The sequence below is a fragment of the Sarcophilus harrisii genome, chromosome 4 (assembly GCF_902635505.1).
Source record: "Sarcophilus harrisii chromosome 4, mSarHar1.11, whole genome shotgun sequence".
Lineage (NCBI taxonomy): Eukaryota > Metazoa > Chordata > Mammalia > Dasyuromorphia > Dasyuridae > Sarcophilus > Sarcophilus harrisii.
The window spans coordinates 410,022,073-410,094,161 of record NC_045429.1 but is presented as its reverse complement, the minus strand read 5'-3'; the positions used below and the strand labels follow the sequence as shown (position 1 = coordinate 410,094,161).

General features: G+C 36.0%; 1 protein-coding gene and 1 pseudogene across 1 annotated transcript; one reads left to right on the top strand and one right to left on the bottom strand.

Annotated features, from left to right (window-relative positions):
* Positions 1–20,039: 20,039 nt before the first annotated feature.
* LOC100919695 (calcium-binding mitochondrial carrier protein SCaMC-1) lies at positions 20,040–60,886 on the top strand. Its single transcript, XM_003769712.4, has 10 exons — positions 20,040–20,652; positions 36,573–36,699; positions 39,107–39,194; positions 43,031–43,139; positions 46,817–46,975; positions 47,772–47,924; positions 52,931–53,038; positions 54,547–54,714; positions 57,461–57,611; positions 58,003–60,886. The coding sequence occupies exons 1-10, from the start codon at positions 20,470–20,472 to the stop codon at positions 58,185–58,187; spliced, it is 1,431 nt and encodes a 476-aa protein (XP_003769760.1). The 5' UTR covers positions 20,040–20,469; the 3' UTR covers positions 58,188–60,886.
* On the bottom strand, positions 33,535–35,239 carry LOC116423401 (annotated as a pseudogene).
* Positions 60,887–72,089: the final 11,203 nt, after the last annotated feature.

Sequence of the window (72,089 nt, the reverse complement as noted above, 5' to 3'; positions counted from 1 at the left end):
TAGTGTTGTCATTTTGGTCCTCTTCAAAAACAAAGGACAATAACCAACCAACTAATCAACCAACCAAACAATCAACCAACCAACCAGATGCTGAACATAGTTCTTGTAAAATATCTAGATGAGATAAAAATAAAAAGATAAAATAGAGATGAGAAACCACACCAATAGGATTTAGAATCATAGCAATGGAATTTCAGGGTAATTAGGTGGTGCACTGGATAGAGACAGGCCTGAAGTCAGGAAGACAAGTTCATATTCAGCACAACATACTTATTAGCTATATTACCACGGGCAAATCACTTAACCCTGTTGGGCTCAATTTTCTCATCTGTAAAATTAGCTGGAGAAAGAAATGGAAAGCCACTCTGGTATCTTTGCCAACAAAACAAAACAAAAACACCAAATGGGATCATGAAGATTTGAACACAACTTAAAAAACGACTGAACAATAACTTAAAACTTTAGAGAAGGGAAAGACTTTAGGGATTGCTAAGTTCAGTCCTTTCATTTTACAGATGAGGAAACCACAGTCTGTGGTAAGTGCTGAAAGTTAAAAAGCTGGAAAGGTCCTTAGAGCACTTTTACTCCAACTCCCTCATTTTACAGATAAGAAAACTGGGACTTAGGGAGATTATGTGACTTTCCAATTCAAGCATAGATCCTTTGACTTCATGTGTTGGAACCAGCTGGAGAGTATGCTGTCAAATTTTCAGTGTGAAACAGTTTGCCAATGAAAAAACAATTTATAGTCATATGAAAAAATACTATAAATCATTACTGATTAGAAAAAAAGCCAAATTAAAATAACCTTAAGATATCATTTTATACTTACCAGGATTGGCTAAAGTGGTAGAAGGGAAAAGTGATAAATGTGGAAAGAGATGTAGAAAAGTTGGGACCTTAATTCACTGTTACTGGATCTGTGAACTGATTCAACCATTTTGGAGAGATTTAGAGCAATGCCTAAAGTATTATGAAACTGTCTATACTATTTGACCCAGCAATACCATTATTAGGTCTGTTTTTCATGATGATTAAGGAAAACGGAAAAAGAACCTGTATGTGCTAAAATATTTATAGCAACTCTCTTTGTGGTGACAAAGAACTGGAAATTGCAGGGATGCCAGTCATTTGGGAATGGCTAAACAAATTGTGGTATATCTTCATGATAGAATATTACTCTTATATAAGAAATGATGAGATCAATGATTTTAGAAAAGCAATGAGAGACTTATATGAAATAATGAGGAGTCAAATGAGAATCAAGAGAACACTATACAATAATAGCAGTACTTTTTAAAGAAAATTTTAAACAATCAAGTCATTTTTACTAATATAAATATATAAATTAACCTCAAAGATCCTATGAAGGAAAATTTTCTTTGAGAACAGAAAGGAATATGTTGGAGGAAGTGATGAGTGATTGATTTAGAGAAACATGAAAAGAGTTGGACTAAGAAGATGCTATCTACCTTTAGAGAAATAGTGATGATAGGAGGAAATAAGCAGAATACAGTCTTACATATATGTTTATGAGTATATATTAGGGTGAGGCAGAGGGGAAAATAAAGCAAAATGTACACAGTGGAGAAAAAAAAAGAAAATCAACAAGGAAGAAAAGAAAACCAAGGCACCTTTGAAAATATCATGTAGAATTTACTAAATAGGTTTTCTTGAAATGGAAATTTATTGTTTTATATTGAATTCTTTCTTATAGTCTACTATGTACATGATAATTTTTTTCAATTTTAATATTTAAGTGTAAAATAAAAAATTGCAAAAAAATTCAGTATGAGAACTTTATCTCAGAAATTGGCAAATGCTACAAATTGGTGTTTGAGTTATTGTTTCATTGATTGTCTATACTTAAGTGATGGAGAAATGTTAATTCCGATTCAACTTTAAAACAGGTCATGGGTACATTATTGGGAGAGTTAGTTATTAAGTTTTTATTGGCATATTCCTGCTTCAGAGTCAGAGATTTTTTATACTATGCTTGCCAAAATCATGAAATGAGTTTGTGGCAGAGGCTTGACTTCTAACCTCTCAATCAGGTATTCTTTCTCTATCCTAATTATGGAGGAATCATCTTTTTCTATTGCATTATAAAAAACCAAATAATAGATTAAACAGACCTAATTAGGATTCTCAAAATGTACTAGATTGATATAGATATATGCCTATACAATGTTAGTAGATATGTACATAATAGGGGTTCAATATTATCAAATGGCAGGTTATATATTTAAATCAGGAGAGTTTTAATTTATCAAACAACATTTCTCTTCTCCAACCTCCTACCAAACACAACTTTAGAGGGTCCGCGTTGTCACTTGCAAAGAAAGTGACACTTTTCAGGGGGTTTTGTTTTGTTGGCAATTAAGGTTAAATGACTTCTCCAGGCTAGTAAGGTGCCTTGAGAACTTCTGAGCAAAAAATATTTGTTATTTAAATCACAAATCAGGAGAAGCATGATAAGAAAAAAATTTCAATTACCCAGGTGGAACACTATTATTCCCTCCCATTTTCACTATATACCTTTTAATTATATTTAATATAACCAAAATAAATTAACTGAGGAAACACAATTCACTGCTAGTGGCAAGTGTCTGAGACCATATTTGAACTCAAGTCCTCCTGACTCCAGAGAGAGATATCTATCTACTGTGCCACTTAGCTGCTTCAAAAGTTACATATTTTGACAAAGGAAAATTTTCTTGGCATAAATTCACATTATACAATTCAATTCTATAGAAGATGAAAGAGTAAAAAAAGTACAAGCAATAAATAAGCGTTTGTCAATAAGCCTAATTTGTATAATGAATGATTTTCTATATTTTGAAAAGATAAAATTTTATAAATATCATTAGCATCTTTTGCAGCTTAGTTTACTGACATAATGAGTGTGAATAAATTTCATCCTGCAGCAAGATGCAATCCATAGAGATCAGAAAGGGCATTAACTCCTTTCTCATCAACATGCTGGACTGGCTTAGTTCATCCCTTAGGTTTCATTAGATCAGCCACGGATGGAAGAAGAAGGGCAATGAGATTGATCTAATGCATACACTTGTGTAACACATACAAAAACAAAACAGTTTTACAATTCTAAAATGTCTTGTGTTTCCTCAGTTAATTTATTTTGATTGTACTAAATATAATTAAAAGGTGTATAGTAAAAGAAAACAGGAAGGAATGGTTCCAAATAACAGGAAGGAATAATAGTGTTCCAGCTGGGAAATTGAATTTTTTTCCATTATGCTTCTCCTGATTTGTGATTTAAATCACAAATATTTTTTGCTCAGAAGTCCGTAAGGCACCTTGGGGATCTATAGCTAAATATGTTGATGGATTCAATGAAATAAAGATCCATTTAACTTCCAGTTTTAAACAAAAATAGTACCTTCACCAATCCTCAGGGCAGCATTTACTCAGCATTCTGAAATTATGATACCTTCTGCTGAGCCATATTACATCATGGTCACTCTTCCTACCCCGAAAATAGCCTTTTGTCAATTTATAGTTATATAATTAGCTTTTTAAAACTTTTTTTGTATTAAACAAGTCACAGGCACAATTTGCAATGTGTTATGATATAAAAAGCAAATTTAAGTGTAAATAAATATTCATTTTTGAAGCCTTTATACTTTAGGGCAGCAAAAAGACAGGAGATAGAGGCAAGATATTAGAGTGACTTGTTCGAATCCTGGCTTTTCTTTTCATTTAGTTTCTAATTTTCTGATTCTTCATGACACCACTGGAGGTCTTCTTGGCACATATACTAAAGTGGTTTGCTATTTCCTTTTCCAGGTCATTTTATAAAGAAACTGAGGAAATTAGGGTTAAGTGATTTGTCCAAGGTCACACAGCTAGAGTGATTTGAATTCAGGTCTTTCTGAATCCAGGTCTGGCACTCTGACCATTGTGCCACCTAGCTGCCATCCTGGCTCTTTTACCTACTACTTATATGACCTCGGTCTATTTACTTCCTACTTGGGCTTTAGATTCCCAGCTGTAAAATGGAACATCAGTATAGATGACCTCTTCTTAAGTTTCTTCTAGGATGTCTGTTTGAGAGGCAGCTTGGTGTGGTACATAGACTCCTGAATTAGAGTCAGAACAACCTAGATTTCAGACATCAACTAGACATATAAACTTTGGCAAATCCCTTTGGGCTCTAGTTTAGTCAATTATGAAATGGAGATAATAATAACACCTACGTCATGAGATTGTTGTAAAGGCCAAGTGAGATAATATGTGCCCATTAAAAAAATTAAAAAAAGACAGCTCTATGAAGCTGCTTGGATGAAGAAGATGAGACTCCTGATTTTCTGGAAAGAACACTGAATAGCAATTCTCTATACCAATATGAGTGGATAATGGATTTATTCTGATTGTTTGGGGGGATTTCAAAGAAGGCATTCAAGAGGAAGTCAGAGAGGTAAGGTACATATTTTTTAATAGTGAACTGGAGTCCCAGAGATATGGACATATATGGAAAGCTGATTCCTGGAATGTTTCTCGATTTCTATGGTTTGTAAAAGCAGACTCTCTCAGAGAAATTATTCTTGAAGTGGATGTAGTCTGGGCCCTGAGTCATGAAGACCTTTATTCCAATATAGTTTCAGACATTTAATAGCTTTGTGATGCTGGACAAATCATATTATCTCTGCCTGTCTCAGTTTTTTCAACTGTAAAATAATATATAATAACAGCCCCTGCTTTACAGTATTTTTGGGAGGATCAAATGAGATAATACTTATAAATCACTTATCTGGCATATAATAGATGTTATATACATGCTTTCCTCACTTTTCTATATATTCCAAGTTAAACTGAGTTTTCCCTTGTTCCCCCAAAAGCTCATTAATTCTGATGTATTCTATTATGGACTTTAATCTGTATAATTTCAAAGATTTCTGTGTCATGCTTACTAGGATAAGAGGATTGCTAGCTATTTGTGATGGTCTTTTGTGTAACCGGTGTTTGGTGGGAGATTGCAAAGCTGATGAGTATAAGCTAAGTATTACCCTCCCTTTGGGAGAGATCAGAAAAGCACCAGTGACCTTGGATTTTTCCAAAGCAGTGCTGTGATTAAGTTCTGTACATAGTGAATATCAAGTGATATCCTAAAAAATGAAATAGATTACATTAAAAACATGGAGAATTAGTTTAATGTTTGGTAGTAATTTTTTAAAAAAGGTGATATATTATTGATATCTCATATTTTTATATATTTTACAAATTTCTTCCTATACCCCTCCTACAGGGATATTTCCTGGAACAAGTTACATTTTTTAACAAAAAAAGAGAGAAAGATGAATAAGAAACACTCCCCTTGCCAGCAAAATTGATTACTATATCAAAAAATCTGAAAATATATATGATGTACAATACCTATGGACCTCCCACCTCAGTAGAGAAGTTGGTGGATATTATCTCCTTTTGCTTCTTCTTTGGGGCCATGCTTATTCTTTGTAATTATGCTACATTCACTTTTATTTGTTTAGTGGTTATTTAGTGGTCCCATTTACTTTGTTATAGTCATTGAGCATATTGTTTTCTTGGTTCCGCTTATTTCATTCTGTATTTGTCCATGTAAGTCTTTCCATGGTTCTCTGAATTCATCACATTCATCAGTTTTTATAACAACATAATATTCCATTATCTTCATGTAACATAATTTTTTTTAGCCATTTCCCAGCCATTGGACACCTACTTTGTTTCCAGTTCTTTATTATTATAAAAATGCTGCAATAAATGGGGCTTTCTTTTCAATGACCTCATTAGAGTATATGCCTAGTAGTGGAATCTCTAGATCAAAGAATATGGCCATTTTATTTACTTCATTTGAATGATTCCAAATTGCTTTCCAAAAGTTCTGATTTCTAGCTACACCAACAGTACATTAGTGTGCTTATCTTCCTACAATCTCTCCAAAATCAACTATTCCTAGCTTGTATCATTTTGAAAATTTTCTGGGTTTAAGGTGAAAAAAGTTTCTGTGATTTGTATTTCTGTTATTAGTGATTTGAAGCATTCTTTTAACCATGTGAAGAACTTTATTCATATCCTTTTGCCACTTATCTAATGGGGGATGATTTTTGGATTATATGTATATATAGATATCTGTGTATATACATATGGAAAAATAGAGAATATATATATATATATAAATATATTCCTATATTTATATCCATATTTATATTTGTTAGTTGTCTGTATGTCTTAGATACCAAATCCTTATCTAAGAAATTTGGTACAAAAGTTAATTCCCAAATAAGCACTTCTTTTCTTTTCCTATATGTTTTAATTTTGTTTATATGTAAACTTTTCAATTTCATGTAATTAAAATTATTTATCTTATGTAATAATCTTTGTCCCTGATTTAATTAGAAATACAACCATCTATTCATAGCTGTGGGACTTATATGATCTGTTTTTCTTATATTTTTATAATTTGAGCTTTAATATTAGGGTCATATATCTAGTTAGAATGCTTTGTGGAATACGGTACAAAGTGTTGGTCTACACCTAATTTCTGCCAGATGACTTTCTAGTTTTTTTTAGCTTTTTTCCCCCCAATCGATATTTCCTAGGAGATCTCTGTTTTCATGTTTATCGAATCCTGGATTACTGAGTTCTGTAGTTTCTGGTTCTTTATTGTGTACATACTATTCATCTATTTCATATTTTAAAATCAATATCAAATGGTTCTGATGGTAGTTTCTGGATAAATCACTTAACCTCTGTGTGAGGGATGTAGAAGACCCTTACCCAAAATGACTACTCAGAGATCATTCAGTAAAAAGCAGAAAAGTTATTTATTGAAAACCTTGGAGGATGAGCTGTCCCATCACAAGATAAGAAAGAGAAAGCTTGTGGTAGGAGGGCTAAAGAATTAGTAAAGGTATACAGTTTTTATAGGTTCTGTTATAAAGGATTACATCATAAATTGGGGAGCATTGAGAAATAGGTGCCCTCTCCCCTAATTGAATGTTAAACATTGGTGCCAAAGGCATATTAGAACGGAATGCTTTGTTTTCCTGATTCTGAGAGGAATCATCAGTCAGACCTTCAAACTTCAGATTACTGAGCTGAGGGCATTTAATAATCTAAGTATTGCTAATATTGAACAATGATAAATGTCATCATTTCTGGTTAAGTAAATATATCTAAAGTTTTAAATAAATATCGGCTTGTACATACTGTACTTATGTAGGTCACAGAGACGTAGAAATAATAAAAAATACAGAAAAAGAATTTAAACATTCTTGTAGGTTCTTCACCTTATCTCTCCATTCCACACATCTGTTTGCTCACATTTCCTTAATTGTAAAATGGGAATAATAGCACCTAATTCCCAGGTTGTTAGGATCAAATGAGACAACTGCAAAGCTCTTACTAATTATCTAGCACATATTAGGCACTAAAATACTTGAGAGCATTTATACTTGGAAATCAGCAGATGCTACAGATCAGAGCTTGATTTTTTTTGTTTGTTTATTGTCTAGACTTAAGAAAATGATAGAAAAGATGTTAATAAGACAGCCCAAACTTAAAAGTGTGTCATACATACATTTTTTTGAGAACTAGTTATTAAACATGTATTAGAAATACTTTGCTTACCTGATATGCATATTACCTTGTCAAGGATCACTTCACAATTTAATGTTCTTAGCCACAACAGCCTTTACTTTGATATATGTCTTTAAAAATGTTTTTAACTTGAAATGTTAATATGTTCACAAAGAAACACTTATAATAGCTCATCTATAAGTATTTTGATGATTGTACTTCAATATAATTGGTTTTCTTTGTAAGCATCTATTTGATTTTATACATTTAAAAACAGTATTTTGAAGGGGTTCATAGGTTTCCAAAGATTGTCAAAGGGATCCATAACATAAGGCTAGTAACAGAAGAGGAACATAAAGGCATGAAGAAATACTGTAACAATTATTGCAGGAGTATTAAATAATAGCTCACAAAGAGCTTACTGGCAAGGAAGCTCTAAAGAAAACAAATAGATTATTTTAAATTATAAAGGAGAAAAAGAGGAAGATTCATGAAGGGATAGTTTGGGAGTAATGCAGGATGATGGATAGGAAGCAGAATGATTTAACTCTGATTTTGTTACTTTTTTCTCTACCAAGGAAAATGGTTGAGAAGAACGGAATAGAAACAGCTAATATGGGTTGAAACCTAGGATGATTAATGAGATAATAAGCACTCAGCTGCACTTGACAAGGACCAGTTCCTAATTCCCCAGGCTCTGAAATAATTGCCAGAAGTGGTTACTGAATCATTATCAGCATCTTGGAGAATGGAAGAGGTGTTACAAGACTGAAAAGGGATCTGAAAACTCTAGACCATTAACCTTGACTTTGAAACTGGGCAAAATTATAGAATGTACCCTTAAAGTGATGATCAGTGAACATATAAAAAGGGAGGCAGTGATTAGAAAGTTTTATTGAGAACTGGCCATGTCAGATTAATCTCAATTCTTTTCTTTCTTTCTTTCTTTTTTTTGGACAGGGAGGTCAATATACTTTTATAGTTATCTTCACTGAGATTTCAGCAAAGTGTATGATAGTTTTTTTTTTTGTTTTTGTTGTTATCCTGGGGATAAGATGGAGACATAGACTAGAAATTAAGTAGATTTAGAACAAGTTAAATAACTAGATTGGAAGAGTATTCATTAATAATTCAGTGTCACCATCTGGGGGAAGGGATGGGGGAAGGAGGGGAAAAATTGGAACAAAAGGTTTGGCAGTTGTCAATGCTGTAAAATTATCCATGCATATAACTTGTAAATAAAAAGCTATTTAAAAAAAAGATTCTCTGCTGTAAGAGACCAAAAAAAAATTCAGTGTCAACCTGCAGATCTCTAGTGAAACGGCTCAGGAATCTCAACTTGTTCCTGTGTTATTCAATGGTATTATTAACATTTTGGGAAAAAGGCATAGGTGGTATGCTGATCAAAATCACAGATGGCACAAATTTGGGAGGGATAGTTAATTCATCAGATGATGGTGACACGGTATCACAGAACTGTAATTACAGCTTCGAATCCAATCTAATAAATATTTTTAAAGCACCTGGTAGGTATAGAGAATACTAAGTTCTAAATGTAGGGAATATATTGAATTAAAAGACAGTCTGTTTTCAAGGAACATATTCTAAAGGGAGAACATATAAAAGGAAGCACGAAAGGGAGGGTTATGGAACAGAACACCATGGGTACCTTGCCAAAGGGGCATGGAGTTGAAATAGACAAAGCAACCTATGCAGAATGGAGTAAGCCCCTCTGAAGAGACTTTGGTAGTCACGTAGTCCAAACCATACATAAAAGGAATGTTCTTACCCAATAAGTGGCCATCTGGCCTCTGTGTGAATACTTCAAAGGAAGTAATCACTATCTTTCAAGGCAGGCCATTTCAAAATTGGATATCAACAGCTGGGTGGTACCAGTGGATGGTGTGCTGGAGTCAGGAAGACTTATCTTCATGAGTTCAAGTCTGGTAATGCAGTAGATAGAATGCTGGAGTCAGGAAGACTCATTTTTATGAGTTCAAGTTTGGCTACTAACTGTGTGATGCTGGGCAAGTCATTCAACCCTGTTTGCCTTAATTCTTCATCTGTAAAATAAGCTAGAGAAGAAAATTGCAGACCATTCCAGTATTTTTTGCCCAGAAAACTCAAAATGGGGTCATGAAGAGTCAGACAAGACTGAACAAATGGTTCAGCAGGTGATTCAGTAAGTAGATAAGAATGTTGTGTCTGGAGTCAGGAGAGCTGACTCGAATTGTGTGGCCCTAAGCAAATCACCTCTTCTTCAATTTCCTCAGTCAAGAAATGGGGTGCTAATAGCTATCTACTAGGGTGGTAGTGAAGATCAAATGAGATATTTGTTTTTTTTTAAATGCTTAGCATAGTGACTGACACATAGTAGATGCTATTTGAATTATTATTATTATTATTCCCCTCTTTGCAACTTCCACCCATAGCTCCTAGTTCTGCTTTTCAGGGGCAAACAAAATAAGTCTAATTGTTCCCTAAACATACTCAATTTCTTCATCATCATGCTTTCCTCCTCTGGCTGGATATTCTCCAAACTATCAATCTCCTTTTAAAACTGAATAAGTAAATGAAGTAGTATTTTAATTCTCTGTGATGGACCATGATACATCATATGAGGTCTATTGAGGGCAAAGTGTAGTGGCATATCATTTCCTTTGTCATGAAGTTTTGGGTGAATGGTTTCAGTCATATCTGAATAGAAAGCCTAAGGACACATAGTTGATAAGTGCCTGAGGTTGGATTTGAACTCAGGTTCTCTGGACAAAAAGAGAACTTATTTATATATAAGTGTATAAATCTGCAAGGATTGGTATTCTGTTATGTTAGCTAGCCTCTAAACTAGACTTCTCTTAATACTGATTGACTTAACACCTAACAAAATCACATTATTTCTTTTAATTTTGACATGGTATCACACAGTGAGATTGCAATTTCAGTCCATTAACCATATCTATCACCCAACATATCATTTGGAGAATAATTGCTGTTTAGTCATGCTTCTCCTATCTTGTGCTTGTGTGGTTGTTTAATTTAATTTTATAAAATTCAGTCCAATTCTTTAACCTTCTCAAGATTTTTTTGAATCCTGATTCCATTGTCCAATGTGTCAACAATAATAATAGCCAACTTTTTTTTAGGGAAGAGAATAAGCATTTATTAAGTGTCCAAGTACTGTGTGAAGTGCTTTACAGATATTCTTTCATTTGATCCTTGAAACAACCCTGGGAACAGATGATATTATTATTCCCATTTTACAGCGGAGGAAACAGAGGCAAACAGTGATTAAGAAATGTGTCCAATCCATCTGATTATATTAATATCTAGTTCACAACTCTCGATATTCTCTGCAAAAATAGTATGATATAACTATATCAAAAATTTTATTTTTAGGTAAATCATATCACATTATTCCTCTTACCTACCAATTTCATAATCCTGATGAAAACTGAAATGCTTGGTAGCATGATCTGATTTTGATGAATCAATGCTGGCTCTTTGTAACCATACTTTATTTCTAGCTGTTTGAGAACTATCTCTTCAATGATTTAGACTAGAATTTTGCCTAGATTCGGAGTCAAGTTCACTGGCCTATGGTTTTTAGAGAATTGGACATTTGTCCTACTCTAGTCTAGTACTCTAGTCATTATAATACCTCTCCTGTTTTCCATATTCATTCAAATATTGAATGGCTTAGTAATTACATCTGCCAATTCTTTTAGTGCTTAAACACCCAGGTTATCTTGACCAGGAGACTTGAATTCTTTAAGGATGACTAGGCAGTCTGTAAGTAGCTCCTTACTTAACCTGAGTATCAACTCCATTAGTAATTTTTATTACTAATTTTATTATGTCATTTCAAGGTCAAAGGTAATGAGATAACAAAAGTAAAAAACCACACACACACACACACACACACACACACACACACACATACACACACAAAATCAACTACCTCTTCTTTTGGTTGTCACTTATTCACCCAAGCAAAAGGCCCACTCTTCCTTTAATCCTTTTTCTCCTCATAGGGCAAATAAAATCTCCAAATCTCCTATTATCCTTGACTTCCTTTGCCAATCACAATTAATTCTGACCTTTAGCCCTCTTTATCCCATGTTTGCAGGACCATGCTACACTCTTATAGTCATCTTTTGTCACATGGCCTTGCTTCCATGTTCTGTTTATTTCTTTAAAATTTTATTTTGGTTTGTGGGTTCCACTGTATTCAAATAGATCTTGCCAGATTCTGGATGGAAATATCTCCCATCCCTTTTGGATGGAATTCGCCTGAAGCATTTTAGTTCTTGGATTCATAACTATTTTTCCTATTAACCTTTTGAAAGTTGCTTTCCTGAAATCTAGGATACAGGTCACAAAATGCCCAGTCTCCTTTATCATAAACTCCAAAAGGTCATAGTCAATTGCCCTTAGGCCATTATTTCTATTCCTGCATTTTAAACTCAGTATGTCCATAAATGAAATTATCTTTCCCTCCAAAGCTCCCCTCCCTCATTCATTTAGGCTCAAAATCTAGGTATCATTCTTGGCCCTTTACTCACTTTTCCAATTCCACATATCAGTTGCCAAATCCTGTTAATTATTCCTTTGTAGTATTTCTTACATATGTCCTGTTCTCATTTCCAATACTGCTACTATCCTGGTGCTGCTATTTCTCACTTCATACTTGGACTATTGTAATAGAGAAAATAACTGAGGCTTATGTTAAGTGAGGAAGAAAGTGACATATTGTGGTCCCTTAGCTAGGAATTATCAGAAGCAAGATTTTAGCCCAGGCCTTCCAATTGCAGGTGCAAATATCCTTCCACTATAGTATCCTGCCTAATTAACTTCTATTTAGTAGTCTCATCCTTTTGGACTTATTTGAATATTTTCTGTAGAGAATATGTTGGTGAGAAATCACTTCAGTTAATAATGAACCTTAAGCACCAGAACTGTGCAAGAGCCAAAGTCCTGGACATGGTATCAGGAAGATATGAATTCAAATCTGGTATTAGATACCCATTCATTAACTGTTTGTGACCATTAAGTAAATCACTTAAGATCTCTGAATCTCAGCTTCATCATCTGCAAAATGGGGACAATGGGAATAGTAGGGAAACCAAATGAAATAATGCATGTATCATCAGAGATTATTTCCAATTTACCTTGTATATATCTGGTTTGTACATAATCATTTGCATGTGTTTTTCTCCATTAGACTGTAAGCTCCTTGAGAGCAGGGAGTGGTTTTGTTTTTGCTTTTTTTGGTATCCCAAGTACCAAGTACAATCTCAAGTACAATCCCAAGTACAGGTATTGGTAGATGCTTATCAATAATGATTGTTGACAATTTAATTTGAAACACATTGTAGACAATAAATCTCTAAAGTAGCTGCCAGCTGTTGTTAGTATTACTCTTCTAAAATTAATCTAATTATGTGTATATGAATGCAATGAAATGTTGTTCTGGTTAGTCCTGACGAGCAGGCTAATTTTAGAAAGGCCTGGCAAGACTTATATTAATTGATGCTGAGTGAAATGAGCAGAACTAAGAGATCATTGTACACAGCATCAGCAAGATAATGTGATGATGAACTGTGATGGACTTGGCTCTTTTCAAAAATGAGGTGATTCAAGCAGTTACAATAGGCTTGTGATGGAAGATGCCACTCACATCCAGAGAGAGAAGTATGAAGATTGAATGTGCATCAAAGCATAATATTTTCACCTTTTTTGTTGTTGTTGCTTGTTTTTTTCTTATTCCCCGCCCCTTGTGCAGCATGATGAATATGGAAATGTGTTTAGAGAAATTGCACATATTTAACCTATATTGGATTGTTTGCTGTCTTGGGAAGGAGGAAGGGAAGGAGAGAGGGAGAAAAAATTGGAACACAAAGTTTTGCGAAAAATTGGAACACAAAGTTTTGAATGTTGAAACCTATCTTTGCATGTATTGGAAAAATAAAATATTATTAAAATAAAATGAATCTCCAATGTATCAATATATCTTGGAAGTGACCATGGATTTCTGAAGTTATGCTAGTAGAATGCAAATTATGTTTCCTATCAAGTTGCAAAGACTATGGCTCCAATGATGTTTCCTGTATGTCATCCCAGGACCTGGCTAGTTAATGATACAGAAGATTATAATCTTTGTCAATCATATTTATGGAATTTATGGAATCCCATTTCATAGATACAGAAACTGAGTCCTAGAGGTCAGGTTACAGACTATTAGTATTGGGCACTGGATAAGTGGGGTCATAGCCACCTCTCCTTCCTTGACATTAGGACTGGAAATTGGGTTTAAAAAAAGAGCTCAGGAAAAACTTTGAAGCTCTGTCCACCTTTACATACCATTGAGTCATAAACATAAACATAAGCATCTGGGGATGCTTTATCTCAATTCTTGTTAGGAAAATTCCCCCTCCTTTTGAGTATTGCCCCTCAATGTCTTCTGTCCATGACCTTATCTTGACCCCTATCCTGTCAGGATTAAGTTATGATCCTTTCCTGGAATTATGGTTTATCCTTCCTCCCAGCATCCTCACCCCTCTTATCTTCCTTTGTTAAACCCTAGTTAGCTAAAACCCTATATAAATTCCCTGCCTCAGTTTATATGGGTTGAATGCTTCGGGACAAAAGTCCTATGAGGCCGACTAGCCTAAACTCCTCACATTAAAGATTAAAAACCAATCTCTATCTGTCTCAGTTTCTCTGGTATTATAGTAGGATTCAAAGGCAAGGTTTTTTTCTAGTTCCTCTGACTCCAGATCTGGAATTTTGTTTCCTATGCTCCAGTCCAGATGAAAAAAAAAAAAACAAAAAAACTTTAATCACTGCAATTCAGGATGAGTGCAGGCTTAAATATAGGGGACACTATGGGTTGTGACTTCTTTTGGTGGAAGGAGTACTTGCACTGATATAATCATAGTTTAATTGAAGAAATTACTGTATTCATACTTATTCAATTATGTTCTTCAAGCCTCATGAAATCGTGGGTATTTCATAAACATCTAGCATGACCAAGGGATAGTTTGGGAACTGGAAAATTGGACTGATGCTTCTTGTAGCTGACTTTTTAAAATCTCTGCACACAGAGGCTAGGACAGTGTGTCAGTATTCTTGTATTTCTGACACAGGTATGTCTAATGAGAATTGGGAAGAACTCAGAAGGTGTAGTCAAGGACAGAGCCATCACACACCCTGTGACACGGGAGTTACTGTTGCCCAAACATTTAGTGTACTTAATGACTAGTAAAGCAAACAGCTCTCTGCTTAGCCCAGTAAACAAGAGCTTTTCTCCCCTGGGGATGCACACAAAAATGGGATAAGTGCACAAGGAAGGCTGCCCAGAAAACCAGATTCCCTTAGGTTTTCCTGCTTAGCTAATTAAAAAAAAGCTTCAAATAGCTTTCTTCTTTTTTGTTCTTCCTATTTCCAAAAGCTGGGAAGGAAAGCAAATTGCTAAATGTTTGATGGATTCAGGATACCAAGAGATTTAAACAGTGCAATGTTTCTTTTCTTGAATTAAAAAAAGTCAAATTTTCACATTAACATGGGGAAGGAGTAGTTATAGTTAGTAGTTCATGTGAAAAAGACCTGAGGGGTTAGACTACTGCAAGTTTAATATAAGTCAATAACAAGGTAAGGCAGCTGAAAAGATTAGGCTGTATCAAGCGTGTTACACTGGACTACTGAGGTAAGTTCCTCCCTCCCTCAGTCTCTTTTTTCCTTCCCTCCCTTTTTCCCTCCCTCACTCCCTTCCTCCCTCCCTCTCTCCCCTCTTTTCCCTCCTCCCCTCCCTTTCTCCCTCTTCCATTCCTTTCTTCCTTCCATTCCTTCCTTCCTTTGTTTCTTCCTTCCTTTTCTTTTTCCTTCTTTCTGTCTTTCTTTATAAGCTTTTTATTTTCAAAACATACATGGATAATTTTTCAACATTGACTCTTGCATAGCCTTGTGTTTCAGATTTTCCCCTCCTTCCCCCCTACTCCCTCCCCTAAAGGGCAAGCAATCCCATATATATATTTTATGTGTTAAAATATATGTTAAATACAATATGTGTAAACATATTTAAACAATTCTCCTGTTGCCAAAAAAATCAGTTCAAAAAGGAAAGAAAATGAATAAGAAATCAAAGTGCAAGTGAACAACAAAAAGAATGAGAAAGTTATGTTGTGATTCATATTCAGTTCCTACAATCCTCTCTGTAGGTGTATATGGCTCTCTTCATCACAAGATCATTGGAACTGGCATCAGTCACCTCATTGTTGGAAAGAGTAACATTCATTAGAATTTTTTGTATTATAAGACGAATGTTGCCATGTACAATGATCTCCCCATTCCCCTTATTTCACTCAGCATCAGTTTCTGTCTCTCCAGGTCTTTCTAAAATCATCCTCTTGATCGTTTCTTATAAACTAAAACAATAATATTCCATAAATTCTTATACTATAACTTAGTCAGCCATTTCCCAAATGATTGACATCCACTCAGTTTGCAGGTTCTTGCCACTACCAAAAGGGCTGCCACAAACATTTTTGCACATGGAAGTCCCTTTCCCTCCTTTAACATTTCTTTGGGATACAAGCCCAGTAGAAACATTGATGGATCAAAGGGTATGCACAGTTTGATAGCCTTTGGGCATAGTTCCAAATAGCTCTCCAGAATGGTTGGATCTGTTCACAATTCTGCCAACATTTATGTGTCCCAGTTTTCTCACATCCCTTCCAACATTCATCATTATCTTTTCCTGTCATCTTAGCCAATCTCAGAGATCACACTGAAATTTCAAGCCAGTTTTCTAACAAAGAAATACCTTATTTTCCTTAATAATTTTCTTCTAAAATGCCTGTTTGTAATGTTTTTGCAAACTGAGTCATACTTGGAAGTATCTACAGAGTTTGATTCTTTGGACCTTCCTAAAACAAAGCCTCAGTTGAAAGTCAAAGGATTTCAAGTTCCAATCTTGTCTATCAGTTTCTCTCTGTGAAAGTTGTACCTCGAATTAAATTTGAAAAGGCTGTACTTGGTGACATCAAAGGTTCTGTCTTCTGCTTTTAGGTCATCTAGTCTAATGCTTTTATTTGACTGATGAGCAAACTAATCTTCAGATTTAAATTTGACAAAGAGGAAACAATACTAGAAAGATGAAACACTTGTTGAAAAGCACACAAGTAGTAATAGCCAAGCTAGAATTTGAACTCAGGTCCTCAAGTTTATATTCAGTATTTTCCCCACTGTGTCAGTCATTTATTAAGTATTTATCAGGCATTTATTAAATGGTTCCTATGTGCCAAGCCCCATGCCAAGAATACAAATAAAAACAAAAAGAAAAACAGACCTGTTCTCAAGGAGCTTACTTTTTAAAGGGCTAAGACAATTCATAACTCAGAAGGAAGATGAGAAGCAATAGGAAGATGATGTGGATGGTTGGGTGTGAAGGTCAAGATAGGAAGTAAAAGACGGTAGATTTTAAAGGAAGTTCAGATTTCATTCTGTAGAGCAAGGATGGCTTGGGTGTGCCTCAAGATTCAGTTATAAATCCCATGAGTAATCACTTTATGATTAGGGTTTTAGGCTTAGATTTTAGCATAATTAAGTGATTCATTCATTCACTAAAAAAATATATTATTCTAGGCTCAAGACACCATGCAGTAATACAAAGGCAGTCGCCTTTTGCACAGCAAACTTTCAAAGGTCCACAAATGTCTAAGAGCTTCTCTGAACAGCTTTGACTGCCTGATATCTGTGTGGTCCCCTTTCTCCTAGATGACAAGGATCATCATTCCCTTCCCCCCTTTCATCTCTTCTACACTTGCTATTAGGTGCCCTGGGTCATTCATTCAGCTCTTTCAGTCTTGTATCCCCTCCTAGGGTCTATTACTTGATTTGCCGTAAAGGTGCTAAATGAAGAGATCAAAACCCCAGTTTGCACCTTTTCTTCAGTTCTCCCAGGCTAGTGGCAAACTACAAAGGAAGACTGAGTGACTGATGTGTTATGTTTAAATAGGAAACAGCTTGGGCAGCTAGTTGGTGCAGTGGATAGAGCATCAGTCCTGAATTCAGGAGGACCTGAGTTCTAACCTGGTCTTGGACACTTGACACTTCCTAGCTGTGTGACCTCAGGCAAGTCACCCAACCACAATTGCCTTAGGGGGGAAAAAAAGGGAAGGGCTGTTATCATAGTTTTTTATCTCTAGGGATTTGTATTTCTGTACCATTCCTTGAGGGGCAACTAGATGTTATAGTGGATAAAGTGCCAGGTCTAGAGTCAGAAAAATTCATCTTATTGAATTCAAATATGGTCTCACACTTATTAGCTGTGTGACCTTGAGCAAGTCTTCTAACTTCCTGTTTGACTCATTTTCTTCATCTGTAAAATGAGAAGGAAATGACAAACCAACTCTAGTATCTTTGCCAAGAAAACCCCAAATGGGGTAACAAAGAGTTAGACATGACTGAAAACCACTGAACAACAATAAACCATGCCATGAACCCAGAATTTAATGTTTTTGAAGTGATTGAATAAATCACTCAATAATGCCAAAATGTAAACCCAGAAAACTAATTATAGAATAATTGTTTTACACATAAAGAAACTTAAGCTTTTAGGGGTTAGTTAAGTTCTTCCAGATCACAGATCTCGTAAATGGCAGAGGTGGAAATGACTAGTTCTAATCGGAAATCTAGTTTTGTTCCCACTAAATTACGTACCTTTAACATCATAACATTCCCTCCTAGTTTGAACACCATGTGAACCAAAGGCAATATAGGAAAGGGAGGATGAAAAACATCCCTAGGCTTTGAGATGCATCATAGCATGATCGTAAAAGTGCTGAAACTTTGAAGGGACTTAGGTTAAAATCCCAGGTTTTTCATACACTTCTTTCCATACATTTCAGTTTCCTTATCAAACAAGAGCATTGGCCTAAATTAGCTAAAAGTTTCTTGATTGGTGGATGAGGGGGGGCAAGGATGGGATTCATAGTAAAATGTCTGGTGGGAGTTTTGCATGGTTTTTTTGTTGAAAGGCTCAATCAGCTTCTTGAAGGACAGAAGATTCATAGACTTTTAATAATAACAATAAGTATAATGATACATAGTATTTTGAGGTTTGAGCATTTAAAATATTTTCTCATTTGGTTCTCACAAGAATCTTGTAAGGTAGATGCTCTTAATCCCTATTTACAATCGTGGAAACAGAGCCAGATAAAGGTTATGACTTTCCCAGGTAAGTGTCCCAGATGGGATATGAATTCTGTCTTTCTGACTCCAGGTTCAGCATTTGATTTAGTTCACTGCCTTTATGCTTAACCTCTGCACTATCCCATAGTCCTTTTCTTTTGAGTCCACTTTTAAAAGTAAAATTCTCATCCTCAATGTTTGGATATTCCTAAAAGTCCAAATAGCTTTAGTTTCTGATCAAAAGCATCAGTCCCACAAGCATCCTCTTTCAAGAAGGCTTCCTTGAGCCATAGCAGAAGTGTTCTCTCTCTCAAATCCTTTAAGGGTTGTTTTCATACCTCTACACTCCCATTAAACCTTTATAACAAGCTTACTTGTGGTTCCTGTCTTACCTTCATTTTTCACCTCCTTAAGAGAAGAGACCATACTGTTTTTTCACCTTTAGCACAGTACTTATTGATCCAAAGGAGACTACCCGTCTTCTAGGCTTAATATGAGGCTTGATTTTGCAAACTTTATGTTACTATATTTTTAAAAAAATGAGTATTATAAAGTACAGTCAATTGATGGGTTATGTATCTATTGAGGCAAGGTGGTTCAGTGGAAAGAGAACTCTCTCTGGAGATAGGGAACTTCAGTCTTAACTCTTTCAGACAGCCACACTCTTAAATCATTTTGCTTCCCTGGCCCCTAGATTCCTTCTCAGTAGTATCAGGAGTTTGGATTGCAGTTAGAAAGACGAGTCCAAATATGATCAGAGACACCCTCCCTTTATGTGTTTCCTCAACTTTAAAATGGGGATAATAATAGCACCTACATCCCACACTTGTGAGGATCTTAAAGAAGTATGTGCAAAAAGCACTTAGCACAATTCTTGGCCCGTAGTAGTCGCTATAGAAATGTTTATTCTCTTTCTCTTCTCTCCCATCTCTTCTGCCCCCTCCATAGTCTAGACGTCCTTTCCACGTCTAGTTCCACAACCATATAAACTTTTAATTCTTCTCTGTAACCCACTGGTACTTGCAGAGTTCAGAAATGTTTGTCAGATTGTACCGCGAGAAGATGAGATGGTAGGATGTGGGCAAATTGCCTCTTTTTCTTCGCAGACTCCTTAGTTCAGGTAGATCAGAGAGAACTTCGTGATTTCTTTTGCTTTCCGGCCTCCTAAACCTCCCTTACGATTTTACGTGGGCCAGTCTCAGGCTCGCTCCGACTCGGGGTTCGGGGAGCGCTGTACCCCTATGGCAGTTAGGATCGTCAGAGCTCAGCGCGGGCCGCACCCTCTGGCCTGCCCCACCCTGGGCAGCTGCAGGAAATATCCATTCCAGGCACGGGCTCTCTCCGCGGCTGAGTCTTCCTCCTAGGGGCGCCCAAAAGGCTCGTGGCCGCCGTGGAGCCCCTCCCAGACCGTGACCAGGAACTTGATGGGCGGGGATCCCCTGGCAGGCAGCTCGCTCGATTTTCTTCTCTCGGTTCTCGTGCCTCGGAACTAACTCCTCGGCGGCGCCTGGACTCGGGCTGTGCAGCTGCAAAGCTTGGTGGGATCCCGCTTTGGGTCCTCAGACCGAGCTGCCGCCGCCGTCGCTGTCCGAGGCCCGGCCGGGAGGAGAAAAGAGGCATTAACTCCTACGAGGAGGGGGACGGGTGGTGGCACTAGAAACTTTTCTCATTGCCCAGGTCTACCCCTGTTCTTGGAGTACCATGCTTCGTTGGGTGAGGGGCTTCGTACTGCCCGAGGCGGTCTGCCAGGAAACCGATACCCCAAACCGCTTTGAAAACCTCTTCCAAAAATTGGACCGCAACGGGGATGGAAAAGTGGACATCAGCGAGCTGCAGGAGGGCCTGAAAAACCTGGGCATCCCTCTAGGCCGAGACGCGGAAGAGGTGGGTTTCTGGGCCTGAGGGTCCGAGAGCGGCGATGCTGGAGAGGTGGAGTCTTTTCCTAACTGGCCTAGGACTGGGCGGGGGCAGATCCCTAGTTTAGAGGAAGAGGGCGGAGGGGATTGCATGCAAAAGCGGGGACTCCGCTTCTAGGCTTTGGAGTGGGAAAGGGAACGGGTTTATTAACTGGGAGTAGAGTGTATGGTAAGGATAAATAACCACACAGTGACACGGAACTTGTGGCTTCCATAGAGAGGTTAGCGTTCTGATCAAACTTGACTACTTAGGGATATCCTCAATAGACCTGAGACCTCGACATGGACAATCTGAAAATAACTGAGTTCTTCCTCTTCTCTCCCAATCGATTTTCTTTGTTTCTTTGTAGACACTTACTATGGCTTTGTAAAACCCTTTCCAGTCTCTGTGAAACAGTATCCTTCTGAGATTACTTGGTTACATTTGGATACGTTTCAATGTGTGTGGCGTTGTCAAGAGTAGAAAAGAATTCCTTGCTGATTAGTTCTAGCTGCTGCTTAGAGGCGGGATTTTCTTACAAAGTAATTCTACCTTTTCCTCTACTTCCTGTTTCTCAACATAGAATAAATTCCTTTGCCTAAAATGCTGGAAGATAGTATCTTCAGTACATATATTGATGGCAAGGGTTATTTCTGAATGTGTATTCTCTGAGTCACATTTATTATGTTCACAAGTTCAGCTCTCTTTTAGCTGAGAAGATACTTTGAAACTTCTTACCCTTAATACTCCCCATACTCTGTACTGGGCTTGTTCTTTATATAGCCATTCAGAAGGAAAGTTATAATCTTAGTAAGTAAAGGGATCAAGTACCTTGGGTTATTTAACTTGTGTTTCTTTTTTGCTTTAATCCTATATTTTATATTTTAATTTACTTATATGTTTATATTTTATCTTGATAGTCTTTTAAAACTTAAAAACTAGATTGAAAACTTTTTTTTCCTTTGCCTAGATCTTAAATGTTCACTATTTATCCTAATTAACATGTCAATATAAATGGCACAAATACACCAAAGAAGCAAAAATGAAACAAAATCCCCCAACCATAACTCAGAAAACTGTTAATGAGAAATAATGGATGAAGTTATTTCCAAATTCCAGCCTACGATAAGCTCATAAATTTAGAGGTTGAAGGGGATTCTACAGATCATTTTGAGCAAATCCTTGGTTTTATGAATGAGGACACTGAGGGTCAGATAAAGGAAGTGAATTTCAATTTCCCAAGGTCCTATAGGCATTAAATGCAAGTCAGAATTCAAACTCAAATCCTCAGACTCCAAATCAAAATATTATTCCATTATACCACACTTCAGTAGTAATTATGCTCTGATGACTTATACTAACCATCTTTATTAGGAATAACATTTTAAAATTTACATTCAAACAGTACTTTTTATTGTAAACAAACAAACAAAAGCCCAAAATATGCAGCAATGCCATAATGCTTAGAGGATGATTTTGGAGTAAGGAAAACAAGTGTCATTCCTGTTTCTGACACATATGACTTGGGGAGACCATAGACAAATCACTTAAATGAGAAAAGAGTTATAGTTGTATAGTTATATGGCAGTCTGCATAAATGGAGAGAGTTTTCAGCCTGGCAATTCCCCAAATAGATGAAACCACAGATCAGAACAAAAACAAAACTTGAAAATTATCTGACAATTTGTGTGTGTGTGTGTGTGTGTGTGTGTGTGTGTGTTGGGCAGTGGCTACTGCTGTGGGTTCACTGAAGATTCATGAACATGCTTCATTGTAATTGGGAATACAGTGGGGTTCTTTTCAAAACAGTTTTCAGTGCTAAGAGAAATCAGACTTCAATTGGCAAGCATTTATTAAGCAATAGTATGTGGTGAGAGTATACAGCCAGGTATACAACAATGAAAAAAATCCCTATTTAATATTAATTTAATAATGTGTTAATAGTTGAAATATGTATAGACACCTATATGTAGATATAAAATAAACACATGGTGGGAGGGAAGGTACTGAAAGATAGTGATGATTCTGTAAAGGTTTGAACTTTGAAGAGAAATAGGTGTTTAAAGAGTGTAAGTGAGGAGGAAGGCATTGCTACCAGAAGGGGAACAGCTAATGCAAAGAGCAACAGAGTTGGAGTACCATGTGTGAGCAATAATAAGATCATTTTTCTTGGCCTGTGAGAAGAAGTAATGAAGAAGGCAGGAAAGTTAGATTGGATTAGGTGGTAAAGGGCTTTCAACATCAAACAGTCTGCAATTGACTGTTGAATACTGGAAGTACTGGGCCACAGCAAGGTTTTTATTTTATTTTATTTTATTTTTATAGCAGGAGAATCATGGGGTCAGGCTTGTGTTTAAGATGCTTAAGGGAAATCTCTTCAGTATCTATGTGTGTGATGGGATTGGAGAGGGGATAGATTTAAGTATGAAAGCTCAGTTGGAAGGTTATTGTAAGAATCCTGATGAGAAGACTCAAAGTTGGCTGTGTAATGGAGAAAAAGGGATGGAGATGAATGAGGATGTGGAAGTAAATTTGGCAATGATTAGATATGTGCTGTAAGGGAAAGTGATTGATTTTATTTTTGGAGTTGAAAGGGATTTTAGAGATTATCCAATCTAACCCTAAACAGTGTGGCACTAAAGTGATAAAGTGTTGTATTTACAGGAAGAAAGACCTGGGTTCATATCTCATCTCAGTGATTTGACTCAGTGGTATGACTCCAGGCAGGTCCTTTTTTCCCCTCTGGATTTGTTGACCTCAAAGGTCCCTTCCCTCTATAGATCTACAATCTCTTTTACTCTACATCAAGGAAACTAGAGCCTTGAAAGATTTAGTGATCTCCCCAATCTCACATAGCTGATGAATGTTGAGACAATCACAATGCTGATCTCATGATTTCCACTCTATTTTTTTTCCCCATTTTATTTCCTATTTCCATTAAGAGGTGATCCGGGGTCAGCCAATTTGTGCAATGGCTAGAACACTGGTTCTGGACAGGAACACTAGAAAGTTCTTATCTGACCTCACACACTTATTAGCTCTGTGGCCCTGGACAAATTATTTAACTCTGCCTTTAAAAAAAAAGGTAGAGTCCTGGATTTTGGATGTCCTGGGCTCAAATCCATGAACTCTTCAATCAAGAAATACTGGCCTAATTGTTGTTTCTTAAACAAGATGCTCCATCTCCCAACTCCAAGCATTTTCATTGAGTGTCCTTCATATCTGGAATATTCTGCCTCTTCATCTCCACCTCCTGACTTTTGAATCCCAGCTAAAACTTCGTTTTCTAGAACAAGGGTGGGATTCCAGGATACTGGCCATATGACACTTGCAAAATCATTTGCTAAGGCAACCATAGGCAGTAACCTCTCACTGCTTAAACTCTTTAAGTTGATAATTTTGATGGCTCTCGAATGATCATATAAATATTTGAATGGCTGTTGATAGAAAAGAAGTTTCCCATTCCTGTTCTAGAATAAGCTTTTCCCAATATTTCATTTTAGTGCCTTTCCTCCACTGATTATCTCCAATTTATCCTGCATATATCTAGTTTGTAAATAGACATTAGCATATTGTCACCCCTTTTTCATGAGAGAAGGGATAACCTTTTGCCTTTCTTCCTATTATCAGTGCTTAGAATTGTGCCATGCACAGAGTATATGTGACAAATTGCTTAACTTCCCTGAGTTCCAATTTCATCATCCAGTATAATCATCTATAGTACTCTTGTTGTGAAGCTCAAAGAAGGTAATAGTTCTTTGCAAAGAAAGCTCTTAGCAAACTTTCAAGTTTTTGCAACTTAACCATAACTTTGCAGAGCTCCAAGCTACTTGCTGAGATGCCAAGTTATAGATGACTTTCTGTTTTGCATTAGTGAAAAGAATTTCCACACTTCCCGACACTAGTGAAATCTCAGATACCAACTGAATTATGTGAAGTGCTTTGGAAATTTTAAATTGTTTTGTAAATGTCAGTTATTATTATTACATCATAATATGGAAGGGTAGCTTTCCCAAAGCTACTTTTTGGCAACTGTTCATTTGTGTGTGTGTGTGTGTGTGTGTGTGTGTGTGTGTGTGTGTGTGAGTGATTATAATAGAAGTGGGAATATGATCATAAAGTAGGAGAGGTCAAAAAGGATGTCAAGAGATAGAAGAAGGGACACAGATCACTTAGAATTAGGTACCTTAAGGGAAGTTTTATGGAGATGGTGCCACAGGGAATTTTACAGGTGGAGATGGGGGTGCGGAGGAAGTTAGTATTAGGCATGAAGACTGGTTTGTATGAATTTATGGAATAGGAAAAAAGGCATGGTGAGATTGGAGAATGCCAGTCTCTTTTCTCCTTTCCCTTCTTTTTCTTCATTCCCTGAACCCCATCTTTTGCCCCCAAATTGTTACCAGACTTCTCTTTGTCCTTCAGTGGAGTATATTAAAAAAATGTTCATGCCTTCCAGGTTAATACTAGAAGGACCAGGCATGTCAGTGGACTCAAAAAAATTTTTTTTCTTTTGAATCTTGAAAACACTGAAATATTTCTACTTCATGATGTTTTCTGTAGCTTTACGTTCTAAAGGAAAATAAAACATAGTTCTACCTATAAAATCCAGATTTGTCTAAAAATTCATGTGCTTAAGTTTTGCAATGAGATTTGCACCCATTCTGGGTAGGGGATTTAGGTATTATTTCTCTTGTAATTTCAGCTTTTATACTTTAACAATTTTTTTTCAAATAGTTAATTTTTTCCTACAGGTAAAATATTTTTAGTGTTAGATTTTTAAAAATTTTAAGTTCCAAATTTTCAAAATTTGGAACTCTCTCTCTCCCCCCCTTGTGAAGACAAGCAATTGATATATAGACTATACATATGCCATTATGCTGAACATTTACATATTGTTCATATTATATAAGACCCCAAAAAAACCAGAATCCCAAGAAAAATAAAGTCCAAAAAATATGCCTTAATCTGCATTTAGATTACACCATTCTTTCTCTGGAGGTTGAAAGCAATTTTTAATCATGAATTCTTCAGAAATGTCTTAAATCACTGTATTGATGAGAATATCCAAGACATTCATAGTTGATTGTGGTAGAGTATTGTTATTACATTGTATATAATATTCTCCTACTTCTACCCACTTCACTCTGTGTAAGTCTTCCTAGATTTTTCTGAAACTATCCTGCTCATCGTTTCTTATACACAATAGTATTCCATCACAGTCATGTACCACAAGTGATTCATCCATTCCTCAATTTCCAACTCTTTGTCAGGCTTTTGGATTTTTAAGAGCTAGTGTGAAAAACTAAAAATTGACCTTTCTGGATTGCCACATAATTTCTTCTTTGGATTAATGTTGTATTACTTTGACATATTTACAGTATCTTGGTATAATACAGTTAAAACAAATTTCCACAAATTTTTATCATCTTAAGAAAATTATGTAGATGAAGAAAATGAGGCTGAGGATAACAGCCTCCCAGTTAGTAAGTGTCTGAGTCAGATTCAAACTTAAGTCTTCCTCACTTTAAATCATTAAACCACTTAGCTGATTTTGGCTATTTCGATTTTTTTTTTAATTATCGCTTTTTATTTACAAAATATATGCATGGATAATTTTTCATCACTGACTTCTGTTCCAAATTTTCCCCTCCTTCTCCCATCTTCTCCCCTAGAGGGCAGGTATTCCAATACATGTTAAAATATATGTTAAATCCAATATATGTATACATATCCATACAGTTTTCTTGCTGCACAAGAAAAATTGGATCTAGAAAGAAAAAAAAAACTTGAGAAGGAAAACAAAAATGCAAGCAAACAACAACAGAAAGAGTGAAAATGCTATGTTGTGGTCCATACTCAATTCCCACAGTCCTCTTCCTGGGTGTAGATAGCTCTCTTCATTACCAAACAATTGGAACTGGTCTGAATCTATTCAGTGTTAAACAGAACCATGTCCATCAGAATTGATCATTACATAGTCTTGTTGTTGCCATGCACAATGATCTCCTGGTTCTGCTTGCAGTTCAGGTAAGTCTCTCTCATTCTGTTGGTCATTTCTTACAGAACAATAATATTCCATAACATTCATATACCATAACTTATTCATCCATTCCCCAACTGATGGGTATCCACTGTTTCTTGCCATTGCATAAAAGGCTGCCACAAACATATTTGCACATGTGGGCCCCTTTTCCTCCTTAAATATCTCTTTGGGATATAAGCCTAGTAGTAACACTGCTGAGTTAAAAGGTTTGCGCAGTTTGATAACTTTTTGAGCATAGTTCCAAATTTCTCTTCGGAATGGTTGGATTCATTCACAGTTCCACCAAGAATGTATCAGTATCCCAGTTTCCCCACATCCTCTCCAACATTTGTCATTATCATTTCCTGTCATCTTAGCCAATCTGAGAGGTGTGTAGTGGTATCTCAGAGTTGTCTTAATTTGCATTTCTCTGATCAATAGTGATTTGGAGTACCTTTTCATATGACTAGAAATAGTTTCAGTTTCTTCATCTGAAAATTGTTCATATCCTTTGATCATTTATCAATTGGAGAATGGCTTGATCTCTTATAAATTTGAGTCAACTCTTTCTTTATTTTGGAAATGAGGCCTTTATCAGAACCTTTGAATGTAAAAATGCGCCCCCAATTGTTTAGATTTGACATTATTTATGTGGAAAGTGTTTTGTAGTTTTGCTTATATAGTTCCTGACTTTCCATTGGCAGATACGTTTCCAAATATTTTATACTATCGACAATTATTTTAAATGGAATTTCTCTTTGTATCTTTTGCTGTTGGATTTTGTTAGGGTTGTATAAAAATGCTGATGATTTATGTGGATTTATTTTGTATCCTGCTGATCATTATAGAACTGTAATATTCCATAACATTCATATACGATAACTTAATCAGTCATTCTCCAATTGATAGGCATCCACTCAGTTTCCAGTTCCTTTCCAATATCAAAAGGGCTGCTACAAGCATTCTGGCATATGTCCCTGCATTAATTCTTAAACATTGATCTTATATATAGCTTGTTTCTACATTTTTGTTTGCTCTCTGCCGCATTAGATTGTAAGCTCCTTGAGGGCTGCTTTTTGCTTCCTTTGTATACTCAACTACTGGACCTGACACATAGTAGGCATTTAATAAGTGCTTATCAGCTGACTGAAACAGTATAGACTTGCCTAATGTACATAGAGGCTAAGTGTTTTTCCGAAGGTCATAAAACCAGTGTTAGAGGGATTTTCTGGCTCCAAAGGTAATTTTCTACCCATTGTCCATATTGCCACTGCATTACCCCAATAATAACCAGGGACACATTCAATGAAGGTAGACTCTTTGATACATGTCCTTCATGCCGCTGCTGCCCCCATGTGTCATGGCTTTGCTGATCCCCAATTTAGTAAGTTATTTCTTTAGTGCAGTGTAAGCTTCCCTGAGCTATGATACAAGATCACATTGTACTTATCCCAAAGTAATGTTGATTTGAGGGTAGGAAGAAGTAGAGGAAGGAATGACCAATACATTTTATTTCAAACTGACATCACTATGTCTGGTGCATAATAGGTGCTTAATGAATACATTTTTTAATTGATTTAAATCATTTGTGATCCACTATCTTTGTAGGACTTCTTCATGAAGTTGAATAAGTCACAACAGTAGAATAATTAAATGATTTGTATTAAAGACATCTTGCAAAAGAAAGATCTATATGCAATTCAAGTGGTGGTTACTTTCACCAATTTTATTGCATTATTGAGTTCTTCCTAATTAGTTTTCAGTAAATTCATTCATTATGAGTAATTATACATTACTCATAATTCCATTATTCCTTGGACTGTTTAGGAACTTACTTATGATCAGATCCTTGGGGAATTTGGGGGAGGGGAGATGTGAGCTCTTTCCGTCCAGATATTATGATAGGTATTAGAAAGGAACAGCAGGTCAAAGTTCAGCACTAAAAATGCAAAACCAGAAAATCAAGATTTGTGGATCACTGGTTAGAAGTAGGCTTGAGTCTGCTTATTTACTATGTTGGGACCTTAGGAAAGTCCTTTTTATTCTCAGAGCCTCAGTTTCCTCCTTTTGAAAGGGATTTGGATCAGGCCATCTCTCAGTTCTGTTCAGCTAAAATCCTCTTCCTTCCCATGGAGGTCTACTCCTTGTGGATAGAAACTATTTTGTTGTTTTTAGCTTTATTTCCTCAGGGTCTAACACATGTTTAACAGTAATAGTGTTGCTCATTCAGGTTTGTAGAGCCTTTTCCAAATATTATCTCTTTTTATCCTAATGATTTTCCTGGAAGGTATGTGCTAAAATCATTCTATTTTAGAGATGAAACTGAGGTAGGTAGAGGTTAAGTGACTTAGTGAATTTGACATTGGGTCTTCCTGACTCTAGAAATTGGAAAAAGCTGAACTTGGGTTTGTAAACCATTTTGTTTACCTGATTAATAAAGTTTCTTAACTTTGAAAGAACATGTTAAAGAAAACATATATACACACATATATGTATACATACATGTATATGTGTATTAGTCATTCTTATTTTGTCACTCTAAGCTCTTTCAGGTAGGCTTTGTTTATGATCCTGTTTATGGTGACAGCTTTAAAAGTGACATTGTACAAATGAAAACAACTTCATCCAGTTAAGAAGGTGATCAGGAGAAAAGAAATAGAAGAATACTTGGATTTGTCTAGCAAGGTGCTGGAATGGGGGGAAAAACAAACCCAAACTCCAAATCTGTAATTGAATTCGGTGGACTTGTGTTCAAATCCTTGTTCTGATACTGTGACTTGTATACTGTGGGGAGGTTACTTTTTCCTCTCTAAGCCTCAGTTTTCACATCTGTAAAATGAGATTTTATTAGATAATTTCTAAGATCCCCATTCAGCTCTAAATCATTGATCCGAGGGTCCTCTCTGATGGAAAAGAGATGGTAATGGAGTTTCTAATATAGATATCTGCTGTGCCTTGCTGGGCCTCCTCTTACTCCCCTTTCCTCTTTTTCCTTTCAATTTCTGCTATATTTGTGTCCATAAAAGAAACATTGAAGGAACATGCAATAAGGTTGTAAATGTGCAGCATCTGGAGGAGTCAGGAAATGTGAATTGGAATTCCAGCATTGCTACTTAGTTGTGATATTTTGCATATTCATTTCTCTGTGCCAGTTTTTCCATCTGTGAAATGTAGATAATTACATAGCTGATCGAGAGGGTGTTCTTTCTCTTCCCTTCCCCCATCTTCTTTTCCTCTCCCCTCCTCCCTTTCTTCCTTGCCCCTCCCCTTTTTCTCCCCCCTGCCCTGTTCCCTACCACTTCTCCATTCTAAAAGTCCTGAATGCTGAAACTGTGTTGTATTCATTCTTTGCTCCTCCTCTCTCTCCATGTAAGTGTTTCTGGGAAACTCATTAGGTGCTTAATAGATGCTTGGGAAGGGAAAGAACTTCTTTTAAAATATCTTTTCATATTTCAAACTTTCTAATAATCCAGTCCACCCTTCCTTACAAAGAAATCCCAGGTAATGGGAATTCACTATATAGCTTTCTTTCAAATCAAAGTGGCTACATCTGTAGCTTCCAAGTCATTCACAGTGCCCCACATCAAATAAAGTGCTATCATTGCATTCCACAAAGGCAGCTGAGCATAAGTGGATAGAAGTGGACTCTTATCGCACCTGACCACCCAGCTTGAGTAAATTACAAAAGGTCACTGGGACTCCACAGATGATCTGGCACCAGCCTGCTTGGCTCATAGGCTCCCTCATTTCTCTTCCATTGAGCTGCACCTTTGTAGAGAATGATCTGCCTTTTTTCTTTGCTAATTAATCAAGAAAGTATCTTATATTTTTGAAGTCTTCTGCCTGCCCCAGGTTGCTTTGAGAAGGCAGTAGATGTATTTGAGCTGGTCCTTGTCCCTATAGAGATCATTCCCCTACGTTCTCTATGGAAATTAAAATACCATTACATGAAACAAATGTCAAACTGTGTGGTTCTGGTCCTAAAAGCTTCAATTCTTCCTGTAAATCTATTTGTGCTCTCTTTTATATTATGGGTGTGTGTCTGTCTGTCTGTCTTAATTTACCTATTAACTCACATTTATCTGGCACTTTAAGGTTTGTAAAGCACTTTACAAGCATTTATCTCATTTGATTCCCACAACAAGCCTATGAAGTAAGTACTATTTTTATCACCCCCATTTTACAGATCAGAAAATTGAGTGACTTTGCCTAGATTCGTACAGCTGATAAATATTTGAGAGAGTAGGTTTGGAACCTAGGTTTTCTGATAAAGTTTCCATCCACCATTATCACACTGTTTTTGCTGTGTCCTTATTTTGTTTTAAAATATTCATTCCAACTACAGAAGTATCCTTACTGATCACTTAGGCCTTATTCCTTTCTACATCCTCTGGTATCTTTGTTTTAACAGTGATTTCTAATTTGTCATCAATTGTTAATCTCTACCTTGGCAATGGATCCTTGAATCAACAGTCAACTGATATTTATTAAGTATATGCCAGGCAATTTGCCTACGAAGAAAGAGCCATACATACTTAATTGCCATTTACCCTTTAACTAACCACTATCCCCTTTACTAATAATAATCATGACTAATAATAATATTAAAAGCTGATAATGATAGTGATAATGATGTCTATCATTTATAGTATTCCTACTCTGCTCCCAGGCTCTATATTAAGTCATCAACAAATATTATTTCCTTTGATTGTTATAACAACCCTGGAAGGTAGGTGCTTTTATTATTATCCTCATTTTAGAGTTAAGGAAGCTGAGGCAATCAGAGATTAAGAGATTTATTAAAAGGTCACAAAGCTAGTAGGTATTTGAAGTCAAATTTGAATTTTGGTCTTCTGAATCCTATCTATTGTGCCACCTTCGGTGCCTTTTTTTCTTTCCCTTCATTGTTAATTTCTCTAGAACAAACATTTATTTATTTATTCAAAACCGAGATTTAACCTATTAACTTTGTCTTTAACTCCTTTCAATCATATTTCTACTTAAATATTTTTTTCTGTCACCAGTGGGCATCAGGATTGCCAAGTTTATTAATCTTGATCTCTGCAATTATTTGACAGTGTTGACCATCCCACTTGGGTAAGATTCAGAGACACCACTCTTATCTGCCTCAGTATTTCTCTACCTGAATATCCATCAGCTAATTCAAACTCTACATGTTCACAACCAAGTTCATTATCTTTCCTCACAGCCTCCTTTTTTATTTGTCATTATTTTTGTCTGTGATACTGACATGCACCCAGTCACAGATATCTGCCTAAGGGCACACAAGCCTAAGCCAGAGTTCCTGGACTTCGATGGGTACTAGAATCAGGCCTGTGAATAACTGTTATACTTCTAGCCTGGGTGAAATAGAGGAAACCTGGTTTCAAAATAAAATAAAATTTCCAGAAAGTGAAGATAGAATGTGGGCTTGCTGGAAGAGACCATGATCTGGAAACTAAATTATATTTTAGGAACAAAATATGAAAATGTTTGAGTATTTTTTGTGTCAGATTTTCACTTATGAGAGAATGAGCAAAACATTGTAATTATGATAGGATTTTATAACACCATAACTCCATTCATCAGTCTGTCAGGCTGCATTTCTAAGTTCCAAACTACAGGTTGGGTTTTTATAGTATCTGAAATGAAAAGCATTTATAGCTCATTATCCAACAGTCAAGGCACACAGTGCCAAATTAGGTAAATCATGATAGTGAACTGTAGGAACTCTTCAGTTTGGTAATCATATATTAGCTTTGGCCTAGTATATTTGACAGTATTTATTGTCTAATTAGACCTGTGACACAATTCTCTTGTGGCGATAAATGGGGTATAGTTTTTTTTTTAATCTTGTGCTTTTGGCATAATTCTTTTTGGATGCTTTCATTGCCTTTTTTTAAATGATAAAAATAACCTGAAAATTATAGCAATTCCAAGTCTTAGAAGTCGTTAATATTTTCTTATCTTTTCTGTTAAGTCCAGGAGCAAGAAATCAGATTACTTATTTCGACAGTAAAATTTTAATGCTCCATGAATTTTAGTACTTGGCCATTATTTTACTACTTAGTTAGAAAATTTCCTTGGACTGGTTATGGAGGCTCACATCAAGGATTTCTGATGCTGAGGGTGGTTGAAGCTGGTGGATTGTTTAAGTTCGGGAATCCTAATCTGCAGTGAAAAAATCTGGGCTAAAACCAATAGAATATCCACACTAAGTCTGACACCAATTTGGTGATCCTTGTTATGCCATCAGGCTATGGAAAAAGGCATGAATTATCTTAAGGTAGAAAGAAGAACAAGTAAAAGTTCTGTCAAGCAGCCATGGGATCAAGTCAATAAGTGGCCACTGCATTTCTAGTCTGGGTGAGATAAGAAGATCTAGTCTCAAAAAAAAAAATCCTTTCTGATATATTCATTTTTCATCCATCCATCCATCAATTCAAAACCATTTCAGAATCCTAGCATTTCAGAGTTGAAAGGAAGTTTATTAGGCCATTTAACTATGTACCTGAAAAAAGATTGTTTTCTGTCATACTTGACAGATAGTCATCTAGTCTTTACTTGAAGACCTCCAATGATAAGGAACCCATTCTTCCAGAAACATTTCATTTTGGTTAGCTTTAATTGACAGGATGCTTTCCTTCTAGTAAATCTAAACTTGCCCGCTCTGTGGCTTTCACTCATTTCTGTGGGTTTTGCCCTCTAGGACCAAATGGAATCTTCCCCTGGATAAATCTTCAACTACTTGAAGACATCCATCCTGTGACTTTCCTAAAGTTTTTTTTCTCCAGGCTAAAGAATCCCCAGTTCTAATGTGGCACCAATCCAAACTTTTTAGGATCCAGGTCTTTCTCTGATCATTCTCCAATTTATTTGTAGAGGTTTTCCTAAAGGCATTCCAAATGAACACAGTACTTCACACTCAGACTGGACATGAGGCAAATAGCAGAATGCTTAACTCCTAGTTCCTTGATTTACCAAATCAGCCAGAGTTCACAATCGCGTTTTTGGCTGCCTTATTATACTGTTGACTTGAGCTGAGCTTTCATTTTTTTTTAACACCTCCCCTTTTTCAGATCTTTTTCCCCCAGATAACAAATCTCCCTCATCTAATACTTGTGAAGTAGTAGAGATTACATTCATCCTTATTAATCTCAGTTCAATAGATTTGGTCTGACAGTAGCTTGTCAAGATCTATTGGCATTCTGCCTCTAATTTCTGTTTTCTCTATCCTGGTTCCATCTGTAAATGTGATATGCTTTCCTTTTATGTTTATCAAATTTTTATTCATTACAAGGTACAATTCTAAGAGCTAAAGATATATAAATATACTATCTCTAAACTCAGGGAATTTCCAGTCTCATAAAACTTGTGCATAAACAAACATACTCCAGAATACAATGTGATAAATGCATGAATAGCACAGAGTGCTGAGCCCTTCATAAAAAGGAGAGAGTCTTTCTGACTTGGAATTACCCAAGTACACATTTATCAGTTTCATTTTATGATTCTACAAGTAAGAACTGACAGCTGATATCTTCATATCTCATTTGCCTGGCGAATCTCTTTAGCAAGACATATGCCTTCTGCATTTCACTAGTCCTTTCCACCCCCCTTTATGGAGCTGTGAGAAAATTTCTGGATCTCTCTTTCCCCTAGTTTTCATAAATATGCAGCATATTATACAGTTAAGTGAAGTTTCATGAGATAGTGTGGCCAACACTTTTATAATTTTTTTCAGTAGTTCTGGGAGTCCAGAGGTATTGAACTATCTTCATTTTGGGATGTTGATGTGTTGGTGGCAAGCTCCTTGATACTCTGTCATCATGGCTATTGGTGGGAATCACCTGGGATTCTTGGAATTCAGTGATGCTTTTTATGAGAATTGGGGAGAGGATCTGGGTGTAATGGGCCAGAATTCTGGAGAAAGATGATCACATTTATAGTCAATGTTAAAAGTTGAAAATAGAGAACATAGAATAATACAGTAGAAATATGTAATTTTCAAACATTTACATTTTGTTTTTATTATTAAAATAATCTTTAAGAAAAAAATCAATATAACACACAGGTTATTACCAAAACTTAAAATTCATCATACAAAAAAAGGACTAATTTAGAAAATGCACTCCAAACAGTATGACACATCTTTTTTTAATGGATCAAAGAAATCAAAGTACATGGCGATGATGTTTAGCCTATCTTAAAGGCTGGCATGCTGAGCAAGGAAAGTTCTTATTCTTTGTAAAAGTTCCTTCTTCATACTGTCCGGTACAAGTGCTCTGCCTTTTTGGGAGTTATCTCTGCTACCAAGTCATCAACAGTAACATTGTTCTAACCCCTTTTCTTTAATCACATCTTTACAATGAGCTTTTAATTGATCTTTCCAAGCACATTCAATTAATTTAGCTCTTAGCAACTCTTTAAGTAGTTCTTGTTCACTAGTTTCTATCAGTTTCTGGTTAATAGTTGCTCTCATCTGTGCATCTTTGTTCATTTTGTTAATCTTTGTTTCAGCAGAGTAATCACCCCAACAATAGCCAGAGATAAAGTCCAAATTCTTTATCTCCTTCAGTCTGTCTCCTTCATCTGGGGCTCAGCTAGCTTTCTGGAGACCCTTCAGACAGGCCTTGGTCTGAGTGGAGGAATTGCAGGAGGTTAGGCCAGCCACCATGGGGGTGTGAGATGAAGTGAATGTCTCTGGCTGAGTTTGTCCCAGCTTATATACTCTATTATAATTACATCATCATTGGTGTGAATCTTGTAGAACTATATAAATACTAAGTATATGTAAACTAGAGAATCATTATTTTAATTTTAACACTGAGTTAATACCTCAATCATACTGAACTAGAGTACTCACATGCTAAACTAGATAACCATTGTCTTATCAATTCCACTGAGTTAACACCTTGTTGCAAGAATCATTGCCTAAGTATGTTTCCCCAGAGTTCTGGCCCATTATACCCAGGACCTTGCCCATATTACTTTGTGCAAGAATGGACCTGTAGAGGAACCTGCAGAATGAAACTTCCTTGGGGTCAGGGACTGCTTTTGTCTTTGTCTTCCCTGAGCTTTTCACAATCCAACTGAGATGCAATTAAACTTTCACTGGCATCAATAATGGGAGACTGCTTGGTTTAGTGCCACTCTGGCAGAGGGCCACATTTGGCAGGAGACCCAGTCTGACTTCCTCACCTCTGACACCTACAAGGTATCTGATGGTAGGCAAGGTCATTAATCTTGTTGAGCCCCAGGAACTCAGGGAGTTCCCTGTGCAATTGAAGTTAGTGATTTCTTCTCTCTCCAAGCAATAACAAGCAATAGTGTTAATAACTCCTGTTTACATAGTGAGCATTTTCCTAGTAGCCACTCTTTGTGATAGATATGAGTCTAATTTTAGCTCACTACAAATGTCCCCACTTCTGCAGTGGGATCCAGAAGGTACTCACAGATAAACATTGTCTTTCTCTAGCTCTTGTCTTTAAGGTCCCCGAGCTTTTCTTGAGAGTGCTTTTCTGTCCTACATTCTCAAAGACCATTGACATTCCTTTCACCCCAGTTAGGTTTTTTTTTTCAGTATTGTGGAAAATTCTGCTTGACTGTTTTGACCTAAAATGGTGAAATTGGACTATTTGAATTTCAGGATTCAAAATCTTTAACAATGGAGTGATGGTTAGTGTTCTACTGTTCCAAGATTAGAAACAGTATGTGTGATGGGGATTGCTTGACTAGTGAAGCTGTAATATGGAAAATTAAGCTTTTACTTAGGATTTTTACCATGAGCTTAAGGTTATTAAAAAATGTTAGACATCATTCAACATTAAAAACAACATTCCCATGCTCTAAAATTCTCTCTCTCTCTCTCTTTTTTTGCTTGCAGAAAATTTTCAATATTGGTGATGTTAACCGTGATGGGCGACTGGACTTTGAAGAATTTATGAAGTATCTTAAAGATCATGAGAAAAAGATGAAGTTGGCATTTAAGAGTCTGGACAAAAATAATGATGGTGTGCTTCATTTTTCCACTTACTATATGGTATATGAATGAAAGATATATTAGATAAATGTCTCTTAGACAATGTCTCTTTAGTTTCCTCCTACCCCTTAAAGATTACGAGAAAGTGTGGAGCAGTGACAGGGATGCACAGGTTGTGAAGGTAGATTATCTGGGTTCCAGTTCTGCATCAAACTCTATCAATATCAGAGGATCATTTAATGTCTTTGGACCCAAGTTTTCGCATCTGTAAAGTGAAGAGATTAGACAGTTGACTTCTGATGTTCCTAATATGGATCTGTGATCCACCTGGTTCCTATTTATCAAGTTACATACAGCAGTGTATGTTTAATTCTGTTGCTTGGATTAGTGTAGCTATTGCTTTGTGGGGAGTATTTCTTAGAAGTATAATTTTGATTTAGCCATCCACCTGAGGCTGAAAATTTAAGTGACTTGCCCAGAATCACACATCTACTAAGTACCTGAGGGAGGATTAGAACTCAGGTTTTTCTGCATTCTACCTCATTATGCTACATTGCAGGTCTGGTACTTGCCTCATTAAATTTGTTGTTGTTTGGTCATTTGGTAGTGTCTGACTCTTTGTGACTTCATGGACCATGCTGTCCGTGGGGTTTCTTGGCAGAGATACTGAAGTGGTTTGCCATTCTTTCTTCAGGGAATTAAGGCAAATAGAGATTAAGTGACTTGTCCAGGATCACACATATAGTAATTGTCTGGGGTCAGATTTGAATTCAGGTTTTCCTGACTCCCACTAACCTAGTATAGGACAATTACAACTTTTTTAAAATTTTAATTTATGGAATACAACAAATTTTTCTATAACTTTTGAATATATAACAAAGCTATTATGTAAATTTGTTTTTATTCCTTTTTTCTTCCCTCCCCCACCCCTGTACTCATAGCCACCATTAGACACAAATATATATATATACTTATATATAATCTGCGTGCACGTGGGTGTATAAAATATGTACATATAAAAAGCACATGTATATTATGCTTTATATATATATATATACATATATATATATGTAAAATTATTCTGTACATGTATTTATCCATTCTTTCTCTGGACTAAATTTAAGTCAAAAAATGATCAACAATTTTGTTTGTTTGTTTGCAACAATTTGCAAGGTACTATCTAGGGTCAGGGAAAGAAACAAAGATGAAGCATGTTAACCTTAAGGACTTAAATTCTGGTAGAGGGAAATACGACATATATATACACATAAATATTCTTACAAAATAGTACCATCTATTTTGTAAGGCATCTAGAAACTAGAAATCAGGGAAAGTGGAGTTGGAATCCTATCCCAGACACTACTAGGTGTGACACCGGTCATGTCATTTGATCTATTTCACACACAAAATAGGAATAATAATAACATTTATCTCAGTGGGGTGTTCTGAGGATTAAATGAGATGATATATGTAAGATGCTTTGTAAACCTTAAAGCAGGGATCCTCAAACTATGCCCCGCGGGCCAGATGCAGCAGCTGAGGACATTTATCCCCCTCACCCAGGGCTTTATTTAAAGGCCCATAAAACAAAGTTTTTGTTTTTACTATAGTCCGGCCCTCCAACAATCTGAGGGACAGTGAACTGGCCCCCTATTTAAAAAGTTTGAGGACCCCTGCTAAAGCATGCTAGAGATATTAGCTATTATCATTGCTATTATGTTGGAATCAGAGAACATAAAAACAATTTAACATGCTTCAAAATTAGAACTAAAGGATGAAACTCCATTAAATTAAATTAATCCTTTAAATTAAAATTAAAGGATTTAATCAACACCAGTTTGTAGAATTGGGAATATATGGAAGAAGTGCATTGTATTAACAGAATGTGATAGGAACATGGCATTGTAGGTATAGGTAGTATGGTGAATGAAGATGTGGAGAAGGGAAAGTGTGGGATACACTTGAGGAATGATGAGTATCAAAAAATACTTCAGGAGTAGTATAAGCTAAAGGTAGAAAGGTAGGCTAGAGTCATACAAGGGAAAGCTTGGAATTCCAGTCTAATATCCGTTGAAAAAATATTGAACAATATAATTATTTTGTATTCCTTATATTGTGTCTACCACAATGCCAACTAGGTATGTATGTAATAAATACTAGTAAATATTACTAATAAATACTTATTGGGTTGAACTGAATATCAGTTGACTTGTTGGAGGATATGGCTATGAATAGAGGGATTGCTGTTTATTTTTCCTAACAGTGTTTAGTTGGAGACCTTACTTCTCTTACTTCACATAGGAATTTTAGTCTCTCTTCTTTGTATATAGGATCAGTGTAGGACCTATTGTTGAAGTGATAGTTTTCTGGAATATTGCAATATTTTACAATTTTTTTGCTTTAGTATATTTCAATTGATGAATACTTCTTTTTTAAAGGAATAATTGATGCTTTAGAAGTTGTCCAGTCTCTGAAGATCCTAGGCATAGATATTTCTGAACAACAAGCAAAGAAGATTCTTCAAAGGTTAGCCCTTATTCTTCATTATGATGTATTGTTGGGGTTCAGAGGGCAAGTGGGTCCTCAAAAATATATTGGGGTTCTGGACTGGTGTCCTGGGTATTCTAAAAATAATTTGGAAATTTAAATAATTTCTAAGTCTAGAGGCAAAATTTTATTAAAAGTGTAATATTAATAAAAGTGGGATAAATTCCAAGAGAGGAAGATAGCAAAAAACAAGGAGCAAACAAGTAAATTTTTGGGATTTAGGGAGTACAAAATAAAGAACAGAGTAAAGCAAATGACATCATGGAATTGGGGTCAACATGATTGGTGGGAAGTTTGGTGATGAGGGCTAATAAGAACTCCCTTTCTTCTTTCATGAAAGTAAGAAGTGCTCATTGTTTGAGTCCAAGTGTGAGGTAGCAGCTCAGACTCTTGGATGACAAACCAGTCATCCTTGAAGGTGGAATAAAGATTTCTTTCACACACGTTCTCCAAGACTGTGCTACATCAGTCCTAATAGTTATATCCCTAATGTGACTATATCATTCCCAGGTAGTCTGTGGTTTCTTTCATTCATTCTTTTTTAAAATAGTATTTTATTTTTCCAAATACATGCAAAGATAGTTTTTCACATTCACCTTTGCAAAACCTTGCGTTCTAAAGTTTTCTCCTTCTCTCTGACCTCCTCCCCCCACCAAGACAACAGGCAATCTGATATAAATTAAACATGTAAAGTTCTTCTAAACCTATTTCCATATTTGTCATACTGTCCAAAAACATTAGATCAAAAGGGGGAAAACATGAGAGGAAAAGAACCCCAAGCAAACAACAAAAACAACAAATAGGTGAAAATATTTGTCTTTGATCCATATTCAGTCTCCATAGTTCTCCCTCTGGATTTGGATTGACTTTGAGATCTCCACTACTATTGGAGTTTCTACTGCATCATTCCTGAGGGCTGTACGACATCACTCTCATATTCTAGAGGCCAAAAGCTGCAAATGGGGAGTTTGAATCCTTGAACCAACTGCTCCTTTGTCCGTATCTCTATTCTTTTTCTTTTTTTTCCTCCTTTGGCTTATGTATTTTTTTTCAGGGAGCAAAGATTTAAAGCTGCAAACAGCCTCAGAGGCCATCTTGTCCATTCTATAATTTTAAAAATGAGGAAATTGATGTAGAGACGTGATTCTCTAAGGTCACTGAGGTAGTAAGAATCAGAGACAAGATTTAAATCCAGGTTTTCTAATTTCAGTCCTAGTACTCTTTCTACTATACTAAATCGCAATACTTTTTGCTCCCAGGTGTTTTTAATTTGTCTCTGTCTTCCTGTCTCTTGGGTAATCAATTTCTCAAAGGTGGGTATCATGTCTTTTGCTCCTTTTTGTAACTTTATTTTACTGGCTTTCCAAGTTTGTTACACATGATATGAATGGTGGTTATGTTATCAGGCACCAGCTTACAGACAGTGGTCAATAATTGTCTTTGGTCAATTGACTCATGGTTCCTAAAAGAAGTGTTTAAAATATTGATTGAAGATTGATTGAAAAGAAATTCTCTGTCCTTTATATCTTTTATAGGAGTGTAGGACCAGAATCCAAAGGTGGTTAGAAGATGGTGCTGTTTAGCTTAGATCCCCCTCTCTTCTTTAAAAGAGGAATATGACTGCTTACAATGCAATCCTATGGTGAATGATACTGTGGTACTTCCAAATGTTTGTGGTATGGGTATGGGTACTTCCTCTGCCAATATAGATTACTGTCTACATGTGCATTCTTTAGGAAGATGAATTGTTGTGTTGAAACAATTAACTAAGCTATTAAAGTATAGCTAGAAGGACCAGATCTGTGGTTTCAATAGTTTAGGGAGCTCTTAGATGAGGAGTCCCCCTTGATGATATAGCTCTTAGCTGTGTGGAGCTCTGAGAAATTAAATGACATACCCAGGAGCATATAGTCTGAATTGAGACCTGAATCCAATTGTTCCTATTTTCATTCACTTCACCATGCCCCCTAAATTAAAGCTATTATAACTCTATTAGTAAAGTAATAGCTATAACCCCTTTGCACCAAGAATAAATGGAAAAATGAAGCTCCTATTTGAAGGCATGAGAAGTAAGATTTTTCACCATCATTATAAAAACAAAACAAAGAATCCCCAGAGAAAAGATCTGCCTTGAGCCCATCAATTTTCTTTCTTTTTTTTTTTTTTTTTTGGTCATAGATCCTTTTGCTGGTCTAGTGAAGCCTATGGCACCTTCTACTATTTTCAAATACATGAAGTAAAATACTTGAGATTACAAAGGAAATCAATTATGTTGAAGTACAGCTATCAAAATATTAAGGAAAAAATTCTTCTTAAATTGAGCCCTTCCTCTAACCAGTCTTCTAATGATGAGCCTCTCTGTGCATGGATTACTCCTTGGCCAATAGACAGTGTCATTAGATCCATATACATGACCTTTCCTTGTTGGTCCTGCCATGCTTTATGCTGTGATTGCATAGCCAAGGTCAGTTCTATGCCCTGATCACTAATTAGAAAACTCTTTTAGTGGAGTTCAGTCAGAAAGCTATATCTTAGAGTGAAATCAGAGACTTGGTTGTTCTCCCAAATTCATGGTTGATTAACTGCTCCCCACCCAGATATGGCAAACAGAAATTATTGATGCTTTTAGTAAACAGCTCTGCTGGGACCAGAATGTGGTTTTCTCATTATGTGCCCAATCTTAGTATAAGACTCCACTAAAGGGCTAGTTAATAAGGACCTGAGTATGGCATTGAAGATCGCTGTGACTATCAGTGAAGGAGTTTTGTAACATTAATATCTCAAACAGCTATTTTACTAGTATGGTAGATTTTGATATTAGGAAATTGAAAATCTCTTTTTCAAAGGTACTGTCATTCGTCTGCTTACTTTTCATTTGTCATATCCAGGAATTGGAGAAATGGTCTGATTGTATTTGGATTTATAATCTTGGGATATAGATTCAAATCTTTACTGTGCTCATTTTTCTTTATGACTCTGGAAAAGTTATTTAACCTCTTTAAGTCTCAGTTACCATTACTGTGAAATGAGAGGATTATACTATATCAGGAGTTCTTACCCTGGGGTCCATGAACTTGTTTAAAAAAATTTTTATAACTGATTTTCAGTATGATCTATTTCCTTGGTAATCCTGATGATTTTATTTTATGCATTGAAGAACATTACTCTGAGAAGAGGTGAATAGATTTCAAAGCAGACTGCCAAAGGTATCATGGGGCATAAAGAGTTATGAATCTTGATGATTTCAAAGGATTCATCTAATTAGGGGTGTACTGGTAATGTTTAACAACTGACTTCTTTGGAAACAAAACATACTTAAAATATACTTTTACATTTAATCTGCAATGTTAACTTTTCTTCCATCATTTTCTTAAGTCTAGGCAATCAATAAAGTGATATATCAAGCACTGATTTGGAGGACTTACTGATTTGTGTGATGTAAATGCTCACGCTGAAAATTTAACAACTGGCTCTCAAGCTGATTCAAGTTGCCTTTTCTGTGATTCATAGTGATTCTTTTTGAAGTTGATACTGAATTCTGTTCATATCAAAAGTCCTTTTCATATCCATTATTAAAAAGGGTAAAGTGTATGTAATCATTGTGAATTTGGTGAGATCAACACAATACCTATAGTAGGAGAATGAAAATATCCAGAAGTGTTAGAAGACTGCAACAGACTGAGGGCAAAGATTCATGGAAGTGGCTGTTGAAAATACATAAGGGTGAACCATATCATTATTCTGGATTGATCAATTATACAAATTTGATTTGTGACTCTTGGCTTATATTGGTCTCCATTCTTTTTTATTTTCAGCATTGATGCTGATGGGACAATGTCAGTAGACTGGAATGAATGGAGAGACTACTTTTTATTTAATCCTGCTGAAAACATTGAGGAAATAATTCGCTTCTGGAAACATTCTGTAAGTAACACTTGCCTCTTACTGTGTTTTTTTAATGACTTGGTCCTATATACAGCTGTGAAACTGCAGGCTGAAGTTGGAGTATCATTTGTCAGGAATATTGTAGAGAGCCTTCTTATATTACCTAAGGGATTTGGGTAATTAAAATTGAATGATTCTGTGAACTTCTATGGTCCCTTGTAATTTTATGATTCTGTAATTTGTGCACTGTGTTCTCAGAAATTTCTAAGGCTGCATGACCAATGTAAATACAATACCCAGTTTGGTTGCATGAACCCTCAGAAGTTGCAAGAGGTGTCCAATTGCTGAAGAGTAATCTCATCTGCAGCCAGCAGTTGGCAACTGTGGTTTGCTGGGCTATTGGAGGTGTGGGGAGTTCTTTGCTCTTCAGGAAGTGTATGAGATCAGACAAGATATGTAAAGCATGGTATCCTAAATCTGGAGACTCTAAACTCTGCCCTTTGATCCTGCTACCTTTAGTTATTAATTTACTATTTAGCATCTGGAAACAGATTTTACCTATATCATTCTCTGATATTTGTAAGACCTCCAAACTGGATTCTGCTGTACTTGATGGACAGGTCTTACCCACTCACTTGAAAGAATGAATCAATCTTTTTTTTTTTAACCTATGGTTCCACATACTAATGAATCATTTTCTTTTTCATTTCCTGCTTCTTACTCCACACCTAGAAGTTGACCTCTTTTACTTTGGTGAACTATTTGTTTCTCAGCTAACAGGCTCTGCTTATGACTTTGCTCTTTTGGACAGCCAGGTGGGACAGGAGATTCAAATATTCATTTTATTAAAGCTTATCCTTTGTATTCTGGACTGCCCTAAGAAATACAGAATGATACATCCATAGGTACAGTGTTACGCACGTACAGAAGTATATAGTATATATTTATCATAGAAGATATAGAGGTTTTTTGGTTTTGTATTTAATACAGGGTAGTTGATATTTTCTGAAATTTTGCTTGAGGCCTTGAGCACATTGTTTTATTTGAACTGGTAAAAAACCACTTGGCAGAATAATTTATTAATTTTAAACTTGTTTTTTCAGTTCATCCACTTGGCATTTCACATTGAGCTGTCTTTTTATAGTAAATTTTTAAAACGAATTGACCACTTTTGATCAAATTTGGTACATGACTAAGTGATCTAAAGATAGTCTAGAATAAGAGAATTTCAGAGTTTCAATGTACTTGAGTGGCCACTTAGTCCAACCTATATCTGCAAAGAAATAGCCTCTATAAGAGGAGTATCAAACAATGTAACTACCTGAGTACGGCCAGAACCAGATTAAAATATAATTGGGAAATAATAAACAAAATAAATATAAATACAATGGAACATACATAATATCAGTATGTCATCCACAAGCAAGGTTCTTATGGATGAGTTAGTAGCCCCTGTTTCTTTGTGAGTTTGACATTCACATGGATGGCCACCTACCAATGTCTTGAAGACTTCTATAGTCCTGAAGTTTGACTCACAGTTTGAAACAAAAGGGAGATTGGCAAGAGTTCAAATGAGTCTGTTTTCTATAATTGTTAACAGATGTCAGTGAACTGGAGAAGGAAATGGCAAACTATTACAGTATTTTTATTAAGAAAACCCCAAATGGAGTCACAAATAATTGGAGACAACTGAAAACAACAGAAAGTTTTAGGAAACCCTGCTTTTTATCTTGCCTGATCTCTTGAACATCCTGTAGAACAAGGATCTCACCACACCTCCCTAAAGCTCAGTTATTATCTTCAGGCTACAGATAAGACTACTCTAACAATTGGCACCTCTTTGCAACTTCTGAGCATTTATCCAGGCAAAGTGGGTATGATCCTTACATTGGTCATGGAGTCTTAGAGAACATGGTGAACATAATATGGAATCAGACACAAGTGAAAAATGACAAAAAGTAAAACTGCAATTGTTTTACAACTGAGAATCTTAGAAATTAACTTAAGACCACATAGTCATTATGTGGCAGAGGAAGGATTTGAACCCAGGGCTTCTGAGGCTAGTTCTGTATTCATTACAATTCCTCTCATCTCTATAAAATAATGAACCAGACCTGTATTGCCTACTTTGGGGTTGTTTTGAGGGTCAAATGATGCACAGACACATACATGCACAAATATATACATACATAGGATTATTATTATCCTTATGACTTGCTGGGAGAAAAGCATAAACTATAAAATATTATTTAAATGTGGCCTATGTTTATAATAATTCTGTGATAGTGCACTTTATAGATAGTGCAAGTATTAGTATCCCCATTTTATAGATGAGAAAATGGAGGCCCAGAGATTTTAAGTGATTTATCTAAGATCATACAATTGTTGAATGGTTTTGAGATCTGGGATTCAGACCCAAAATTTCTGACTACGTTGTAAACCTTAAGATTTGGAAAGAAAACTTTTGGTAAATCACCAATCCCTACAGAAATTTTAGTTGTTATTATGAATTACTCTGAATATTTCTTCAGTAGAGTCGCTTCTTTGCTGTCCTATTGGGCAGAGATGATGCCAGGCTTTGTTAGTGGAGTATATAAACTAATGGAATCTCAAAAGACTTCATGACTCCTCTAATTGTCATCCAAGGACTACCTAGCTAAGTTTTGTGAGGTTCATCATTAAATTGACTAAAAAAACTGATGGATTTTTCAGCCCCAGCCGCTCAGGAAGACCATATCCCAAGAAGAATTGTTTTCTGCATTCAGTAGAGAAATACCCACATTAGTGAAATAATAAATTTATTCATATATTTAAGTAGTATTCAAGTACCTAGAAGGCTGAGTTACAAACATGAATTTTTAATTTATGCATATGTATGGAAACTCTCATATTATTACCTAAGTAAGAGTTATCAGAATGTTCTGTGAATTCATTTATACAGGCTGTTCTCATCATGGAAACTTCCTTCATTAATAAAGATTGCAGCCCATCTATGATTTAGTTAAGCTGAAGGAATGTGCCTGAGGTACATATAGGGGTGAAGATGCACTATATAGAGCAAAGGGTCAGGAATCAGAAGGACCTTAGTTCAAATTCCACCTAGACATTTACTAGCTGTGTGACCCTGGGTAAATCACTTAAAATTGATTGTCTCAGAAAACTCCCACATGACCACTTTACCAGAAAGCGAAATTAAAGATTTACCTTCTACTATAATTTTTTACTATATTGGCCTACTTGGGAATTGTTGGTTTTTTCTTATTTGTAGTCTTCCAGTGGAAGCTGGTGACCCTTGTCAGATGTTTTGTATAATTCTTGCATTATCAAAATTGCTTCAATTTAATCTATTAAGATTGATACAGTACAGTTGTATCCAGCATCTTTCTTAACATAGTATTATATTTTTGGTCTATCTTTATATTAAGAATGGTCATAGAGAACAACTTATTTAAAAACAGTAGCATTCACGTGCTTTTGAAATTCCAATAGCCTTTTGCTTAACAGCATTTATAATTGTTGCTTTTAATGATTTCAAGTGAAACTTTTTTTTTAAGTTTGTGGTCTTTTCTTCATTATCTAGAAAAAGAAATTGATTTTAATCGTATAGATGAAATAGGTGAAATAATGCTTGGTTCTTACATAAAAAAAAAAACTTGATCTCAAATGATGTATTTAAAATTTTATTACAATAGAACCTTTCTATCCATTTTAAATAGGGGATCGACATAGGAGATAGCTTATCTATTCCAGACGATTTCACAGAAGAAGAAAAGAAAACTGGTCAATGGTGGAGACAGCTTTTGGCAGGGGGGATCGCTGGGGCTGTCTCACGAACAAGTACAGCACCTTTAGATCGAATGAAGGTCATGATGCAGGTGAGTGTGTCATGAGGATAGGCAGAAGTGTTTCATTCTAAATTCATTTTTTTTTGAGAGAATAATTTCAAAAATTGTTAGCAGCATAACTTAATACTCAAGTTCATTTGACCTATTTGTGAAAATTCATATGTTCTTGTAGGAGATTCTTCTTGCCCTTAACAAGTTTGTAATCTAGAAGCAATAAAAAAAAAAGTTTTGATTTATTCACAGAAAGTAACTTAGTCTAATACCTGGTAAATCACATATTTCTTTGCTTTATTTCAGAGTGACAGAATGGCCGACACTGCTTATTTTGTTGTTGTTGTTTGTTCTTTGTTCTCAAAGAGGACTATGACATCAGGAAGGTGATGAATAGAGCTTAGGGGAAACAGGGTTAGCTGTCCTCAGATATTTTAAGGGCTATAGTCTGGGTGGAAGTTATGGAAAAGTAGATTTTGGCTCAGTATTTGGGCATATGTCAAGTAGTATCAGTATATCACACATGTATCTTTTATTTTCCTAAATTTAAGTGGCTCAAAATTTGAAGGTTGTTCCTTTGCTCTGATATTTCAAGGATTAGTGGACAAGTCTGTTCTTTAAATTGTTTTATAGATTTAAATTATGTAATCTCTCAGTCATTGCCTTTTCCATCTTTCTTAAATTCTTTGATCCCTATAATCCCTCATCTCTGGACCTCCCATTACTGTCTTGAGTTTATAAACCACAGAGAAAATAGAGGGTTTCATATCTAAGTACTTCAAAAAAGTAATTGGCATGCATACTTTAAATGAAAATTTTTTCCTTTTAATTTTAGGTTTATGGTTCAAAGTCAAACAAAATGAGCCTACTCGGTGGATTTAAGCAGATGGTAAAAGAAGGAGGCATCCGGTCCCTTTGGAGAGGAAATGGTGTGAATGTCATTAAAATTGCTCCTGAGACAGCTGTTAAATTCTGGGCATATGAACAGGTAAAATATTATTTTCTTTATAATTTATTAATGGTTCTTGAACTTAATTTCTGCATCTTAAAGATTATTGCCAACTTTTTAGACAAGTTTTTAAATATGAACACTAATTTAATTTTTCTTAACTGGAACCCCCCCTCCCCCAAAGCTTTATTATTGCCCTATTTCACTATTTTTTCTAGATGTATCAAGAACTTGTGCTCTGTGGGAGGTTGGACTAGCAGATGTCCAAGTCCCTTTATACCATTTAATTCTAGTTTTTAATAACTGGTTAAAAAATTAATGAACAGTTATTGAGCATCCAGTCTGTTTAAAGGTTATTGTGCTAAGTAATTAATAGCTTAACATTTATGTAGCACTTTAAGATTTGCGAAGGGATTTACATATTTTATTTTATTCTCACAAAACTTTGTAAGGTTGGTACTATTATTACCTTCGCTTTCCAGGTGAGGAAACTGAGTAAGGTTAAATACCTTACCCTGCAAGTACAGAAGCAAGCTTCAAATCCAAGGCTTCCTCACTCAAATCCAATGTTGTATCTAATTTTCCATTCTGCCTCCTACTGAAAAAAGGAGAGAGATACAAATTTTTTTCTTGAAGTTTAGAGGTGATAAACCCATCCAGTATCTTTGCCAAGAAAATCCCACATGGGATCATGAAGAATCATACATCTGTTTAGGACATGAAGATGGCACAGTGGATAGGATGCTGGACCTGGAGTCAGGAAGATTCATCCCCCTGAGTTCAACTCTGACCTCAGACACTTATTAGTTATGTGACCCTGTTTGCCTCAGTTTCCTCATGTGTAAAATAAATTGGAATATGGAAATGGCAAACCACTCCAATATCTTTTACAAGAAAATCCTAGATGAGGTCATGAAACATCAGGCATAAATGAAAAAAAATGATCAAACAACAGCTACAGGGATGATAAAGTTTATAGTCAAGTAAATATACTACAGAGTGGAATTTGAGAAGTATATAAGAGAAGTATAAATGTACTTCTCTCAGAAGTCACAGGAAGAACAACAAAATTCTGGTGGGAGAAATCCATGAAGAGTCTCAGAAAAGGTTATATATTTGAGCTGCGCCTTTGAAGGATAGATAATATTTTAAGTAGGAGATTATAGGGGATGAAAGAAGGAGAGGATATTTTAGGGAGAAGGGGATACAATCAAAAGCAAACAAATGCATGGTTCATGGTTGGGTTAGTTAAGATTACAGAGAAATGTAAAGGAAAGTAGTAGGAAATAAAACTGGAAACATAGGCAGGTAGGGACCAAAATTGTGGAGAGCCTTAATGAATTGTGGGTTGGGGAATCTGGACTTGTTTAGTAGGCATTGTGAAGTCTTTTAAGGTTTTTAAAAAAATTGAATGATAGCTATTTATGTGAAAAGAGATTAGAATCGTTACTTCAGGAGATTAATGGTGAGTAAAACATATGAGGAGGGGAAAGCTGAAGAGACTCCAGGAAGATTCCGATTAGAAAGAATCACATTAAAACAGCTGAAATACTTGAGTGGACCTTTGATTTAATTGATGTGGTTGTGTCTTTCAGTGATCTAAGTTGCAGCTTCTGCTTACATATCTACCCATCCAAGCTGTTGGTGTTTGTGTGGGTAAATCTATTAAAACAATAATTTTATTAATTATGAATGAAAAAAGCATTTATGTTGTACAAAGCACTATGCTAAGGGCTAAGACAATAAATAGAAAAGCAAGAGAGTTCCTTCACTTAATAATTAAGGTGTTCATGCTGGATGACTGACTACTTATTATTATAGCATAAGGAAGATGCTTTTGGTGGATGAGTTGGATGAGGTGGCTCCTGAGATCCTTTCCAACTCTCAGATTCTATAAGTGGCAGGAATCTTTTAAAATTGGGTGTTGTGTAAGACGTCTTCACTATAAATTTTAGGGTTCAGCTTATTTTTAATTAGCTTTACTGTATAAAGTAAAGTTTTTATTGCATCAATAGAAGTTATAGAGTTAAGGCTGTGGATCTGAAGAGATAAAGAAAACGCAATTAAAGTTTTGATGTGACAAGTCATACATTTTCTTTGGATCTATCTGATTTAAATCACCTGTAAGGTCTTAGTTTGATGAGAGAGAGAAGTAGGAGAGGTTTTTCAGGCTTGTTCACCACAAATTCAGGACGTTGTTCTTTACTGATTTTTTAATATATTTTTTTGATCTTCATTTTTCATCTTAGGACATCCATTACTTGAAGTGCAATTCCCTTTTCATATTTTTATCTCCTGAAGTAGAATTAAGTGGTTCAGTGACTTTTCACAAGTAACAAAATGCTTTTGGGATGAATGTGATGAATTCCTTTGATCAGTTTAATAAACTGAAGAGCAAAGAAAAGCTGGGATGATAGCCAGCCAGTTAGCTAGATCCATTATCTTGTCTTCACTCGAATGTTTGAGAATTTGTGTAATTGTGTAGCGTTTTATGGACATATTTTAGGTCAGAGGTGTCAAACTCACTGCAAGTGGCCCTGCAAAAGTTCTGCCAAACCAGATTAAAATGTAATTGGGGCAACGTGTGTGTGTGTGTGTGTGTGTGTGTGTGTGTGTGTGTGTGTGTGTCACGATTGGGGTTAAGCGACTTATCTAGAGTCACACAGCTAGGAAGTATTTATTAAATGTCTGAGATCAGATCCTCCTGACTTCAGGGCCAGTGTTCTATCCACTGTACCATCTTGCTGCTCCCAGGAAATGTTTAATAGGAATAAAGAACAATAAACACAATGTAGGATAATGCTATTTTGCGGTTTTTCTAAGTATGTAACCTGAAGGGATCTGTTTCTATTTGAACTTGAGTTTTAGGTTGATTACTTCAACCCTGAAATATGTATTTGACACTAGCCTCAAGAGTATTGAAAACCTGGAGGAGTGGACAAAGAGTGTTTTCCAATAGTGTTTAGGAAGTTTTTTTTTCATCTTTTCATTAATTTATTCATTTATAGTAATAATGGTTTATAGATGAATAATGATGTATTCATTAATTAAACAATAACTGGGTTGAGAACATTATCTTTCTTTATTTTGTTGAGGCCAGTCTATTCTTTTTCCTTGTAAATTCTACTCATCCACTAAGGTGATTTTTGTGCTATTGATGACCACTGATTTGAATGAAAAAAAAAAAAAAAGACCAAACCAAGCATTATGTTTTATTCTATTATGAAAATAATAGCTCCTACTTATATAGCATTTTAAGCTTTGCAAAATGCCTCTCATGTATCTTCTTTTTTTTTTTTTCACCCTGAGGCAACTGGGGTTAAATGATTTTCCCAGAGTCACACCGCTAGGATGTCTTAAATGGCTGAAGCCAGACATGAACTCAGGTCTTCCTGACTTCAGGGCTGGTGCTCTATCCACTATACCACCTAGTTGCCCCACCTCTCATGTATCTTCTCAACAAACAGCACTAAAAGCTACATGCTATTGTTATTCCATTTTACAGATGGGAAAACAGAGGCACAGAGTTCTTAAGTGATATACTCAGGATCATTTAGCTAGTAGGATTAGGATGTGGGCTTTCCTTCAGGTCTCCAAATCCAGTATTGAATCCACTGTGCCATGATGTTCTCCCACCTCCTCGATTTCACTGGTGTACACATTAGTGTGAGCATTTCTTTGATCAAAAGAAATCATGACTGCTCTTGCATGGTTTTTGTGAGTTCCTGTGATCAAAAAAGGCATCTGGGTAGTACCATGATGCATAGAGTGGCAGGCCTGGAATCAGGAAGGCTTATCTTCCCAAGTTCAAATCTGGCCTCAGACACTTGCTAGCTGTGTGACCCTGGGCATTTTGCGATACCCTGTGTGACTCAGTCTCCTCATCTGTAAAATGGGTTGGAAAAGAAATAGCAAACCATTCTAGTGTCTCTAAGAAAATTCCAAAATGGGGTCAAAAAGAGTAGACATGCCTGAAAAGCAACTGAAACATCAAAATGGTCAAAAAGATTACCCTTTCATGTCATGATCAGTATTCTGGTTGGAGAGCTTCTTTGAACTGGGTGAGGTTGCTCCTTCAGACACAATCCATTATCTCCTAATCTGGTAGTAAAAATTTTCCCAGCTTGGGAAGACCTGCCAGAAGTTCTTTGCAATTTTGAATCATTATTTATTGTTCAATTATTTTGGGTCACGTCTGACTCTTCATGACCCCATTTGGGGTTTTCTTGGTAAAGGTATGGGATTGGTCCTTCTTCAGCTAATTTTACAGATGAGGAATCTGAGTCAAACAAGTTTGAGTGACTTGCCTAGAATCACATAGCTAGTAAACATCTGAGGTCGCATTTGAACTTGGGTCTTCCTCACTCCAGACCCAGGGTTCTATGCACTGTGCTGCGTACTTGCCTCCTGCATCTCTGAGTTCCCAGGGCAACTCCTGGGATTGATGGGGTGCAAGAAGAGGACATTGGATAGCTGCTTCAAATATTTGAAAATCTGTCTTGTAGAGGAGAGACGACAGTTATTTTCTTTGTCCCCTGAGGGCAGAACTAATAATAAAAGGGTACTAGTTGCAAAGAGGTCTGTTTAATCTGAATGGAAAAAAAACCTTCCAAACAATTAGATCCCAAAACAGCTTCTAGAGCTGCTGGGTACGTCCATATTGGAAGGTTGGTCAAGCATGGGTTGTCACCTAGTAGATAGCTCTAGAGAGCCTTTCTTGTTCTGAGATGTTAGGATTCTGTGATTTAGCTTTGCTTAATATCCTAGTGAATTAGCGTGTAAATATTCACATCCTGCATGCTCTTCTGGTGTGTGTGTGTGTGTGTGTGATATTAGTTTGTTTTTTGAGACTATTCCTTCATTGGCCAAGCAGTCATCACACAGGCAGGGTTTTCAATAGTGAGAGAAGGACTGGATATTTAACAGAAATGGGATTCAGATGTGTTAAGGCAAGTGAGCCCTTTTCAGATTTCTAGCCAGTGTCTTCTATTTGTAACTCTTGTAATCTCATGTTCATATGTATTCAAACATTTTTATTCACACAGTATAAGAAATTGCTGACCAAAGATGGTGCCAAATTAGGAAACACTGAGAGATTTATTTCTGGTTCCATGGCAGGTGCTACAGCCCAGACATTCATCTACCCCATGGAAGTAAGTGCTGCTGTGAGAAATCTGATGTTCTTTCTCATGTTTCTTTCATACAAAACCTATCTCAGTTTTAGTAGTAGCAATGTAACATTAGAAGTAAAATATTTTATAGTAATAATAATAGTGTAGTAAGCACTTTACAAATATCATTTTATTTGTTCCTCAATAACCTGGAAGGTAGATGCTATTATTATCATCTCCATTTTACAGATTGAAAAACTGAGGCAAACAGAGATTTGTGGCTTGCTTAGAATCACAGAACTAGTAAATGGATGAGGCTAGATTTGAATTCGGGTCTTTGTGATACCAGACCTAGCCACTATCCATAGTGCTGCCTTACTGCTTCTATTATCAGGTGCTAAGTGACTCCCAAACCATTTTGTTGCTATTCCCAAACATTTCACCTGAATTGCCATTTTTGTTGCCAGAACTGATTGTAGTGTATCTAAAAAGTATAGGCGAAGATACAATGTTGTGGGCTACTCACTTAGTCCTTTTCTCTTTGGAAGAATTGCATTAATTCTCCAGACAGGGAGAGAATTCTTTTTACAATCCATGGAAATTCAGTGGGCAAAGAAGGAGAAGAAGGCACTAGTAGCCTTACATAAGTTGGATTTGGGGAGGGTGGAATGAAAATTCAGAATTTGTATTTCTGTGATCTGCTGGAGTCTCTGCTTTGGAGTCTGGCTGTCCCATTGCCTTAATGCTTAAGGACTTTGACTATTTCAAACATATTGCCCTTGTACTGACTTCTGATATCAGGGGAATCAATAGGCTAATCAGATTTAGTGTGGTAGAGAATCTCAGGGTCATCTAGGGTCAGAGATTTGGAGCTAGAGGGGGTACTTTGAAGTATCTGGGTCAAGCCTTTCATTTTAAAGATGAAGAGACTAAAGCTCAGAAGAGTTATGACTTTCCTGAAGTCAAATGGATATTAAATGACAGAGCTAGAATTCAAATTGATATTATATGGCTTTAGCCCAATCATATTAGTTCACAGATTCAAAGAAAATCAATTTGACAAACACATACTGTGCAAGGAATTTTGCTAGATACTCTGGGGATACAAAGACAAGGTATGATTTTTTTTTAATAAAGAGGTTAAAATAAAAATCAGCAAAAAAGAGAGACTCCCACAGCTAAGTGGAAGAGTTTAGGGATCCCATATTTGCTTACCCATTTTGCTACTGTTCACTTTCTTACTGCAGTGATTTTCTCTTGCGCTGAATTCAGTAGTGGTCTACTTCTTGCTGCCTGAGCCCAGGCTTTCTTTCTCTGGCAGGTCTTTCTTATATTCTTCTCACCTGCTAGTTATTCTCAGGTATAAACCATTAGAACTTAAGAGGAATGACTTTTTTTTCTTTTGAGTGTAAGATAGCTTTCACCTTTAAATTTGGGCATTAGCAAGACATCATTGAATTCATGGGAATACTGACTAGTTTAGGACACTTCTGACCAATTAAATACATCTCCGGTTTTTTTTTTGTTTGTTTGTTTGTTTTTACTTTCAGGTTTTAAAGACAAGGTTGGCTGTAGGCAAAACTGGGCAATACTCAGGAATTTATGACTGTGCCAAGAAAATCTTGAAGTATGAGGGTGTGAAAGCCTTTTACAAGGGCTACATCCCGAACTTCCTCGGTATCATCCCCTATGCAGGAATAGATTTGGCTGTTTATGAGGTAAGTTTTTGTCCCCAAAGTGAATCTGATAAATTTGTGGGCTGTATAGATAGCCATTTTTATGCATTAAACCTAATCTTATATTACCTTTTTCTTTTGTGAGGCCATTATGGTTGTGATTTAAAGGGTCATACAGCTAGTACATATCTGAGGCCAGATTTGAACTTAGGTCCTCCTAATTCCAGGGGTAGTACTCTATTCATTGCACCATATAGTGGCTCCTTATATTTTTTCCCCCTGAGGCAGTTGGGGTTAAATGACTTGCACTGGGTCATACAGCTAGTTAGATTACCTTTTAATTTAATTACTTTTTAAGAAGGAAAAATATTAGAGGTTTTAACCCTTTTAATCTTGATGATGGAGAAGAGAAAAGGAGGACAATGGAGTGATAAATTGTAGAGGATATTTCCTATGGCTAATTAGGAGGTAGTATTGTTGAGGATAAGATCTCTGATTCAATCTTTATTTGGAACAATTCGTTTTATATAATGTCAGTGTTGGAAAGGACTTGAGAGATCATCTAGACCGAAGTGTGGTCCAGAGCATCCTGGGTGGTCTCTGAAACCCCTTCAGAGGATTTACAAATTCAAAATTAGTTTTTATTTCTTACATGGCAAATATATATAAATATAATGCATATAAACAAAAACTTTTTGGGCAGATACTCAATAATTTTTAATTGTATACATACTAAATTGATTCAATATTGAAATACTGAATATTGAAAAGATACTGAGAACAAAAGTTTGAAAATTACTGATCTAGACCAAATTTCTCATTTTACAGCTAAAGAAATAGACCCAGGTTAAGTGACTTAGGAGGTCACACAGTAAGTCCTAGAACCAGAATTTGAACCCAGGATCTGGAGCCAGGACTCTTTTATTACATTCTATTATTAAAATGTGTCTCTACTCCCAAGAAGCCATTTAAGTTAAAGATAGCATAGTAGTGGTCAGGAGGTGAGTAGGGAAAGGAGTATAATTGGATTAGCACAACTTAATAGTCATTGCCAGGAGCACATCATCTCAGCTTTGCCAGTCCCTATCTTCTCTGTGAGCAACAGCACATCTGGGTTATGGATTTTTGAAGTTAATTCAGATTCTGTAGACTTTCAGATTTCTATAGAATTGTGATGTGGTCTGGAGAGCAATTTGGAACTATGCCCAAAGGGTCCCTTTTTCCAGCAATATCTCTAGTAGGCCTGTATCCCAAAGAAATCATAAAAAAGGGAAAAGGATCCACGTATGCAAAGGTGTTTGAGCAGCCCTTTTTGTAGTGGCAAGGAATTGGAAACTGAGTGGATGCCCATCAGTTGGAGAATGGCTGAATAAGTTATGGGATATGGATGTTATGGGATATTATTGTTCTATAAGAAATGATCAACAGGATGATTTCAGAAAGACCTAGAAAGACTCAGATGCTAAGTGAAGTGAGTAGAACCAAGAGAACATTGTACATGGCAACAACAAAATTATGTGATGATCAAAATTCTGATGGCTGTGGCTCTTTTCAACAATGGGGTGATTCAGGCCAATTAAAATAGACTTGTGATGGAGAGAGCCATCTGCACCCAGAGAGAGGACTGAATGTGGATCACAACACAGTATTTTCACCTTTTGTTGTTGTTTGCTTTTTGTTTTCTTTCTCATTTTTTCCCCTTTTTGATCTGATTTTTCTTGTGTAGCATTTGTGGAATTGTGGAAATATGTATAGAAAAATTGCACATGTTTAGCATATATTAGATTATTTGCTGTCTAGGAAAAGGAGGTGGGGGAAAGGGAGGGAGAAAAAAATTTGGAACACAAGGTTTTACAAGGTTGAATGTTGGAAACTATCTTTGCATATATTTTGAAAATAAAAGCTATTATTAAAAAAGGAATGTGATAAGTGATTTTAAGATTGTCTTTCCCCCCTAATTTCTTTTTTGGTCTAGTGTAAATGGGTCAATGGCTGTTTGTTTTGAGTTGTTTTTACCCTTTTATCTCTATAGTTCAAAGTATTTGACCCCCAAAGTATTTGGCCCCCAGACATCACTGACACAGACCTTAGCATCTGTCTTAGTTGTACCGTGGCAACAAGTGATCATTGAATAAAAGCAGACTTTTGAAACTTAATTACATATTATTTCTATTCTGTCAAACTGTAGCTTTTTCAATTATTACCTAAGAAATGATTGGAAAAAAATCCTTAGATATTAAAACGTTGTTTTTAAACCCAACATTTGAAAACCCTCTGATTCTTCTCTTGAGGGAAGAGAACTTTGAAAAGATAAATTTTCTAAAAGTCGGGAAACTTAAATCTTCAGTGCGCATAGTAAATGCCCTTTAACCATAACACTCTTTTAATCTAGAGATGGAGAACCCTGGTTAATGTTAATTATGAGCATGAGAAATGGAGAGATCCATAACATAATTTAGGCCGATGCTATTTGGTTCCTGAATTATACTTAGAAGCAAATGGGCAGCTGGTGAACAATATAAGCATATTTTACAGTACTTTGATTTATAACTTCACAGTTAAGTGTCTACTTTGCTTGCATCTCCAAAGAATTTTCTCATGCCTTTTTCAGTAATTGAATGGGACAAGTAGAAGAGAATTGTTGGTTATGCTGGTGTGTGTGTGTGTGTGTGTGTGTGTGTGTGTGTGTGAGAGTGAGTTAAGAGTGGGGGAAAAAGACGGTGACCCTTTTTACTCTGCCTTGATTCTTGTGGTAGTGACAGTGTATTACTTCTCTGTTCTTTGGCAGCTATTGAAGAATTATTGGCTCGAGCATCATGCAGAAGACTCTGTAAACCCTGGGGTATTTGTGCTGTTAGGATGTGGTACCTTGTCCAGTACATGTGGCCAATTGGCCAGCTATCCTCTGGCTCTAGTCAGGACTCGCATGCAGGCTCAAGGTGAGTTTTTGCTGAAAGAATAACCATGGTAAGAAATGACAATTTTATGGTTTTAAAATCATCCCCTTTGGTTTCTTCTTTGGGGAATTTCTCAAAGGTCTTGCCTCTCCTCTAATAAGAGTTGACCTTTTGAGAGAGCTAATATAATGAGGTTCCCTAAAGGACAGAAGCAAAATGATACTTCTTTATTTGCTACTCTCCACTCTCGCACCATTTTTCTCATAGATGTCTAATGTTTAGATGTTATGATGAGTTATAGGGTATATGTCCTTGATGCCTCTTGTAAAAATTTTTTTTTGTTTCTTTTGTAGTACTCAGTATGTCATTAGGTTTCATCACAGGGACTCCTAGCACGAACATTGATGCACATTTTTTTTTCTTTCCTTTCTAGCCATGGTGGAAGGAGGACCCCAGTTGAGTATGATTGGCCTCTTTAAGAGAATAATTACCCAACAAGGAATCCTTGGACTTTACAGTGGAATTACGCCTAACTTCATGAAAGTGCTCCCTGCAGTGAGCATCAGCTATGTTGTATATGAGAAAATGAAGGAAAGCTTGGGAATAGCCTCAAAGTGAAGTGCAAATTCTTAGCTGGAGCCTGATTCCATGAAAGCACGATAATATTTGTGTGTCTCTCATCATTTAAAGTCACCAAAGATCTTTGAGAAGAGATGCATCATGGCCTCACTGGGAGAAACATATTAAAGAACATGTCAGGCATCTTATCTTAATTTTATACATGTAAAAATTTAAAGATGAAATCACATTTTTGTTAAGTTTTTTTTATGTTAAAACATTTGATATTCACAGAGCTCTACTTGCCTTTCCAACTACTGTCCTCTTGGCTCCTGATACCACATTTAAAACAGTTGTTCAATTAACTTGAAACACAATCGAAGAGAAACTTATTATCAAGAGTAAAGTTTTCAGACATTCACTTTTTGGTCAGCTAGACCTATTTATGTTATCTTTTGTATTGAAATGCCTTAAACAATTCGCCAGCTGGGGTTTACATTTTAAAAAAAATAAATTTTGAATATCTTTTGCAACCATTTTGGGGAAAAAACCTTCAAACAACCAGTTCACTTAAGCTAGTTGATAATAACTAAGCAGATAGAGTTCTTTTTTTTTTTTTAAGCAAAATAAAAACAAGGGGAGAGTTGTCAAAGTGTGGCAATACCTCCATTTCTTATTCTAATGTATTGGAAGAGTGATGAAATTATGCTCATTTCACTGCTTATCTTTTTGGCTTTATCTGTAGATGTTATTATATCAATAGCTCATTTTAATTCTCATTACTAAATTTGGAAAGGAAATCACCAGTATGAACAAATTTGCTTTATGATGGAGGGCTCAGTGAGAACATCCTTTGAAATTTTAAATTCCACTTCTCAGTTACTTTTGGGAATTGAATAATTTCTCTTTCATTCAGTTTCATTGCTGTTACTCCTCTCTTCTTGCATAGTTTGAGTGAGGAAACAACAGTGTTTTTTCCCCAATAGTTCTCCAAGATTTCTCAGCGCTTTCATCACAGCTACCTTGTTAATTTGGTAATATAACTGTCATCATTTCTGTTTTATAGAAGTGAAATGATTCACCCAAAGGAACAGACATAATAAATGGCAGAGCTGGATCTCTATAACAGGCTGATACCAGTCATTCACTTGGTTAATCAATGGCCAAGCACTATTAAGCTCTAGGGATACAATAAAAGGGGCAAAACCCCCTTCTTATCCTCAAAGAGCTTTCATTCCAATGGAGAGATGATGTACAAATAATTAGATACATATAAGATATATTTAGCATAGAGAGAAGGTAAATGGAGACATTAACAGATGGGATTGGAAAATGATGATTCTTTCTTTCCATTATACCCAGCATCTCCTCAGAAATGAGCCTAAGGGAGTTTCCTGTGTGCCAACTAAGATTATCCATATGCCAGGAGCACCAGGTGTTCTTGGCGGTTGATTTCAATTCCAGGTTACATTTCAGTGGAACATGGATGATTATACAGAGAAATACCCTAGAACTGCTGTAACAGCAGTCCACGCCTGTGCTCTGAAACCTAGTATGAAATTCCTTGCATTTTATCTCTAAGCTATTCTTTGCCCAAAAGGAAGAGTTCCTATTTCCATTGTCAACATTAGGGTCTAAATTGTTTGCTACATGTGTAGCTAATAGCTAGGCACTAATTCCCTTTTAAAAAAAATACTTTTAATTTATGGAATAAAATAGGCATTTCTATAACAGTACAATAAAAAAAATTGCACATGAAATGGCAAATTTACTATATGCAATTTGCTATTCCTTTCAAATATACAATAAAATTATCATGTAAATTTCTTTTCCCCCCCTTTTCCCTCTCTCTCTTCCTCTCTTTGCACCTAGAGATGGATTCCATTTGAAACAAAAAGGTGCACGTGCATACACGCACATAAAACTATATGTAAAATTATCCTATACATCTGTTTCATTTCTTTCTCTGGATGAAGAGAGCATCTTTCTTCATATATCCTTTATATTTAATTTGGATATTTGATTGTATATTGGTTGTTATTTGAAGAGTACTCTAGGGTATAAAATATCCATATTGTAACATTACTGACCTGAATTTGTGTCCACAAAGCATTTTTTTTTCTGGGCAGGTCTTTTCTCTCCCCTGAAAATTGTTGAATAAGCTTTAAAAATATTTATTAGGAGCTTATAATTCAGTTCCCCAAACTTGTAAATAATAAGTTTGAGGATTCCCAATAGGCTTTTTTTTTTTAAGCTGCTGTTGTAATCTAGATTGGTGAAAAAAAAATCAAGTACTACTTATATCTACTGTTTGCTTTTCCTTAGTCTACCTCCTGTATTTTTTGAGCCAAAGAAAGCAACAAGACATTTGACCTCTACTGAATGCTTGGGAAGTTTGATTTGAAAAGTAATTTTCATGCAAAATTATTCCTTCTGAAGGTTTCCGTGTCTAAAATATATGTGACAAATGTAGAAAGTAGTTGTGTCCTCCAGGGATTTTTTGGTACCTTGGAATAAGCCCTAAATAGCTCAGCAGGATACACATTTCAGTTTTTATTTTATTCATCAAACAGGAGGATTGATCATTTTGCTAACTTTGACATATATCTAGTTGCTAAAAAAGAGAAACTGCTCAGCTGTCACCATTTGCTTTTATGGAGATTATTTGAAATGGTAAAGGAATGAAAGTGATTTATATGTGCTTCATGTCTCTCTTGAAAACATCTGTTTACTTTCATAAAACTTCAATTTTAAAATAGTCTCTGGTATTGGATCATGTATTTATATTAAAACAAAAACCATTTTTGTTTTTTGTTTTCAAACAAATGTTTCCTTTATTTTTTCTTTCTTATTTTATCATTGGCACTGAGTGGTAGTTATGATATGGTATAGATGGCCTTGGAAGAGGGATGTGCTAAAGCTAGCCAAGACTGGCTTGGGAGAACCAATTGTTAAACTTTTTTTTTTTAATTTTATTGATGTCTTTTAAAAATATCATTATATTTATCTCCAGTATCTCTTCCTTTCCCTGTCCCAGAGAGCCATCCCCTATAACTAATACATTTTTTTAAAGAGAAAAAATAAGTCACAACTTTTGATACATTGAAATATTCTGAAAGCATGTGTATAATCTCTGTGGATCTTCCACTTCCATGAAAGGATGAATTGGGAGTGTCCTCTCATATCTTTTCATTCAAATCATGCTTGACTTATCTTTATTTCCTTTCTAATCCACTCCCCTACAAAGTCTTCTCTTCCTGAGACTACAAGGGGTCACCTTCCCCTCATTGCTAGCCCTTGATTTGACCCAGGCATATTACATAGAACCCTCTTGTTCCCCTGTTCCCTTTTCATGCACCCTCCCATTTTGTAATATGGTTCCACAAAAAAAAATAACTTCATCTATAGGCAGATGTTGCCAAATTCTGTCCATAATACCCTACATCTGCCCTCTATATTGTTGGACTTTTACCCATTGTAATTTCTGAATTCTCATGTGTACAATTAGTCTCTTATTGTTCTTTTTGTTGTCACTGTTGCTATTGTAGGCTCTTACATTTGTTCACTACTCTTGCACATCTTATATCTGGAGCGTTTCAGAAGCAAATGATATCTTCAGGTTTTTTAAATTGTCCATCTTTTAAAAATTTATAGTTAAGCTCAGATTTGCAGAGTGGTCACCTTGGGCTACATCCTGGGCTCCATTTCTCTTTGGAACACATTATCCCATTCAAAAGCTGGAATTAATATTGTCAGGAGCAATATCAATAATTTTAGATATGTAGATGAAACCAGTCTGATGGCAGAAATTCAGTGAAGAAAGGTTAAGCCTCTTGATGAAGGTGAAAAGAGAATGTAAAAGCTGGCTTGAAACTTAGCATTAAAAAACTCAACAAAAAACCTAAGATTTTGGCAACTGGGTGCATTACTTTCTGGCAAATAGAGGGAGAAGAAATGGTAGTGTCATATTTTATATTCTTGGGTTCAAAGATCACTGAAATTAAAAGATGCTTCTTGGAAGAAAAGCTATGGCAAATCTGTACAGCATACTAAAAAGCAGACACATCACCTTGTGACAAAGATTCATGTAGTTAAAGCTATGATTTTTCCAGTAGCAATGCATTGCTATGAGATTTGGATTATATAGAAAGCTGAACACTGCAGAATCAATGCTTTCAAATTGTGGTGCTAGAGAAAACTTTAGAAAGTCCCTGGGACAGTAAGGAGGTCAGATAAATCAAAACTTTTGAGAGTCCTTGGAACAACAAGGAGGTTAGATCAATCAATACTTAATGAAATTACATCAGATGATTCACTGGAAGGTTAAATACTGAAGCGGAAGCTTAAAAACTTTGGCCACATAATGAAAAGACAGGATTCAATGTTGGGACTCAATTTGATGTTGGGAAAGACTGAAAGAAAAAGGAAAAGAGGATGGCAAAGGATGAGATGAAGAGATAGTATGTTGAAAGCAAATACAAACTTGTACAGACTTTAGGAGATAGTGAAGGATAAAAGGGCCTGGGATGCTATGGTTCATGGAGTCATGGAGAGTGGGACGTCAATGAGCCACAATTCTGTTCCCCTTTTTTTCTGGAGGATGCAGAATAGTCTCAAATTATTCAAATACATTTTTTAAATTTTATTTTTAAAAATGTCTTTATAATTGAAGGTCTTTCTCCTGTTTAAAGAACTTTTATTTTTCTGGTTTTAATTGTTAAATTTAAATGCTATGTATCATCTTGTTCACAGAGTTAAATTTCGTTTTTCTCCCTAGAGGCAATCTTTGTATTCTTTCATTTGGTGTTTGTTTTACTTTTTTCAGGAGTTTCGGGCGTTTTTTTTTTTTTTTAATTTCCTGCATTGTAGTGTTAAGGCTTTTTGTTTTTTTATGTTCATCTGGGAGACCTATGATCCTTAGGTTGTTTCTGTGTTTCCTGTCTTCAAGAGCAAGAAGTTTTGCTTGGATAGTGAGTGTAATTTAATTAAATGTTATTTTTCTTATTTCTCTTTTTCAAGATTGTCCTTCGTTTCTGTGTATTTGTAGTCCCATGCTATTTTTCTTTCTTTTGTTTCTTTGGTAAGATTGCCATCAGATTCAGATTTTTTTTGTCCCGCCCATTATTTTTGCTGTAAAGATATACATTCTGTTCTCATAATTCTCATTTCTCTTACAAATCACCCAGTAACAGTATGTTATGGTTCCACATTTTCCTCAATTTCCACAAGATCTTCTGCCTAATGTTGGATCATTTTACTTTGTTTTTTCAGTATTCATTCATAGATACCTGGACTTTTTAGATCTGTACACCATACTTCCATTTATTATTAGTATCATCCTTGCATGTGTTCAAAGTCTGCATTTTCTTCTTCCCGAGAGCTTCTTCCCACTCCTTTTATTTTCCCCTTTTGCTTACTTCCTGACTTCTTCCTCTCTGATGGTGGTTTTTGTGGGGGCCAGATCTCAAAATGTCTCAGTCTCTTTCCATATTGAGCAATTTATGGTTCACCAGTCTAGGTCTCCCTTCCAAGTGACTTTGTGGGTGGACAGAACTGGCCCCACCCAGATGCTTAGCTCTTCTGGTTAGTGGAATGCTATATACTCATTCTGCACACAATATCCTGTCACATTCTGTTCCTCTCTTCTCTTTCAAGACACTGTCAATTTAGAGTGCTGTTATTATTGGATAGATTTCTATAATTTGAATTTCCAAGGGTTGGGAGGAGGGGATATAAGGGACTAAACTCTATTTCAAGTCCAAATTTGTGCCCTGTCCCTTTATCTCTGTTCCTCCACTCTTCTACAGAGATAGTTTTCAGGACAAAATACTGCTGTTATGGTGTTGTCTCAGTCTGAGCAAACATTTTCAGGCTGGATCCGAGATCTCCACTGCATCGAAGACAGAGAGAGGGAAACCAGCATGAGGGTTGTGTGTATCCTTGGATTTTGTTGTAAAACCATGTATCTGGTCCTTGGATTGACTAGTACAATTTATAGTGTGCTGGGTGGTGAGGAGTTTGGGGTATGCATCAGTTCATGTTCTTTTTTACCTTCTTTCAGATTCTGGGTGTCCTAGATGTGGAGACAGCTGAAATTGTTTTATTCATCATTTCTGTTTTGGTGGGGTTTGAGAGATTGTGAAATCAGAGAAAATGTTTAATCCCTTATCTTGTTGGTTGTTTCTTTTTCAGTCATAGCTGATTCCTTGTGATCACAGGAACTTGTCCATGGAGTTTTCTTGGGACAGACACTGAAGTAGTTTGCAATTTCTTTCTCCAGTGTGTTCCCATTTTACGAGGCAAATAGGGTTAATTGACTTGTCTTAAATCACACAGTTCTCTGAGGCTGGAATTGAATTCAGATCTTTTTGATTCCAGGTACTGAACTCCATCCACTTCATCACCTAGTTGCCCAGGTATCCCCAGTATCTCTTCCTTTCCCTGTCCCAGAGAGCCATCCCATATAAGTAATAAAATTTTTAAAGAGAAAAAATAAATTACAACTCATTGATACATTGAAATTGTTAAGTTTCCAATGTGAGCATTTATACCTTGGAAATAAGCAAACTACAAATTAGGGCTTGATTGATTGTTTTGTTAATCATTTAGATTTAAAAATGTGATGGGGAAAATGTTAATATGTTGATTAAACAAAAATTACGTTGTGAATACATCTCTCCTGTCCCTCCCTCTCCCCCTCCCCGAGAGCTAATTGTTAAACATTTACCAGTATATTTCTTCCTAGGAGCCAGGAGGACAAAGCATCAAGCCCTGTCTCTGATATATTGGCTTTGTGATCTTCAAATTATATAAATTTCTGTCTATATAAAACAGTCTAAAACTATCTAAATCTTATAAGTTGCATAAATAGTGCTGACCTGCTTTGGCAGAGAGAATTTCCTCACCTGGGAATTCCCTATATGAATGAAATCATAGATCTAATCTCTTTTCCTTTCATTAGCGCTAGAAATGATCAGTTGAGTTCACAACATTAGCAACAGGACAAAGGAGGACTTTGGAGCTCTCTTTCCTACCCAGAGTGTCATCCTCAACTATTCTGACATGTTCATCTCTCCCTTTTTGGACCTCCCATAGCACTTCTTGTCTTTGCCATATATGTTAACAGTTGATTATATTGTCTTTGTAATTGTTTATAATGGGCTCTTGTGGCTTGTCTACCTGATGAAAATGTATATTGAGGGTTGGAGATGACATGTCACTTTTAATATCCTTCATAACATGCATCATGATGTTGCCATGAAAACACTTATCAAAGTTTCACCATAGGCCATGCATTTAGTTTTATGGAATTGTTTCTCCTAGCTCTCTGGGAGTAATACTTCAGTTGGAGTTTTCTGTCCTGCTGGAGATACTTGGGAGCTAACATCAATTGGACACTTGGAGGAACAAATGTGAGGTGGCTAGATGGTACGATGGATTGCATTCTGGACCTGGATTAGGGAAGAACTGAATTTAAATTCAGATCCACACACTCACTAGTTCTGTGACTTTGGATGAGTCACTTAACTTGTTTCTTCAACTGTAAAATGGGGATAAAATAGTATCCACCTCCCAGAGTTATTGTGAGGAGCAAATGAGCTAATATTTGTAAAACACTTAGCACAATACTTGACACATAGTGGGCACTATATAAATGTTATCTATTCTTATAAATAAATAATGATGACAGATACAGGAACAAAGAATTGCAGAACTAGAACTGAAATCTCAGAATCTATTCAGTCCAACCCTATCATTTTATAGATGAAGAAAGTGAAACCCAAGGAGTTTTTGTAATCACTAGGTGGCACTGTATCACTATATTAGCAAGGGTCTGGTTTAGTTACGCTAAAAAGGGAAATGGAAGTCAAGTTTTATCAAGTTCATTGGTCAAGGGAAGGTTGCTTTCATCAAGCTCACTGGTCAAGAGAAAAAGAAAATGGAAAGCCATTTCTGATTTAAGGTTCTTCTCGTAAGGAGACTTATAGATCATTCATAAAGCTAAATAATAGCTTGATAAGCTCAGGGAACGTAGCATCATTTTTAACTTTCTCTCCCATATCCCCAGTTTGAATTCCCGTCTTCTATACTATGAGATTCTCAACCAAACACATCTGCCCTACATATATCTCAGCAAAAGGGATATATACAAATACACATCTGGATTGACTCAAATTTTTATAGAGAAAAAGCAAAAAACCAGTATAAAGGAAATATCTTAGCACATAACATGGAAACAAATCACAAAAAGCACCCATTATTGAATAAACTAGTGGAGGAAGGAGGGAAGATAGTTCCTTCATATTCCCTAACAAACCATCTGCAACCTCAGCAGTACATCAGCCACACACATGAGCTGACAGGAATAGAATAATCTCTTTATACTTCTGATAACTACCACTATCCTTTCTTCTCCCCAAGGATTTGAGAAGGAAAAGGCTATGTTGATGCTATTTTGGTCTCAATTGCTGCTCTCCAGGCTTAGCTGCTACCCTCTGAGAAGAGTAGAGGTAGCCTTTGCTATTTATTCCCTTTTTATTGATTCTCTCAAACTTTGTGGTTTCCAAAAACCTTAGTGTATTTCCTTGGCCAGGAAAATGAGTTAAACAAAAATTTCAGAATCTTTATAGAGTTGAGAGAATTATTACATGACTACCAGAGGCAGCATTTGAACCCAAGTCCTCTAACTTCAGAATTACTAGTCTTCACACAGTACTATGCATTCCAATCCCAAATCTTTTTTTACTTGTTTGTTCAAATACATACATATCATCCAACCTCTTTTCTACTTCTCTGTCTTCATTCTTCCTGGGAAGACAAAAACTCTTTCTCCCTCCCTCCTTCCCTCCCTCCCTCCCTCTCTCTCTCCCTCCTCTCTCCTCTCTCTCTCTCTCTCTCTCTCTCTCTCTCTCTCTCTCTCTCTCTCTCTCCTCTCTCTCCTCTCTCTCTCTCTCTCCTCTCTCTCCCTTCTCTCCCTTCTCTCCTCCTCTCTCCTCTCTATATGTATATGTCTCTCCCTCCCTTCTTCCCTCTCTCTGTCTCTCCTTTCCCTCCCTCCCTCCTTGCTTTCTTTCCTCCCTCCCTCCCTCTCTCTCTTTTTCTGTCTCTCTGCCTCCTCCTCTCCTCTCCTCTCCTCTCCTCTCCTCTCTTCTCCTCTCCTCTCCTCTGCTTTCTCTTCTCTTCTCCTCTCCTCTCTTTTTTTCTCTCAATTAATCTATGAACCTTATCCTCTTTTCTCCTCAGGGACCAAGGAGATATAGGGGGATTATATTTACCTTTGGTGTTAGGGGTACAGGGAAATGTTTGCATATTTGTTCTTACTATACCTTTGGAAAAGCTAGTCTGATTGTTAAATGGTTAAATGGAATTGGGATGCTTGGATCTCTCCTAAAATTGAGGGAATACAATCAATAGAGGTTTGAATCAATGGCAGATATTAAAAACTCTTCACTACCTGTGTTCTCTTGGATAAGTCACTTAATTGCTGGGTTCCTTAGTTTTCTCATCTGTAAAATGGATGAGTTGGACTTAATATCCTTTAAGGCCCCTTCCAGTTTTAAATCTGGAATCTTATGTAGATTTTATCCTCATCATATCCATTTGGAGAGGGGAACCCTCCAAGGAAATCCTACAAGAGTCATGTAAGTTTCCAATTCTGGAGATTTTCTTAATTCTAAGATCTTCTGATCCCTCATGAAAATAAAAGAAAGGTGGAAAGTAAGTGACAAAACTTCCAGGTTTCACCCTCCGTGACAATCCTGTGCAATGCATATTCCTACCTTTATTGTATATGTGTGTGTGTATGTGTGTGTATGTGTGTGCGTGTATGTGATCGTCAATAAACTACCCTATATATCATAAACATTTAATTTCAGTAGCTATTCATTTCAAATGTTTTAATTTCAACATAGAAGTCTTAATTTTTTGTGTGCATTGGACTCTTGTGGCAGTCTGGTTAAGCCAATGGCATCTTCTCAGAATAAGGTTTTATAATTTATGAATTGAAATGCAGAAGACTACAAAGAGAATCACTTACATTGAAATATGATTATTAAGAATTGAAAAAAAAAGTTAATTGACCCCAGATTAAGAACCTCAGCTCCTCAACTTTAAAGGTAGGATTATATTTATATATAAATACATCTATGTATATGTATACACACACATATACCTTTGTGTAGATAGACATACATATATATATATATATATATATACATACATATAGATATATATATATTTCCAGGAAGAAATCATAACTTAAAACCATAGCTTAGGATGCTTATTTTTTTTTTATCAAGAATTAGCATCAGAGAAAATTTGGCTACAATGATTACATGAAGGGGAATTATGCCCAATAAATTTGAAAAAGCCTGGAACCATAGAAAAAAAGCTTTGAATGCCAACACAAGGAGTTTATATTATATCTTAAAGGCAACAGAAAACCATAGAGAAATATTTTTACTTTCAGTATATTGGATACCATTTATTTCAGAAATAATCTTTCCCTTCTGCTGTGAATGTCCTTAATTGTCAGCTAGGTCTGGACTATTGGTGAGCAAAAGTAGATCAAACATCCTTCTGCTATGTAAACCTGGGATTAAAATGACAATGCTTAGCATGTTTGTATTTTCAGAAGCTATTCCATAATTCCTCCTGGGCACAACTGTTTCTTGTTTATATTTCCATCTCCCCCTGCTGTTGAACAAATGAATGAATGGAATTAAGCCCTAGTCTCAGAAGAAAGTGGATAGAATTATTGCTTTATAAGAATTATGCCATCTTTTTATTTTGCTCTATTTACTATTCAAATATACTTAAATATAGGGAGTCCTCATTTTTAAATATAATCCATCTTTTGAAAATATGGTGTAAAGTCCATAAATATAAAAAAGGTTACATTTCCCCATGGAAACAATGGTTTAATTGGGAGCATTTCTGAGCTGAGGCAGCTAGTTGGCCAAGCAGATTAAGCGTGCTGGATATGAAATCAGAAAAGACCTCTCTTCTTGATTTCAAATCTTGCCTGAGATATTTACTAGCTTTGTGACCCTGGGCAAGTCATTTAACCCGTTTGCCTAAGTTTCTACATCTGTAAAATGAGCTGGAGAAGGAAACTACAAACTAATATCTTTGCCAAGACAACCCCAAATGGGTCATGAAGAATCAGACATGACTAACCTGACCAAGCAACAATTCCTGACTAAAGAATGGACATCAAAAAAATTGTGACCAAGGAGCATGCTATAAAAACAGACATTTAGCCACTCTAAGTCAAAAACATTTAAAAAAATAAAATGATAGAATGCTTAAATATCAGATGTGGAAGGGAGTTTGAACACAGATGTTCCTGAACAGGCATCCTCACTACAACATCCTTGGCAAGTGTTTATTCAGTTTTCCCTTCTACTACACTGAGTTTTGCTATGAGCCAAGCAAAGCAAAGCTAATTTATCTTTCACATGAAAGTCCTTTCAGAACTTACAGAGAGCTACCATCTCCCCCATGAGATTTTTTCTTCTCCAGGATACAGATTTGTCCTTTCTTCTAGCTTTTTTCCATATGGTAGGTTCTAATTCTCATCCCCAATAGAGTATAGCTCAATATTTCAACTCAGAAAAGGGCCACTATTCTAACCCTAAAAAAAATCTCTGATGACTATATATCAACTGATTTTTAAAATGCAGTATCATCTATGTTTATTTTATTTTTATTTATTTCATCTATCTATCTATCTATCTTTCTATCTATCTACCTATCTATCATCTATCTAATTTCAGTCTGGTTTGGGCCCCATTTAGGGAGTGTTGTGGGCTACTGTGGCCCTGGCCCCATGTTTGATACCTCTGCTACAGCTTATTATCTTTATTAATAGAAGATGACTAGAATTAAACACAAAACTAGGTATATTCAGGTCAAAGCAGAGAATAGCGGGGCTATCTCCACCGTCAGTTGGAACATTATGCTTCTTCTATTAATTAAGCCTAAGACTTTATGGACTTTGTTAGCTGTCACATCTCATTTTTGCTTGATATTGAGTATATCTGATCTAATCTCATATCATAGATGAGGGTTAGAGAGGTGATTTGTTCAAGGTTTCATAAATGATAACAGAGAAGGACATTAGAACCAAAGTCTCCTATCTTTCAAGGTTTGAATCATTTCTGTTTGTATTTTATTTTTTCTGCTATATTATGTTTCTATCTTTAAAAAATCGGAATTTTCCCCAGCTTTGCTCAATAATCCACCATAGCCTCATGTCCAATTATCCTAAATGGAACATTGAGCAACCAGAAATTAAAAGTCCTATAAAAAAGTCCTATAAATAATCTATATGTAGTAATTATACATATGTAAATAAACCCACTGATGCCTATGATTATAAGAGAAGGCAGAGTATAGTAGTAGAGAGACCTACGGCCTTGGAGTTAGGCCATGACTCTGCCATTAGTAATTCCTATCTATGGAGAAGTTCTGGGGTTTTCTTCTTCCCTCCCTCCCTCTCTCCCTTCCTTTCTTCCTTCTTTCCTTTCTTCATTTTTTTCCTTTTCTTTCTTCTTTTCTTCCTCTTTCTTTCTCTCTCAGAGTCACACAGCTAGGATGTATTAAGGATTTGAGGCCAAATTTGAACTCAGTTTCTCCTGACTCCAGGGCTGATGCTGTATCTACTGTACCTTCTAGCTGTCTTGGGATGTTTTTTAAATAAAACATTTTTACTATTTTATAGTCATACTACAGAGTGTAAGCAGCATTTGTTAAAAATACAACACTACTACATTACAAATGTGGCATAGCTAAACCCAATATTCTAAGATATATGCTTCCATCCTCTGATGGATCTGTTTCCCTCCCCTCTCAACCCCTATCAATTTGAGGACTCCTGCTAATGATGTGATTATAAATAGTAACTACATAATTGGAAATAATTTTTCTTTGCCTTTTTGGAATTTGTAATGGTTCAAAGAAAATTTTTTCTATGACCTAGAGATTAGAGACTGCATTTTATAGAAAGATTTAAGGCTGACTAAGAAAACTGATAAGGATTTAAGTGCTGTCTCTGATATATAAATACATAAGCACTCTCTGGGCTACTTTCCCAAATCTGAAGTGATACTTATATGTGAGATAGCCAAGAGGGTGGTTGCTGTTCTTGGATTCTAGATATAGATATAACTAACCGTGTAGGTGGCTATACCTGTCAATGTAACTCACCAGCCCCCACAGGTGTGCCTTCTCTTCTATTAATTAGCCAGTAGACGATTAACTTTTAGAAAAAAAAAACTAAGATGATATAGTAAGAACAATTGGTATATTTTTTCCTCTCCCCTCCCAAAAAACCCCACCCAGTACAACACTTTGGAGCACAATGTTCCATTGATACAGACAAAATATATAGAAGGACTGGGCTTAAATTTAGAGTAACATGACAGTGAGATACATTTTAAGATATGTGGTAAAGGGTAACTCACAATTTTTGGTAAAGAAAGTCCTTTCTTTGTGTAGTCCTCACACAATCCTTTTATGTTTAGCTTTCTGTTGCGTGACTAACTCAGCTTGGCTCTGAGGACTTGATTCTGTCTTGAGTTCATAACCAGTACTTTCTGTTATGAAGGTCATACTCTTTGAATCTGCCTCCTTCCATGAGGGTATCCAAGTCTATCTGGTGGTAAGTCTCTTCTCTCAGCTGGATGAATTGTCTCATATCAGTCTACTAGCTCTGTTGACATGGTTAGGTAGGGAAGGAAAGAAAGTCCTTTTCTTTTTCTACCCCAAAGGAGTCTGCTTCCTTAAAAACAATCTCATTCTTGGATTATTTAACACTTAAACTGAAATTTCTGAAATTTACCCAGCTATTTAGAACCTCCAGTGATGTGGTTAGCTTGTTTACTTTATCTAATCATGTTGCTGCTTTCTTTGTCCAATCAAAGAGATTCAAATCTTATAAATAAATCACAGAATGTAGAT

Coding starts and splice junctions, on each gene's coding strand:
- LOC100919695 (XM_003769712.4), top strand. CDS start 20,470: ATGCTTCGTTGGGTGAGGGGCTTCGTACTGCCCGAGGCGGTCTGCCAG. Junction 20,653..36,572: donor TAGGCCGAGACGCGGAAGAG/GTGGGTTTCTGG, acceptor TTTTGCTTGCAG/AAAATTTTCAATATTGGTGA. Junction 54,715..57,460: donor TAGATTTGGCTGTTTATGAG/GTAAGTTTTTGT, acceptor GTTCTTTGGCAG/CTATTGAAGAATTATTGGCT.